This window comes from Protopterus annectens, chromosome 3.part1, assembly GCF_019279795.1.
Source record: "Protopterus annectens isolate FY-2018-M chromosome 3.part1, PAN1.0, whole genome shotgun sequence".
Taxonomy (NCBI): domain Eukaryota; kingdom Metazoa; phylum Chordata; order Ceratodontiformes; family Protopteridae; genus Protopterus; species Protopterus annectens.
Genome location: NC_056732.1, coordinates 1,637,162,310 through 1,637,234,398, shown reverse-complemented (window position 1 = coordinate 1,637,234,398; position 72,089 = coordinate 1,637,162,310).

Here is a 72,089-nt window from a genome sequence, read left to right as displayed (position 1 = left end):
AACAAAAAAATATTATTGTTAAGTACTATTTCAAGTAGATAATTGATCAGTATCTGTCTATTGCTGGTGTATTGGGACCTGCTGAGTAATAAATCATTTATAGCTTGCTGACCTAGCTCATTTGGTATACTTGTAAATAGATTAACTACATCCATAGTTACCAGCAGGTAGTTGGAGACATCTTTATCAAGTCTAAAATCCCTCAGGGACTCAATCAGCTGATAAGAGTCCGATAGTATGTTGGAAATTGCATTTACCATCGGTCTCAACATGCATTCCAGGAAAGAAGAAATTGTGTATGTGCACCATCTCTCACTGGCCACTATAGGCCTCATCGGCACAGGTGTGACATTTTTATGAATCTTGGGCAGACCTTTTATGATCGGTAACATTGGGTGTTCGATCATAAAATACTCATATGTCTCACAGCTAATTTGCCCACAAAGTAACAAATCATATAAATCTGCCTGTATTCTCTTTATAATGTTATCGACAAAAGTCTTGGATACTAAGGAATAAGTATTGGTGTCTGCAAGCATAGATGTCATAGTGGTGTCATACTCAGTAGTATTAAGTAAAACTACTGCCCCACCCTTATCTGCAGGTTTGATGGTTATTGTGGGATCACATTTCAGTTGGTTAAGCGATCTCTGTTCTAATTCTGTCAAGTTAAAAAACTTACATCTTTTCTGGTTTTTAGCAAAATATTCATAGATGTCCTTTTCACATAATTTGGAAAAACATTCCAGATCATGTGGGATAGGTGGCATGTAGTTGCTTTTACGTTTAAAGAACTCTCTAACAGCATCTGTTTGTATAGCAGAGTTACCTTTAAAAAGCAACTTTAGAGCCACATTGCGACAGAATAGTCTGAGATCTATCAAGGTCTCGTTCAAACTGCTGAGTTGGGAGGGTATAAAATTTAACCCTTTGTTAAGAAGTGTGACAGTAGCGTCTAACAAAGGAAAGTCAGATAAATTACAAACTAAATCATTCAGTTCCTTTGTTTTCTGGTCTGTCCATACTTTTCTTCTGACCCCTTCCTCTTGCGGGGCCCCCTGCTGTTGGAGCGGCCTCTCCATGCCGTTTGTTGTTTGACAGGAAACGGTAAAAAATGGGTAGACGTGCTTGCAGTGTCTTTAGGTCTAGCCCCAGAGATTATATGAACTTTGTCAGCTTGTTGATTAGGAAGAGGAGTATTATTGACAAAGTTTCCTCCTAAAGGACTACTGTTCAATGCTAAAGATGGTGAAACGTCAGTGGATTGAGAATTCTCTATATTAGAACTAATAGGTGCATTATTAACTTCTACTGTTGTAGAGTGAATGGTAGTGGTGTGGGAAGATGTCCCACCCTCTGTCATTGCCGAAGAACGAGTAGTTCTGGGCCAGACAAATATCTGACCGTTGGCAAAATCATTAGAGTCTCTAATCAATTTCCTTTGTTTCACTTGCCTGAGTCTTTCACTAAACAAGTGCACCTGTGAGCGTATATTATCTAGTCTCTGTTGGAAATAGACAGTATTGTAAGACTCATTAAAGTTGCGTTGTTGTGAGTCCACCTTGCTTCTGAGTTCCGTCTCTAACGGAGCAAAATAGTCTAAGAGCAGTTTGATGTAATTAAATCCTAGACCTATGTTTAGGTCTTGCCATTTTCGTAATAGTATGGGGTGGCTATCCCCATACGTCGGCATGCAAAATACTCGCATTCCGCGAGGTATAACCTTAAAATGGAGGCATGCCTCAAGATGTAAGCGTTGCCAGGCATACCTCTGTAATTTGTATAGGTCATCTTGAAAGGTTCTACAGAGAACATTGAATTCAGTTAATATCTCACCGTTATTGATGGCATTCACGGGAGTGGACTGATTGGATAGCTCCAGAGTCAATAAAGGGTTGGCATTGCAATGTAGAAGAGATTCCCATGCTGGTGTCACAACCTCCCTCGTCTCTGGTCTAAAGTCTAGCTCGATTTCTGTCGAATCCATGTGTAGAGCCAGGAACAGCACACTGGTGACTGGAGAGCTGTATGGTAAGAACTGTTACTGGTGCTCAAAGACGCCTTCCGACAAATAAAAACAAGTAATCAGGATCAGGAACCAGAAGGAGTCACCACGAATAAATAAAACCTCCGTTTGTAGCAAAATATAAAATATTTAATGTAGTAAAAGACAATAAATGAGCGCTTTCGCATAGCCAAGCTATGCTTCCTCAGATAATCAAATTACAAATACATTTATTTCTTATTTATATATATTGAAAGCATTTTGGCGGGCTTGTTGACTCAAACAATTAATCAATTAGTGTAATCTCCAAGGTTACAACTAAGGCACTTGCAAAATTTAAAACTTAAAACTCCTAGTGCACAAAATGTTTTTAGCTTTTAGCATATATGGGATTGCATGATCCATGCATTCTCGGAGATGTCTGTAGAAAGCAATTGTGTAGGGGTCAGCATTGTGGGTTGTATCTGCCACTGGCCCAGTGGGCTGAAAGGATACCATGTCACTGTTACAAAGTGTAAAGTTTGTATCTGTAATGTTGTGCACTATAGTCGTTTGTGCTGGTGGTGGAGGTGGGATATGTATATCCAGGGCAATCAGTGTGTGTGGTCAGCTCACAGTAGTTGATGATGTAGACCATACAGTACCTAGATACAAACCCCCAGAGTGAGGAGGTGCTCTTGACCTGAATCAGTGTTCTGACTGCTGGGGTTTGGTAGTATGCCGTATGGAGTGTGCCAGGTACTGTTGCACAGTTGCTGGCTGAGCACTGATACCTGGCCATCTACATGTGTATCCACCAATAGACAGACAGATGCTACATATGTGAGATATGTTGTATCATAACAGTCAAGTAGCATGTGTAGTATGTGTGCCAAATTCTGCTGACATATATTGCTGATATCAGGTTATTTTCTGTCTCAGGTACATGGCCCACCTGCGGAATCCCACCTACTCCACAGCTGAGGATGAGGAGATACACCAGAGCCTGGTGTGGGATTATGCAATACTCTTTTCCCGCACCAGCCAGAATCAGCAGGAGAGGGCTGCACTGTGGCAAGACCTTGTCCGTCGGGTAAATGTCATAGGCACGCATAATAGGACATATGAGCAGGTACGACATCACTGCAATGATTTAATCAGACATGTCCATCAGCGTGCGTCGGATATCCACAGGCAACAGGTCGCCACAGGTGGTGGGGTGGCTACTCATCCCCCACTCACCAGACTGGAGGGACTACTCATGAGTGTAGTGGCTCCAGTCTGCCAGCAACAACAACAGCAGGAGACATGCATTATGATGGAGGCTGGAGCTACGCAGCAGCAAGACAGTGAACGTGCAGGTAATATGCCATATGTATAGTTGACTGTTGTGTACACTGGTAGTTAATGCATGTGTGAGGTGTGTCCTTGGTTTGTAGCTGTCACCATAGTATTTAATGTGCAAGTGTGATATCCTCAATATTAGCAGCTGACCTGTGAAAGGCGACTGTTGTACTACTGACCTGTATCATACTCAGTAACAATGGAACAGTTGTGCCCACTGACATTAGTTTCTTCACGTCTGCAGGACCCTCTGGTATAACAGCAATGCAGCCTATCCATGCTGGTGAGTGTGTATCAACAATTCCTGTAATAGTGTTGATAGTAATACTACTATTTGGCTCACTTAGTAGTGCTCTTTGTATGCATGTAGGTGTGTCTGTGTGTTGATATCACGCATACTGAGTACTGTACAATTGTGTGAAACTGTGTGCATGTGTGCATGTGTGCATGTGTGCATGTGTGAACCTGTGTATGTGTGCATGTGTGCACCTGTGCATGTGTGCACCTGTGCACATGTGCATGTGTGCACGTGTGCATGTGTGCACGTGTGCACGTGTGCATGTGTGCATGTGTGCATGTGTGCACGTGTGCATGTGTGCACGTGTGCATGTGTGCACCTGTGCATGTGTGCACCTGTGCATGTGTGCATGTGTGCATGTGTGCACCTGTGCATGTGTGCATGTGTGCACCTGTGCATGTGTGCATGTGTGCATGTGTGCACCTGTGCATGTGTGCACCTGTGCATGTGTGCATGTGTGCATGTGTGCATCACTGGTAATGTGTAGACATTGTAAACTGTGTTTCCTGTTTCCCTTCCACAGGTTCTGTTGCTGCTCTGGTGTCATGTAGCAGGGAACCTGAATCAGGTGCTGTGGGTACTGATAATGATGACATCTGTGTAATGGCACAGGAAAGTATGCCAGGGTCCGCCATTGGTCAGCCGATTGACAGTACACAGCTGTCGACCCCATCAATGCGCACAGTTATCCTGCCAATACACCCTTTGTCACCAATGTCCCTAGGTGATGGACAGCATACAGTGGGCATTGACCAGGGTAATGTGGTATCTGTGGCACATGCCTCCCCACACAGCAGCCATGGGCATGGCCCAGAGATGGTACCACACAGACAGATGTCCAGGGGTTCTCGTGGGAGCATCCGTGGGCGTACTACCCCTGTCAGACGTGCCCACAGAGGTCTTACAACATCAGCTATGTTTCGGGCTGTCATGCAGGCACAGTCACGTATGGAAAGGTACACCAGACAGGGTCTGAGGGAGCTGACAGCATGTCGCACAGCCATGATTGACAGTATGCGTGACATTGCGGCTGCCATCCGTGATTTCACCGATGTCATAGACAGACGTTGTGGGGACATATTAGACCAGTTCCACAACTACATGTCCATGAGCCAGGGCAATGGTGGGTGGTTGAGGCGTCGACGTGGCCGTATGCCAGCAACAGCAGCAGCTGGCAGTCATCGCAGACGACAACAGGGCCGCGGCCGCCCCTGTAGTGCCAGCAGCAGCCCCAGCAATGCTGGGTCTGTGCTGTCATCAAACCGCCCCAGGAGACCACGTGCACGTGGCTCTGGCCGGGCCGACAGGGATCTGTGTCCAGTCAACGAACACCTGCTTCTGAAGACAGTACCCAGTCTGAGTTGGTACTGGATACGGTCCGTAGCACCCCTGCAAGGCACAGGTACCGTGTCCGTGGCCAGAGACACTGATCTGTATGACCTGGCAGGTACAGTCTGTGGCTGTCCACAAACACCAGTATATGGCAGCCATGAGGTGGAACTGTGTGCATCCATACACACATGCGAATTGACAACACCTAGGGCTACAGCATACACGCACACACTGCATCAACATTGCCCCACCTTCTACTGCTGTCCCTCACCAACACACATACACATACATGTCAATTGGTGGTATCGGTGGCTGACTCAGGCATACCAAGTTCACACCCTGTGCATATGATGAAACTGTGCCACCTCCTGCAATCTGTAACAACTGTGCAGGTACAGGTTAACATGTTGCTGATGCACAGGGTGACCACATAGATGTGTAGTAATAGTATCATGTTGTTAACAGTACTGTGTGCTGAATTAATTGTGGGTATATCACTGCATGCCTGATGCAGTAAGTGTGTGATTGTCATGTCCTGTTGTCTACAACCATGGTAAGTACCATAGTGTATCATCTGCACATGTTGGTATACTGGTGGTAATGATGTCAACAGAAGGCTACATACATAGGTAGCACAGGGGATAAGGTAATGAGTGTAGTAATACGCAATGATGGACATGTAAATTGCAAGTGGCATGTTGCCCACACTGGACTCTGCAATGCAGATGTTTGAGGATGTTGATATGTGTGCAGTACTACACGACTGGTACAGGACAAACAGGAGCACCCTAGCACTGCATGCTCACATCTCATACCATGCTAGACAGCCCCAACACACAAAACTAATTGTCATAGGAGGGAGAGTCCCCATATATGTCAGGGATACTGTGGTGGCAGGCCAGGTAGCATACATCCTACTAAGTATGGAACCACTGAGTGAAGGCTCAGTGTTTGTTATTTGACATGTGTATTACAGCAGGTATGAGCACATGGGTTTCCATCCAGTTATTGTACATCCTGACAGTACATGGTCTGTACACTTGTGTGCACTGAGACTGGACCCTAGCCATCTGACCCGTGTATTTCCATGTACATGTGCATAGTGCCTGCATATTTGCAGTGTTACCTACTGGAACTGGTACAGCTTGTTTGTTGTACAATGGACTACATGCAGCCCTGTTTACTGTAGCTTTGTTTGCATGCATGTTTGCTTGCAATTACCCTGGAATACTGATCACACCTGCAATGCATAGTTATAGAGCTTCTGTGGACTCCTAGTGCCATCTGCATAGCTTACTATATGTATGTCCATGTCCCACTTGACAGGATGTCACTGTTTGTCCTGTTCACATGTACATTGCCTGTGACACAGTGCATATGACTTACCTGGCATGTGTCCACGTGAGCAGTCATATATGCTACTGCTAACTAATCACAGGCACTACACCTTCACATATTCATCTTCTGTTGAACTACCTGCTTGCTAGGGACGGCCTGCACCTGTCACCCCTGGGCTTTCAGATATTGGCAAAGGCTCTTGCTACCCCCATAGTGCCTATGTTAGGCAAGGCTCAAATGACAAACCCACCTTCATAGGTATCACAAGGGATAAGAAACTAAGAGTAATGCTACCCAACGCCAGAAGTCTAAACCTCCAAATGCATGCACCCAAAACACTCCTTGGCATGGAGAACATCGATATCTGTGCAGTAACAGATGCCTGGTTCAGGGCTACTGAGAGCACACCAGCACTACCAGGTTTAACCTGGTTGATTTCTTTGAAACAGTCACCAAGGCCATTGACGAGGGGAAGGTGGTTCACACAGCCTACCTGGACCTCGCAAAAGCCTTCACAACAATACCCCACTTGGGCATTCTAGAGAAGCTCACCAGTTTAAATGTAAGCCCCTATGTCACTAGATGGATTGCACAGTGGCTCAAGGACAGAACCCACATGGTTAGAATTGCTGAAGCCATGCCAGACTCCAAACCAGTTATGAGTTGTGTCCCACAAGGCTCAGTCCTGGGACCTCTCTTGTTTGGTATATATTTATTGGAGGTACAGGCCAACACGGACGGACTGTGGCTGACCAAATATGCAGATGACTGCGAACTGGCCACCATAATCGACTCTCCAGCCGACACAAGCATCTTCCAAAGGGGCATCATAGAAACAGACAACTTGTGCCAGAGCCATGGCCTTCAGCTGAACAGTGTTTAGAAAGGGGAATGTGCATCCTGTAGTCTGTTCACCTAGTTGCCAAAAGGGACATTGTCCTCACACACACTAACCCCCCTCAGCCAAAAGCACACACGTGCCATTTGCAGGATTCAAACCCCTATCTGACTATGTTATGACACTTGAGACGGACACATTAGCAGAGTGTGCTATTCGCATTACTGAGAGGTTTCCTTTCTCTTGCTGTACTTATAGGGTGCTGACATCATCAGTGTTTAGAAAGGGAAATGTGCATCCTGTAGTCTGTTCTCCTAGTTGCCAAAAGGGACATTTCTCTCATACACAATTGCACACACACTAACCCCCCTCAGCCAAACACACACACTTGCAGGATTCAAACCCCTACCTAACTATATTATGACACTTGAGACGGACACATTAGCAGAGCGCGCTATTCGCATTACTGGGAGGTTTCCCTTCTCTTGCTGTACTTATAGGGTGCTGACATCATCAGTGTTTAGAAAGGGAAATGTGCATCCTGTAGTGTGTTTTCCCAGTTGCCAAAAGGGACATTCTCTCCCACAGACTTACACACACACCAACCCCACTCTCACACACACTGAGCATTTGCAGGATTCAAACCCCTACCTAACTATGTTATGACAGACACATTAGCAGAGCGCGCTATTCACATTACTGGGAGGTTTCCCTTCTCCTGCTATACTTATAGAGTGCTGACATCATCGGTGTTTAGAAAGGGGAATGTGCATCCTGTAGTGTGTTTTCCTAGTTGCCAAAAGGGACATTTTTCTCCCACAGACTTACACACACACCAACTCCACTCACTCACACACACTGAGCATTTGCAGGATTCAAACCCCTACCTAACTATGTTATGACACTTGTGACAGACGCATTAGCGGAGTGCACTATTCGCATTACTGGGAAGTTTCTTTTCTCCTGCTGTACTTATAGGGTGCTGACATCATCGGTGTTTAGAAAGGGGAATGTGCATCCTGTGGGGAGGCAGACACCAGGCACACTCTGGCTAAGCTGTCATTCCCTAGGGCAAACAGCCTAGTGTTGACCTCTACACCCATATGTTTAATTGTCAAATGCACATTATTTGTTGCTGATAGACTGTTTGCACATCTTTATTGCCATAGCATTCCCTGTTTGTATGAACAACTTGTGCATCTGTGGAAGATGTTTGCATATGGGAGGGATCCACTATATCACGTATGTCTCTGTAGTCATTTAACTGTGTGCACTGGGCAGACTGCTGTAATGTGGTTGGTTCCTGGAATAACACGTAAAAATACCAGATATGTGTGTCCAACTGCTAAACTGAGATTTGGCCTAAGTGTGTGAGCATGCCCAGTTCAGCCTTCCCATGGCATGTTGTCTGACATATGTCTCATTTATCAAAGTGTGTGAGCATGCCCAGTGTGAGCATTCCATATGTTGGACTCTGCAGCCCACCACATTTGTGGATGAGTGTGAACTTCAACAAATATCACCCGCTTATGGTTGTGTGTTGTGTGTCATGTTGTGTAGTTACTGTACAACTGCTTTGTGTGTGAACACAACAGGATTATACTGTGCCTGCAGTGTTTGCATGGGATACTTTGCATACAGTTGTCAACATCCTTTCACACTGACCTAACACTGTAGTACTGTATAGTGTACTGGTAGTACTTTGACTGTGGTGGACAGTATCCTGGGCTTTAGTGCTATCACTGCTTTACATTTTGATAGTGAGCACAACAGCCTGGTTAGGGGCCAGTTGTGTACATCTGACCATGTTGCATTCTGTTCAGATATGAACTACTTAAACCAGGCTTGTCCAACATTGGTAGTGTATTCCACAACATAGGTGTACATTTGCAAACACTAGCGATGTGCCCTAGTCCATGTCTAATGCTAGTTGGAGAGTGTGTTTGTCCTTCAACACACATTGTAAGTGGAGTTTGCCATGACATATGTCATGGTTAGTATACTGTGCCTCTGTCTACCTGTGACATGACAGTGATACCCAGGATAAAGCTACCATCTCCCATCCACTCATCAAGATTCCTATTGAGGAAGATTGATAAGTGACTCTATGGGTAGCCTGTGCTGGGGGTGGCTTCTGTGTTATGGAGCACACAGTACAGCTTGTCCTATGTAAGTCAGTGCTGGGGTTCAGGTCTCTCATGTGCATAGCTCACTGCCATTCAGATTGTACAAGGTGCAGCATGTTTATTGATACCAGCAACACAGGCAACACATGGCATCTGTGCAAGCTCTTTGATACTCCTGGTGAGGTACTGTTGGGGACTTTACGGTTGATGGAGGTGTCTGCTGAGGTACATCCCACAGGGGCTATTGTAGTCAATTGTACCGCTGATGAAGGATGACTGCAGAGCCACAATGACCTCCCCTTATCTAGATCTGACAACCTTCATGATTAGGTGGGTATATGGTATGTTTCTGTAAACACTACAGCACATGTTTGTCCAATGCAGGATATCTATCACCTTGTGTCCCCAGGTCTCTCATTACATGTTAACTACATAATGGGTTAACACCTATGTGGTAATTGGTGGGCACTTACTGTATATCCACGGGGGTTGACTATACACTTTTCTGCAATTAGCTTGTTGACATGGCTATGGCACCAGTTGTCTGTTTCTATGTGGCCCTTTTGTGGGATGCTTGTGTCAGCTGGTGGATCATATGTGGTGAGCAGTTTGTAGTCCTCTGCAAACATGTTCGGACACAGTCCTTCTATGTTTGCCTGTACCTATGGGACATATATACCAGACAAGGGAGATCCCAGGACCAAGCCTTGTGGGATGCCAGTTATATCTGGTTTGTAGTCTGACATGGCTGCAGCATGTCTGACCATGTCTGTTCTGTCCTTGGTCTGGTTTGCAACCCTCTACTGACATAGGGGTTTATATTTAAGCTGGTGAGCTTATCTATAATGAACACGTAGGGTATTGTATAGAAGCCTTTGCAAGGTCCAGCTACGCTGTGTGGGCCACATTGCCCTCATCAATGACCTTAATGACTGTTTCAATTGAGTCAAACATGTTTAGGGGCAGGATCTGCACTTAAGAAAGCCACACTGGGTAGGGTCCGGTGTCAGTAGGTCCCCAATATCTTTATGTCTGTGGTACATGCTGATCCTTTCCATAGCTGTGCAGACCGAGCTTCTCAGGATTCTGGGGTAGTAGTTTTCAGTATCCATTCAGGCAACACCTTTGTTGAGAAGGACCACTGTTGTTGTACACTGCTCTTTGGGTACATATTCTGTGGTAAGGCTGACATTGAGTAGTGTGGTTTGGCATTCCATTCATCTTGGAGTCCATGTTGCACTAAGCCCAGGACACCATCTCATACCATTGCTGCTGTGTGTTTTGCTTTGTAGATGTTGGCTGTTACCTCAGCATCTGCAATGTCAGGGGGTCAGCAGTCTGCTGGGATAGATATTCTGCATTCGGGAGGGGGGTTGCACTGCACCTGTCAGGATGTAAGTTGGCAATATGTGTGTGTGTGTTTGTGATATTTGTGTGATTCAGAGCATATCTGTGAATTCCCAACATGGTTCCTACCATCAGTTGTGAAAGCCTTGGGATTATCCTTAGTGTCCTGTACAATTTGTATCTTCATAGGTTCATAGGTTCATACTAGGCTATCCACCCTAGGGCATTTGTTAGCCTAGCCAGAGTGTGTGTGGCTTTGCCACCCCTTGCTATGTGAATATTATGGCCATTTATGATTTGCTTTGCTGTGCCTCTGTCTGGACATGACACAGTGAAGACCCCCAGTGTAACTCTACAATCATCCATCCACTTGGCAAGATTCCTGTTGAAGAGTGTCAGTGAGGGGCTCTGCCTAACATGGAGTGGGATTCTGGTCCAGGGTGTGGAGAGCCTCTGGATTATGTATCTGTCCCACCAGCACATCCTATTTCATTATTTGTTGAGGTTGACATCTCTCACTCTCACAGCTCCGATGGCTTTGAGTTTTCTGGGGTGGAGCATGTCCATTACTCCTGTGTTGGGCATGGCCTTCTACAACAGGCATGCAATGCCTCTGTGTAGGCAGTATGTGACTGCATTCAGCTGGGGTGTCTACAGCCAGGCAGCATATGACATATATTTGAGACCCTTTATCCTCTTGGTGAGGTACCCTTGAGGTCTTTCTAACTGCTGCAGGTGTCAGGTAAGGTACATCCCATATGAGGCATTGTACTAGATTATGGGTGTGATAAGAGAACAGTATAGGGGCACAATGACCTCTGTTGATGTAGATGTGAATCCTTTCCTGATACGGTGTCAAATGTAGACAGTCTTCCTAGCCACATTGGCAATGTGGGTGTCACATAACAGGTTACTGTCCACTTGTGTCCCTAGGTCCCTGGTTACTCCTTCCATACATAATGGTTTACCACCTATGTGGTAATTTGTGGTACCTTGTTTGGTATTTGGTGGGACATTCATACTGTTCAGTGTCTTCAGGACGGCTGGGTGGGGTTCCTGTGTGTGAGAGTGTGGTCTGTAGCATGCTACAGACTGTACAGCAGTCTTGCCTACAGTTAGTTGCACATGGGTGAACTCCAATGCCTTGTGCATTGTCAGTTACCTGGACGTATGGGTGTCTGTGCTGAATATGGATACTCACCCTCCTTTTATGTTTTGTTCCAGGTTTTGGGGCCATGACACATGATATGTGGTATAACCTGGTAGTGCTGGTGTGCTGTCAGGAGGCTTGCAGCAGGTTTCTGTCACTGCACAGACATCGATGTTCTCCATACTGGGGATGGCCTTGGGAGCATGCATATTGGGGTTTACACATCTGGCATTGGTCAGCATTAACCTTATGTTTCTTTCCACTTATGTTTTCTAGGGTGGTGGGTCAGTCTTTTCAGTCTTGCCTACAAAAGGCTCTATGGAGGTGGCAAAGGCCTTATCCAATATCCAGATGCCCAGGGGTAACAGGTGCAAGCCATCCCAAGAACAGCTGCATGGCTTGTCAATCATGACATCCCAAGCAGACAGACATTGGATCCCCTTGGAATGACACCAGTAAGTGTGCCACTTGCTATGACTGATCATTCCGTGTTTGTACTGTGGCATTATTCTTGGTAAGGGTAGGATGCTGCAAACGGTGACTGTCATACCGGCCTGGACTACATAATCAGAGAGCTCATCTATGTCTCTTTTCATGTAGTCTAGGGAGGTACATCTCAGGTCATTCACACCAGCATGGACTATGACTGCATCATATTTCTACTTGCTTTGGAGTGACCTGCATACTTCTGTTATGTGGCGTATTGTGGCAGCCTACAGGCAGCTTACTGTACCCTTTCCCTTGTTCAGTCTGGTGTGCGGGACAGCAGTGTGTCTGACTATGGAGTCACCTATTACAACTGTATCAGGCATGTTGTTTCTCCTTCTGGCCTGTGACTGTTTGGCACACCAGCTTTGTGTACTATGTGTTGCATGTGCTATGTTTGGAGGTTGTTTGATTGGGTGTCTGCTTTAGAGGCCTCTGTTGGTGTGCTGTGTTTGTAATTTGTGCCAATGTTTTTCTGTGTTTATGTGTTTGGTTTGCAGTTGTGATAGGTCTATGTGGGACTGTGTTTGTGGTGTGTGTGGTTACCTTCTCCTCCTGACTAGTTTTGGGAGTACTGAGTTGAGGGAGCTCAGCCTCCAGTTTGGATAGATGGTTGCATCTCTCACATATATTTGTATTTCTTGGGTGGAGTTGGGGGTTGTCTGTGTACTTGGGGCAGGTGTAACATTGCCTCAGGATTCACAGATTCAACTTGTTGTGGCTGGCCTTAGTGGATTGTATGTGTGGACAGATTTTATTGCCATACTACTGATCAGTGATTACTTCATTGTTTATGTTTGCTCTATCATGTAGTAGCTTCCTCATTCTCTTGCATGGTTTGGTTATGGCTGGTGTCCACCATGCCAGATTCCTGCGTGTATGGCATTGTGTCTTGTTTTAATTTAGGATTGCATAATCCAAGCATCCCTGGCAGTGTTCATGGAATGGCTGTATTACAGGTTCTGAGGTGTGGACCATATTTTGCACCTGCACAGGACCTTTAATGGATTCCACATCAGTTTGGAGGAGTGTAAATATTGCTTAACACATGTTTTCCACTGTGGTTTTCTGGCCAGGGACTGTGGTCAGGATTTGTATATCCAGTGTGATTACTCTATGGTCTGGTTTTACCAGTGAGCAATACACTTCTCATCTTGCCATACAGTACCCATGTTGCTGATTATCACATCCAGTATGCTTACCCCTCTTGTGGGAGTGGTACGTTGTTCCTGGGCCTTTTGGTTTATGGATTCTATGAACTTTTGTCCTACACTGTTGGAGCTAGTATAATGCTCCCAGTCTATGTCTGGGTATTTTCAGTCACCCAATATAATGTAGTTTGGAGGACTTGATATATTCATGTATTCCAGCATAGGCCAGGTGCAGTTCCTGGTGTTGGGACAGTAGTCTGTAGCAGGCTATAAACTGGGGGGCAGTTGTAGCCACTGTTACTTGACCATGGCTAGTCCATGCTGCTTTTGTTGTGGTACCAACATGGGGTGTGGTTATCCTTGACAATTCTTGCTAGTCACCCTCCTTTTGTAGCTTGTTCCATGTTTTGAGGCTGTACAGCACAGTATGAGGTGTAACCTGGTAGTGTTAGGGTGCTGTTGTGAGCCTTGACTCAGTTTTCTGTTACAGCGCAGATATCAACATTCTCCATACTGGGTGAGTTTAGACTGCATGCATCTTGCTGTTTCGACTTATCCCTTATCTTATACTTATCCCTTCTGATACCTATGGAGATAGGTTTGTGTTTTGAGCCTTACCTATTCAGGGCACACTGTGGGTAACAACAGCCTTTGCCAGTATCCATATGGCCTGCACTGATAGGTGCACTCCAGTCCTAGCAGGTGGTGCATCATGTCATGCTCAGCATGTCATCCCAGACTGGCACACATTGGATCCCCTTTGACTAACTGCGATACTTCAGTCAATTATTGCACTTGATCATCTCATTGTCATGTTGTGGCATGATGCTTGGTGAGGTTAGGATGTTAGTCAGGGTCCTCAGGTGTGCATATAGTACATGGTGTTACATTACTTAACACATAGCATTCATGCCTCAGGTAGTGCTGCATGGCTGCCTCTGTCGGATGCACATATTACACTTCCCCGTACATGTTTGAGAGCAGGTTGTGTCATGTTAGGCATCCCTGTTACTATATGAGTGAGTCAGAGAGGGGTATCATTCCCAGGGTTCCTACTGAGCCAGTGTATGTGCTATGCGTTGCCTCTTTGCCAAGGCCAGGGCATACTGGGCACGCCTCCTTCTGCCTACTGGGGCAGGCTCAGGTTGTTCCTCCTCCGAGTCACGCTCTGCCTGTGATGGCCTTGGCAATGGTGGGGGCTGTTTGGCCCGCCCTATGCTGGTCCTGCTGCAGCTGTTTTCGCAAGATCATATTATGTAGCATAGCACATACCATGACAATTTGGGTACATGTAGTTGGTGTGTACTGCAAGGCTCCACCAGATGTGTCCAGACACCGGAACCGTGACTTGAGCAGCCCAAACACACGCTCTATTACATTACGTGTTTGTGCGTGTGCCTCATTATGGCGTTCCTGTTCAGGTGTGTGTGCGTTTCTGATGGGTGTCATCAGCCACGGCTCCAGTGCATAACCTGCATCCCCCACTAGGTGTCAGTGCTGGATGTCCCCATTGGCAAATGTCTGGTACAGCTGCGTCAAATGCCAGATGTGGGAATCATGGTAGCTCCCAGGACAGCCAGCACACACATTCATTATTATGCCCTGGGCATCACACACGACCTGGCAGTTGATGGAGGGGAAGCCCTTGCGGTTGATGTATGCCCTACCCCGCTCACCGGCTGGTGCTTTGATGCGTATGTGCGTGCAGTCTATTGCACCCACTACCTCAGGGTATTCCGCTATTTGCTGGAAGAGACGCATATTGCTGGTCAATACCTCACGGGCATTGGGGAAATATACATGATCACTGACATGTGCTGACATGGCATCCAGGAACTGGTGCAGTACCCTGGAGGCTGATGCCTGTGATATCCCATCATATCACCAGTTGGTCTCTGGAAGGTACCTGTTGCTAGTATTCTTAGGCCAACACATACCTTGGTTTCCACTGGGATGGGTTCCCCTCTGTTGGTTCTGTGTGTGAGGCGTGGCCTGCACAGCTCCACTATTTGCTGCAGGAGGTCTCTGTCCACTCTATAGCACTCTACTATCTCCAGCTCATGTAACCCATGGTAGGTGACCCTGGGCCTGTACACTCTTCTCTGTCTCCTCACTGTGGGTTGTCTGGCACCATCTACATTGTCACCACCCTCAGCAAGTCGCCTATGTCTCATTATGACAGCTATGGCAGCCCCTAACATTTCTGCTCTGAGTTCAGCTTTTTCAGTTTTCACTTCTGATAACTTAACTCCTGTCTTGCAGTGTCGCTTGAGAGAAACATCCTGCACTGCTGTTTGCAAAGTTTTAAGTGCTGGGCTGGGCTACTATTCTGCCTGTGTAATTGCCTGCATCTAATTGTTTTCACCTGCTAGCTCCAGCAGTATTCCCTGCTAGCTTCCTACTAAATCTTTTGCTTCCTTTTTCCTTTTTGTTTCCTCAGGGTGGAGCCGTGTGTAAACCAGCAGAAACATGCTCACAGTGGCTTACACGTGCGCACACATACTTACACGGTTCAGAATCTGCTTATTCGGATTAAAACACGTGCATGCCTGCGCAAACAGTGTTAAACATCTCCCAACACGCTCCCACATGCTCAGTCTGCCTTACACACGCGCACACTGACTTACTCGCGCTTCATGGCGCGCACACGTGCGCATACACATCCAGCAAGAAACTTTGGTGTAGGCAACAGTGTACACCTTCCATTTCTTGACTTTCTCATGCTTATTTAGTGGCACACCTCTTTCCATGATATCTGTCTGACATCTGTCATGTAACTCTGACCTCCAATGAACTGCATTTCTTTCTACCATTCCCCCCTGTGATGTCACCTATCTCCTACTCTGTTCCTCCCCCTTCTGTAACTCTTACACTACTCAGACTGTGCTCATTTGCTATGTGACAGTGGAATTCAGTATCCTAACACTCATTTGCATCAGATTGCCTACTAATGCTTAGTTACATGTCTTAGACTCAGCTTCCCCCCTTAGCAACCACTACACGGTGGCCATGTTGGTTTTGGTCTGCTGGTCCCTGCATTGACATTCCATGTATTGCATAAAACCCACATTTGTGGGTTTAAAACCTTCGTTTTTATGTTTTATACAGCGCAGCCCATTTGTGTGGGGCTGCGCTGGGTATATTTTTAATATATTTGCATCAGGTTACTTTGCCAATGGCCACATATTTGGCCATTGGCATGCTGCCTGACACATATGCACCCTTTATTTGGAGCTGACATGGCTCCATTGCAGTTTTTGCAGAAACGTACTCAGTTGTCAACTGAGTACATTTCTGCAGCTAAAACGGCTCTTACACGGGCTGTTCTGGGCTTCCTGGATCGCTAATCATCATCATTTGCATGCTATTCAGCTGCAAGTGAGGTGATTAGCTTATCCACTCCCACTCCGTGTAAGAGCCGTTTTAGCTTGTCTCTTACACGTACTTTGGGCTGTTCCTGGATCGCGAAGGCTGCATGGAGTCTTACACTACTCTTAGACTCCGTGCAAGCCTTCGTGAATCCGGCCCATTGTTATTCATTGTTATACAATGAAACTATGTTTAAAACTGACCAATGTAGATCTAAGGCAAAGAGTCTGTCAAATTCTAGTAACCGACAGAAAATATTAACTGTAGACATACCTTGTTTAATGTATGGGAAACTAGTCATATAGCAATAATTTGTGCTAATAATTGTTAACACTTTTATACCTGCAAAAACTGTAACCAGTGAAAAGCACACTACTAATTGTATTGATCTTATGGAGTCTGACAGTCTGTAGGACTAATCATATGAGTATTTTACTATTGTCTTGCTGTAAAGGTATGTCACTGCAGTGTCTTAACTGATAGCAGTGATCTGCAGGGACTATTAGATTCAGGTAGTAAGGTCATGTTTATAAAGGTACAGCATGTGTGTAAAAATAAACTCTTGTTAAAAAGCAGTTAGTAGTCTGCATCATTCCTAACAACCTATTACATCTTACCACAAGAAATCTGGACAAAGGAAACAAAAAGGGGGAAAAAATGAAAAATATGGATAAATCTTAAATACTGCACTTATAAACTTACAAAGTTGTGAAAAATAACGTTTTGTATTAGCATGCATTTTTTGAAGGATATGAAGTCTGGAACCCAAATGTGTGTCATTACTTAGTGATTTCAGTCCTCAATAATTTGCCAGAAAACCACAAATTTAATGAGGAATAGACCAAAAATATGAAGCCATGTCTGGACAGTTGAGAGATGTGGTCTGCCTTCATAGAGACAGGAAAGGTCATACCACTATTGAAGTCAAAACACAAACTGCATTTGGAAAGGTAGTTCATCACGTTGCTGTAGATGTCCATTTAACACGTTATGACAATATGGAAAGATTTTCCATTCTTTAAAGATTTTGGAGACAAAAGAAAGAAGGCAATCCTTTTGATAGGCCACCTTATCAGTGTGGATATGTGAATCACTGAGTGAACAAGCTGATAGAGCACCTCTGCCTTCTCAGAAAACAAAGGGAAGCAACCATCAGACATACTCATAAAAGTATGTGAGTCCAGAAAAGAGCAAGGAAAAGTGTTGGATTGCCTGAAAGCACTAACATGTTACTAAGAGCCTACACCATTTAAAAAAATATGTGCACACATACCTATTAAAGATCATCTTGTAGGAGCAGAGACAGCAAAAAATTAAAAGTAAAAAGTAAAACTGCAATTTTTTTTTTGTTCTAAAATACCTTTTCAGACAGAGAGCAGTCTTCAGGAGGAAAAAGAAAGTGAGAAGGAGCTGTTTATTCACAATGAGACAAAAGTATTGAAATATAAAGAAGAAGAAGAAAAGAAACAGGTCAAGAATTCACCTATTGAGAGACGAGAGAACACTGAACACAGCACTAATTATATTCCTGCCAAGGCAAAATACAGGAATCTTAAACAGAAGAAGGATGACTCTATGTACATGCTTCATGAAGGAAAGGGATGAAAAATAAATTAAGTAGAAGGAGCAACTGACACTAAAGAATAGAGTTATAAGATGATTTCTTAGGAGAGGAGTTAAACACTGAGACCTGAACCTGTGTTGGTAGGGGAGGAGGCAGCACCTTCTACCTTATGATAGGAAATTCCATGGCAACACCAGAACTGACTGACCTGCAGAAAAAACTTTAAAAGTACACAAGGGGAAGATGCACTTTAAGCTCGTCATTGATGTGACATTTGAACATATTCAGGACATCAAAAAATCAAGCAATGGATTTACATATATATATATATATATATATATATATATATATATATATATATATATATATATATATATATGGGTTCACTTTATAATTTCAAAATACTGAAATCATAAAGTCGAAAACCCAAATTCGTGACAGTGCATAATCACGAATTCGAATATCTCAAATTTGCGGTTATGGCTTATGGTACGTGGCGTGCGGTGTTGGGAGTGTATCGTGTATGGATGTAGATGCAATTGAAGGCAAGTGAGTGTTTGTAAGGGTATTGTGAGGGAGTTCGAGTGTGTCTGAATGAGCTGGATGTGTTGATGTATGTATACGTGTGATGTTTGTGTGTGCACGAGGGACTGTGAAATGTGTGGGTGGTGTTTCCTTTTTGTGTCTGTGCGATCTCGGAGTTAGTATATATAAGTAGAGGGTGTGTGGGGGGCACAGCCCCCCACATGGGGGGTGCAGGGGGACTTGCCCCCCAGCTTACATGTAGTGTAGGTTTGTTTGGGTTTTTGTGTTTGTGGGTGTTTTGTTTGTTGTAGTGTGAGTTGGACGATGTATGTGTGGTGTGGTGTATGGTATGTATGTGTTCGCGATTGTGTGCTGTCGGGATTCAGTATTTCGAAATTATAAAGTGAATCCATATATATATATATATATATATATATATATATATATATATATGTGTGTGTGTGTGTGTGTGTGTACAAATGTGTATATATGGGTGTACTTTTGAAGAACGAAAGTTCACTACTTCGAACTTCAAAAGTACACCCACACTAACACGAAAGTGCACTTTCACGAAAGTGCACTGCGCGAACCCGCTAGACCAACCGGGCTAGCAGTCACTGACCTTAGGGTTAGGGCACGGGTTAGGATAAGGGGATAGTTTGTAGGGCTGTCCCCTTACCTTGACCCGTGCCCTAACCCTAAGGTTCAGATATCACACAGTGGAAGACATTCCAAATCGGACTATGTCCTCCACTGTGGTGTGATAGTCACGGACCTTAGAGTTAGGGCATGGGTTAGGGTAAAGGGATAGTTAGTAGGGCTATCCCCTTACCTTGACGTGTGCCCTAACCATAAGGTCCGTGACTATCGCACCACAGTGGAGGACATAGCCCTTTTTTCAATGTCTTCCATTGTGGTGAGGTAGGTTTGGTCTAGTGAGCTTAAGTGAAACTGTACTTTCGTTAAAGTGCACTTTCGCTTAAGTGGGAATGTACTTTCCCATTTTGAAAAGTGAATTTTCATTGTAGGAAAGTACACCCATATATATATATATATATATATATATATATATATATATATATATATATATATGTGTGTGTGTGTGTGTGTGTGTGTGTGTGTGTTTGTGTGTGTGGGTCTACTTCAAATGAGCAAACGCTCATTTGAACAAAACCCTTATAATGGAGACCATGTTACTGAAACTTCAAAATAATGAAACATTAAAATAAAACTCAAAAAACTAAAAATTACTTACCAGAAAACCCTCGTCTTCCAGAAACAAACACAGAAAAAAAATCACCAAACACTGCTGCACTACCATACTACTACTAACCCTTCCCCTAAGTCCACTCTACCTTAAAGTAACATGACAAAAAAGTATGTACATCATTTTTACCCCCTACGTGGGGGGCTCTGCCGTTATACCCCCCCTTAACTTAAATTTACCAACTCTGAGATTGCACTAACTTGTGGAAAAGGGCATACTTTCATCCAGTTAACTACTGCTGCAGCTGACTGCAGGTCAGTAACTGTTTTCGAGTTTTTGAGTTTTGTTATTGAATCATGTGCCAATCCAATTCTTTAAGGTGAAACAATTAAGAACCTCAGTTTACTATCTTCAGACAGATGGATTAGCAGAGAATTTTAACAGAACATTAAAGACCATGCTGAGTAATGTTACTGAGGAAGATTACAATTAGTGGCATCAGTTCATGCTATACTCCTCCTGTCTGCCACTGAGGAAGTACCACTGACTTCAAGTGTGAGTAGCTATATAGTAGGCAGTCTTGTGGACTGTTACTTATAGCCAGAGAAACTTGGAAAGAAGAGAAAACCCTATTTAACCATCACTACACCAAATTACTAGATAGACTAAAAGTATAGAAAAGTGAAAAGAACCAAAACCACACAATAAAGGGAGAATAATATAAATGCAGTTCCCACAGAGGTCAAAGACGGTGACCAGGTGTTAGTTTTGTTCCCCTCTGCAGAAAACAAATTTTGGCTAGTTAGCAGGGTCCACTTGCAATAGCAGAAAATTAAATGGTGTAATTACAGGTTTAGACAGACCGCCATGGAAAGATGAAAACAGAGATCAATGTTCTGAAACCAAGGAAAAAAGTGCAAACCTCTGTATTTACCTTAAAGGCAGAAACAAATAGCTCTGGTGAGGAATGAAAATTAATTTCTATACCAGCAGAGCAGATGGATGACATGTTAAGCCAAAAAAACAAGAGGCAATGCAGTATAAAAATAAGGGAGACGTATTTGTAGAAATACCAGACAGAACAGACCAGATTTATCACCATACTGAGACCACTTTGGGGGGAGGGAGTTAAGTTAAAAACCTACAGAATATCAGAGATACAGAGAAAGGATGTGCAAGGAGGAAGCACAAAACATGCTTAAGGTGAGAGTGACAGAGGAGTCAGGATGTGAACAAAACTGCTGTGAACTGTTAGTTCCATGCTTCTAGTGAAACATTAGACAGTTAAGAAAAATCTGGAGGAAATTGTTAGAAGGAACCTGGGCAGCTTTCATATCCAAGGAAAGTGACGCTGACTTGTTAAAACAGACTTAGGGTCATAAGTTAGTACTCGGCTAACTACTGTGTACTTTGTATCTGTAAGGCAGATATCTTGACAAGCATACTTTTTAAGCATAGCTAATTAGCCCATGTGAGAATCAAACTCTGCACCTTCTTTAGATAAGGCAAATATCTTAACCATTATGCCAATCTATGGAACCCTGTTTTAAGGTACATTTAAGTTGTTTTGTCATTCCAAGTGATTATTTGTGAAGAACATTCATTTTTGTTGGGGGAGTTTCTATACAATAAATCCATCCTATTTTATAGACTGATGTTCTGCTGAATTTGATATTTCATCATCAATATAGACACAGGCACCAGTCTGTAGATGTGAGAAATGGTATGCAATTTTAAAATGCCTTCAGCAGATACCCTCTTTTTGTCAGAAAATATTTCTAAGCTATGTTCGTATGCTACTTAATGCAGTAAGAGGTCGGTTGCTTATGCATACGATACTGACTGGAAAAAATCGGCTGGAGTGCGGGGAGTGCCCTCTGTGTGGAGTCTGCATGTCCTCCCCACGTTTAAAATTTCTCTAAATATTAAATGATTGTTACATACCTTGTATCGATTCCTAACCAATGTTTTTATATTATGTCTAATTTGTTATAATTATTTAAAATGCTGATGTTTTTGTTTTATTTTTGAAGATTGTAAAATTTTTGTTCTTTAAATGTTTTGTAATAATTTGGAGCTTTTCTCCCTGCGCCTCTGCTGAAAATTACACAGTAAACTTAAACTCACAGGCCTGAAAGATTTGAGTGAAAAGCACTTTGACCGAATATGTCACTTGACCGAATTCCCATTTGAATGAATACTCATTTCCCTTAATCAAAAATGACAGAAAAGTGTAGAAGTGTATATGCAGTATCTTATAGTGTTATTTCTGAGGATATGATTGTCTTTGGAAGCGAGCATAGGAGATGTGTGGATTGGTAGTGCCTCTTGTCATGTCATCCCCCACCATGTGTAGATGTTTGTGTTTGTGCGCCAACACTGATTCACTGTGTATTATTCTTTTTCTTATCTCCATGGTTGTGTACGTATGGGGTTAGCACATATAAATAAGGGGAGTGCAGAGGGTGCACAGTTTTGTGATGTATTGTGTTATGTAAATTGCTTTCTATGATTTGTGATTCAGTGAAATGAGCGTTCAGTCAAAAGGGAATTTGGTGAAGTGAAATTTCAGTCAAACTGCTTTTCAGTCAAATTTTTTAGCTGTGTGAGTTTCAGTCAGCTGTGCTTCAATGACCTAATAGACACTATATATATATATATATATATATATATATATATATATATATATATAAAATTAGAATGTTGTGTTCAGAAAGTTGAACGTCATATGGCCAAGACTGGGTTCCATTCAGAATGTCAAAATCCTGAAATCTCGAATTTCATATGGTCAAGACCATATGATCCAAATTTCAGAATTTCGAAATTCTGAATGGAGATTTGCATACAACGCGGAAGAGGAGATTTCCCTTTTCCTCGCTGTAGTGCGGTTTGGAGTTGGTATATTTAAGTAGCAGGGGTGTGGGGGGTGCCCTGCATAAATGTTTAAGTAGTTTTTTTTTTTTTTTGGAGGGGGGGGTTGTTTCAAAATTTCAATATTCTGAAACATCGATCATATGATTTCGATCATATTAGATTCAATGTTTCGGAATTTCGAGATTCTGAAGTGAATCCCCAAGGCCATATCATTGACTTTCTGAAAACGCAAACAGAAGAAAAAACACCAGATCTGTGATTTTGCAGGGGCAAACCACCTGCACCCCCCCAACACCCCTTGCAAATTATATATACCAACTCTGAGGTTGCATTACAATGGATTAAAGGAGAAATTCCCTGATACCCCTGTAGCGCGATGTCAGCACAACCACTTTGAGTTTTTGGAAAGTCAATGATATGGTCTCCACCATTTGACGAACACTTGATGATCTGTTATAAACCTGTGTGTGTGTGTGTGTGTGTGTGTGTGTGTGTGTGTGTCTGTGTGTGTGGGTGTGTGTGTGTGTGTGGAAATTTACAATTGGCATTCAATCAGTGTGTTTTTGGGAGATGAAAGAAACTGCTATATCTGGAAAAATTGCACAAAGACAGATGTCTTAACAACTGTACCACCTTGCTTCAAATCAAATAAATGATACTCAGAGCTATATGAACTTATGAGAGACCAAGCATTACAGGCAAAGTGTACAGCCTTACTACAGCAGCCATCTGAGCATAATGACAGCACTTGAACTGAGAATGTTATAAAACTATTTGAAATGGTGAGTTGTGCAATCATTTTCAACTACGAGGCCTGCCAAGGGAATAAACATGCATTAAACAAAATGTAAAAAGTTAGGAAGAATATAAAAACTCAAAAAAGCATGAATATCAGGATTCTGCAGATCATGGAAAAACAGGCTGAGAGGAGAAAAGAAGAGCACAGATACACTGGTAATGGGGTAATGGGGCAGAGAGCAGGGCATGAAGTACTGCTGGTACACAGATACACTGGTAATGGGGCAGAGAGCAGGGCATGAAGTACTGCTGCTACACAGATACACTGATAATGGGGTAATGGGGCAGAGAGCAGGGCATGAAGTACTGCTGCTACACAGATACACTGATAATGGGGTAAAAGGGCAGAGAGCAGGGCATGAAGTACTGCTGCTACACAGATACACTGATAATGGGGTAATGGGGCAGAGAGCAGGGCATGAAGTACTGCTGCTACACAGATACACTGGTAATGGGGCAGAGAGCAGGGCATGAAGTACTGCTGCTACACAGATACACTGGTAATGGGGCAGAGAGCGGGGCATGAAGTACTGCTGCTACACAGGTACACTGGTAATGGGGCAGAGAGCAGGGCATGAAGTACTGCTGCTACACAGATACACTGGTAATGGGGCAGAGAGCAGGGCATGAAGTACTGCTGCTACACAGATACACTGGTAATGGGGCAGAGAGCAGGTCATGAAGTACTGCTGGTACACAGATACACTGGTAATGGGGCAGAGAGCGGTGCATGAAGTACTGCTGCTACACAGATACACTGGTAATGGGGCAGAGAGCAGGGCATGAAGTAATGCTGCTACACAGATACACTGGTAATGGGGCAGAGAGCAGGGCATGAAGTACTGCTGCTACACAGATACACTGGTAATGGGGCAGAGAGCAGGGCATGAAGTACTGCTGCTACACAGATACACTGATAATGGGGTAATGGGGCAGAGAGCAGGGCATGAAGTACTGCTGCTACACAGATACACTGGTAATGGGGCACAGAGCAGGGCATGAATTACCACTGCTACACAGATACACTGGTAATGGGGTAATGGGGCAGAGAGCAGGGCATGAAGTACTGCTGGTACACAGATACACTGGTAATGGGGCAGAGAGCGGGGCATGAAGTACTGCTGCTACACAGGTACACTGGTAATGGGGCAGAGAGCAGGGCATGAAGTACTGCTGCTACACAGATACACTGGTAATGGGGCAGAGAGCAGGGCATGAAGTACTGCTGCTACACAGATACACTGGTAATGGGGCAGAGAGCAGGTCATGAAGTACTGCTGGTACACAGATACACTGGTAATGGGGCAGAGAGCGGTGCATGAAGTACTGCTGCTACACAGATACACTGGTAATGGGGCAGAGAGCAGGGCATGAAGTACTGCTGCTACACAGATACACTGGTAATGGGGCAGAGAGCAGGGCATGAAGTACTGCTGCTACACAGATACACTGGTAATGGGGCAGAGAGCAGGGCATGAAGTACTGCTGCTACACAGATACACTGATAATGGGGTAATGGGGCAGAGAGCAGGGCATGAAGTACTGCTGCTACACAGATACACTGGTAATGGGGCACAGAGCAGGGCATGAATTACCACTGCTACACAGATACACTGGTAATGGGGTAATGGGGCAGAGAGCAGGGCATGAAGTACTGCTGGTACACAGATACACTGGTAATGGGGCAGAGAGCAGGGCATGAAGTACTGCTGCTATACAGATACACTGGTAATGGGGCAGAGAGCAGGGCATGAAGTACTGCTGCTACACAGATACACTGGTAATGGGGCAGAAAGCAGGGCATGAAGTACTGCTGGTACACAGATACACTGGTAATGGGGCAGAGAGCAGGGCATGAAGTACTGCTGGTACACAGATACACTGGTAATGGGGCAGAGAGCAGGTCATGAAGTACTGCTGCTACACAGATACACTAGTAATGGGGCAGAGAGCAGGGCATGAAGTACTGCTGCTACACAGATACACTGGTAATGGGGCAGACAGCAGGGCATGAAGTACTGCTGGTACACAGATACACTGGAAATGGCGCAGAGAGCAGGACATGAAGTACTGCTGGTACACAGATACACTGGTAATGGGGCAGAGAGCAGGGCATGAAGTACTGCTGCTACACAGATACACTGGTAATGGGGCAGAGAGCAGGGCATGAAGTACTGCTGGTACACAGAAACACTGTTAATGGGGCAGAGAGCAGGCCATGAAGTACTGCTGGTACACAGATACACTGGTAATGGGGCAGAGAGCAGGGCATGAAGTACACTGCTACACAGATACACTGGTAATGGGGCAGAGAGCAGGTCATGAAGTACTGCTGGTACACAGATACACTGGTAATGGGGCAGAGAGCAGGTCATGAAGTACTGCTGCTATACAGATACACTGGTAATGGGGCAGAGAGCAGGGCATGAAGTACTGCTGCTATACAGATAAACTGGTAATGGGGCAGAGAGCAGGGCATGAAGTACTGCTGCTACACAGATACACTGGTAATGGGGCAGAAAGCAGGGCATGAAGTACTGCTGGTACACAGATACACTGGTAATGGGGCAGAGAGCAGGGCATGAAGTACTGCTGGTACACAGATACACTGGTAATGGGGCAGAGAGCAGGTCATGAAGTACTGCTGCTACACAGATACACTGGTAATGGGGCAGAGAGCAGGGCATGAAGTACTGCTGCTACACAGATACACTGGTAATGGGGCAGACAGCAGGGCATGAAGTACTGCTGGTACACAAATACACTGGAAATGGCGCAGAGAGCAGGACATGAAGTACTGCTGGTACACAGATACACTGGTAATGGGGCAGAGAGCAGGGCATGAAGTACTGCTGCTACACAGATACACTGGTAATGGGGCAGAGAGCAGGGCATGAAGTACTGCTGGTACACAGAAACACTGTTAATGGGGCAGAGAGCAGGGCATGAAGTACTGCTGGTACACAGATACACTGGTAATGGGGCAGAGAGCAGGGCATGAAGTACACTGCTACACAGATACACTGGTAATGGGGCAGAGAGCAGGTCATGAAGTAATTCTGGTACACAGATACACTGGTAATGGGGCAGAGAGCAGGTCATGAAGTACTGCTGGTACACAGATACACTGGTAATGGGGCAGAGAGCAGGTCATGAAGTACTGCTGGTACACAGATACACTGGAAATGGGGCAGAGGGCAGGGCATGAAGTACTACTGCTACACAGATACACTGGTAATGGGGCAGAGAGCAGGTCATGAAGTACTGCTGGCACACAGATACACTGTTAATGGGGCAGAGAGCAGGGCATGAAGTACACTGCTACACAGATACACTGGTAATGGGGCAGAGAGCAGGGCATGAAGTACTGCTGCTACACAGATACACTGATAATGGGGTAATGGGGCAGAGAGCAGGGCATGAAGTACTGCTGCTACACAGATACACTGATAATGGGGTAATAGGGCAGAGAGCAGGGAATGAAGTACTGCTGCTACACAGATACACTGATAATGGGGTAATGGGGCAGAGAGCAGGGCATGAAGTACTGCTGCTACACAGATACACTGGTAATGGGGCAGAGAGCAGGGCATGAAGTACTGCTGCTACACAGATACACTGGTAATGGGGCAGAGAGTGGGGCATGAAGTACTGCTGCTACACAGATACACTGGTAATGGGGCAGAGAGCAGGGCATGAAGTACTGCTGCTACACAGATACACTGGTAATGGGGCAGAGAGCAGGGCATGAAGTACTGCTGCTACACAGATACACTGGTAATGGGGCAGAGAGCAGGTCATGAAGTACTGCTGGTACACAGATACACTGGTAATGGGGCAGAGAGCGGGGCATGAAGTACTGCTGCTACACAGATACACTGGTAATGGGGCAGAGAGCAGGGCATGAAGTACTGCTGCTACACAGATACACTGGTAATGGGGCAGAAAGCAGGGCATGAAGTACTGCTGCTACACAGATACACTGGTAATGGGGCAGAGAGCAGAGCATGAAGTACTGCTGCTACACAGATACACTGATAATGGGGTAATGGGGCAGAGAGCAGGGCATGAAGTACTGCTGCTACACAGATACACTGGTAATGGGGCAGAGAGCAGGGCATGAAGTACCACTGCTACACAGATACACTGGTAATGGGGTAATGGGGCAGAGAGCAGGGCATGAAGTACTGCTGGTACACAGAAACACTGTTAATGGGGCAGAGAGCAGGGCATGAAGTACTGCTGGTACACAGATACACTGGTAATGGGGCAGAGAGCAGGGCATGAAGTACACTGCTACACAGATACACTGGTAATGGGGCAGACAGCAGGTCATGAAGTACTGCTGGTACACAGATACACTGGTAATGGGGCAGAGAGCAGGTCATGAAGTACTGCTGGTACACAGATACACTGGAAATGGGGCAGAGAGCAGGGCATGAAGTACTGATGCTACACAGATACACTGGTAATGGGGCAGAGAGCAGGTCATGAAGTACTGCTGGTACACAGATACACTGTTAATGGGGCAGAGAGCAGGGCATGAAGTACACTGCTACACAGATACACTGGTAATGGGGTAGAGAGCAGGGCATGAAGTACTGCTGGTACACAGATACACTGGTAATGGGGCAGAGAGCAGGGCATGAAGTACTGCTGCTACACAGATACACTGGTAATGGGGCAGAGAGCAGGGCATGAAGTACTGCTGCTACACAGATACACTGGTAATGGGGCAGGGAGCAGGGCATGAAGTACTGCTGGTACATAGATACACTGGTAATGAGGCAGACAGCAGGGCATGAAGTACTGCTGCTACACAGATACACTGGTAATGGGACAGAGAGCAGGGCATAAAGTACTGCTGGTACACAGATACACTGGTAATGGGGCAGAGAGCAGGGCATGAAGTTCTGCTGGTACACAGATACACTGGTAATGGGGCAGACAGCAGGACATGAAGTACTGCTGCTACACAGATACACTGGTAATGGGGCAGAGAACAGGGCATAAAGTACTGCTGCTACACAGATACACTGGTAATGGGGCAGAGAGCAGGGCATGAAGTACTGCTGGTACACAGATACACTGGTAATGGGGCAGAGAGCAGGGCATGAAGTACTGCTGGTACACAGATACACTGGTAATGGGGCAGACAGCAGGGCATGAAGTACTGCTGCTACACAGATTCACTGGTAATGGGGCAGAGAGCAGGGCATAAAGTACTGCTGGTACATAGATACACTGGTAATGGGGCAGAGAGCAGGGCATGAAGTACTGCTGGTACACAGATACACTGTTAATGGGGCAGAGAGCAGGGCATGAAGTACTGCTGGTACACAACACATCCTTACACACATAAACTGTTTGCTTTTTCCTTTGGAAGGTTAGGCGAGAGGCTTTAGGCCTTGGTCAGTTAGATTTGTTTTGGTAATGACTTGCAGAAATGGGACAGGATTTTAGTCATAATACTAGCTATTCATGTACCATTACAGGTTACAGTGCATCTGCCTCAAAATAAGAACACCACAGATATGAGCTGTCACTGCTGATAGACAAACAGAAAGACAGAGAGATAGATAGATAGATAGATAGATAGATAGATAGATAGATAGATAGATAGATAGACAGACAGACAGGGAGAGAGATAGTTAGACAGTTAGTTGATGGATATATAGACAGACAGATAAATAGACAGATGTCTAGATAGTTGATGGATAGTTAGGTAGATGAATGGATAGATAGATGGCTAGAGAGATAGTCAATGGATATATAGACATATATATAGATAGATCGATAGATGGATAGTTGATGGATAGATAAACTGATAGATAGATAGATAGATAGATAGATAGATAGATAGATAGATAGATACATACATACATACATGCATACATACATACATAGACAGATACAGCAGAGACGCAAGACAATATTCATAATTCCCATTTTTTTAATAATTGCTCTGGATCTTTAACATCTACCTGAGCTACACCAACTCACACATATGGGGCCTCAGTCTGGCATCTCATCTGAAGGATGGCACACTCAGGAGTACAACATTCCTTTATGCTGCATACAGCATCAGTACCTGAAAAATTAATCCAAGCACCCGGTGTGGGAATAGAACCAAGTCATCTGATCTAATCATATCAAAGGCATGTGTGTTACCAGCTGAGGCAGACACACAGAAATCAACAAACCAATAGATGGACAGACACACAGATAGACAGCTGGATCACTAGATGGACAGATAGGTATAGACAGACATGCAGACATACTGACACATAGATAAACTAGAAGGACAGACAGACTAAAGAAATACAATGCTCTTTTGTCTCACTTTGTTGTATTTTGTATTGTTTAATGAGCTATGGAATCAGCTAGCAACAAGATGAAGGGCCAAGGCATCACTCTGGTATCCGTTTTTGTTATGCATTGCTTAAAACATTTCTGCAAACATGACAAGTAGAACAATATATGAACCCTTTATGGAACAAACAAGTGGTGAAATGGTACATAACTTATCAACACAGACAGTATCTCTAGATATTTTTAGCATGTTCAGATCTTATTATCTTAACCGGTACTGGAATATAAATGAGCCCATATGGCAGAGATGTAATTATGTTTCTCCTGAAAGTTCCCTGCTGTTAGTTTAAAAAAAAAAAAAACACAGCAACCACATGTGCCTTCTGTAGGGCACTACTTTACATATGATTGCTTCCTCATTTGCATCAGGAAGAATATGAAAGAACATAAAGCTAATAACACTTTAATGAAAAGGGCAAGCAAAAATCTCCTAAATCCCATGGGGTGCTGAACCCATTGACTGACATCTCCTTAGAAATAAAAGATTTTACCCTTAGGGAGCACACTTTATGAAGCTATTCTTGATTATGTGAACACTGTAATGAGAAGTTTTAATTATTACTACAGCCAGAGAATTGAATACAAATCGCAAGGGAAAGTTTCTGTCATTGGCACTTTGCCTATGAATGCTACCACTGAATATTTTCCAGGGTATCACTTTCATTCCTGATCTGAAATGTAAAGTTTCAGGAACCACAAGTCATAAAACATTAAATAAAGATCAGAAGGCTAGAAATGTTAAAGGCTGGAATTCACCAGAGGTGTAGCATGCCCTCTTCAAGAGCCAACCCCAAATGCCATCCAGATGTTCTGACTGAGACTGAAAAGTCTTGGGATGCTCTGGAGGCATGGCAAACGAGAAAGTGAATTTTTTTGCATTTCATCAGTTGTGTGATTGGTCTGCAGGTCACATAAGAATGAAGCAAAAAGCTTTGACATTGAGTGCTGTTGGTTTCATTAAAAAGTAATAAAGGAATGTAGGCAGAGTGGTATTCCCTGACAGTAAACAAATAATAATAATATCAAATGAGGTTCAAACCTACTTAAGAACAACCAAGAAGAAAATAAACATGCACTTTTATAAACAGCAATCCCCAATACACTTCCCTTCTTCTTAGTATTAATATCATAAATGTTAATGTTTGTATATGGTCATCCTTTTTTTCAAACACAAATTTACAGCAGCTGTCCTTCCTCACAATTAAACATTCTCCACTTACACGACCCTTACATTTATGAATTAAGTAGACATTGTAACTGCTCTGCATATAAGCAGGGGTTTGATTCCCATGCTGTTAAAAAGAGGGGGGGAAAGTCATTTATAAACTCAGTATTAGAGAGGGTTTACTGATCTATCATACCAGGTAACTGTAGGTGCATTTTCAGGTCTCGAATAAGTTACAGCACTTAAGGGTGGGTGAAACTCTCTCAGGTGGAACTGTATTGTTTGACAGGGATTGGTGGGACAAAGATGACATGACACCCACAAGTTGAAAAGTGGGCACTGTTGTCACGCTGATTGGATCTTAGCATTGCCCTCTACTCATTTTCAATAAGGTAAGACAGTATTGTGTAGCATTTGGCCACTCCTACACCGGGTGTGACCCTTGTCCTCTCTCAATTTAGTTTGATAAGGATATAAACAGGATGCATCCTTGTTTGGCATCTTTTGCAATATCACACTGACAACATTATCCATCTTTTTAGTTGCATCTGACAGCCTTGATATTTGCTGTGAGCCATTTAAGTTGCAAAGTTTTTCCCAAAGTAGAGAGACTTGTTTTGATTTTTCTTGCATGAGGAGCTCATCTACAACTGACAGGCAGACTCTGAGCTAGAACTTCAGCAAAGGATAGGGGAATGGAATTGAAAAGTGAAGGCACATGGGATGAAACTAAGCACAGAGAAGATGGTGATAATGGCTGCAATCAGAAGAAGCCGACAATAGAGATAGAAGGGAAGATAGTGGAACAGGTAAACAGCTTCAAGTATCTGGGAGGGGTGGTTGAAGAGAATGGAAATCGGAATGAAGAGGTCAAAGCTAGAATCAGAGGGGCTGCAGCCAACTGGCATAGAGTGTCAGGTGTAGTCTATGACAGAAGAATGCCAAAGTAGCTGAAAAGTAAGGTGCCCAAGACAGTTGTGTGTCCAATACTACTGTATGATACAGAAACCTGGGCTGTAAAGGCAGAACAGTTGAAGAATTTAGAGGTGATGGAAATTAAGTAACTGAGAAGGGTGGTAGGATGCACACTGTGGGACAGACAAATGTAACATAAGAGCAGAAGCCAAAGTAGCTTAAATTGCAGAAAACATCAAAGATAACAGATTACAGTGGTTTGGACACGTGCAGAAAAGCAGAAGACAATCTGGTGAGGAAGAATTGGGACAGACAGGAAGAAGGTAAGAGGAAGTGAGGACATTCAGCAAAGAGTTGGATGGATTGTGTGAAAGAAGATCTCTGACAGTCAGGCATGAGTGTTGAAGAAGGCAGGAGTGTGGCACCGAATTGAGAGAGTTGCCAACACTTAACACGACACCCCAACCACATGTAGAAAAAAATGGGAAAAAGGGGGCTGATGACGATGGTGATAAATAGTACCCACTCATGATTTCTTTATCATCAAATCTTTTTCCCATTTTTCTGCAATGGCTTGGGGTGTTGCGTCAACTGCCACCATCACTCTCTCACTCTCCTCTCCCTCATTTCAATGTCGCTCTTCTACCTTCTTCGACAGTCATGCTTGACTGTTAAAGATATTTTCTCACACAGTCAGTCCATCTCTTTGCTGCACATTATTATTTCCTCTTGCCTTCTTCCTGCCTGCCTCAAATCTTATTCACCAGATTGCCCTTTGCTTTCCTGCACAAATGTCCAAATCACTGCCATCTGTTCTCTTTGACATTCTCTACAAGTGGAGCCACTTGGGCTTCAGCTCTGATTATTTCTTCATCTGTTGTGTGCTACCCATGTAGTAGAGTACCAATAACCATAAAAACCACACGCTGTCCAGGTCAAGAGTGTGCTCCCGCTATTTATTAGAAAAGGTTAAAAGTTAAGTGCTTTCGTTCCCTCAAGGACTTCATCAGAAACTAATACCATTTAAAATCACATGACCTATATGCATACATCATCCAATCATGCAGGTTGATCCTGACATCCCTTATGAAGGGTGTCTGATGACTATCTCCTTTATCTTTCTGTCTTTGCCTTGCAACCTGATAGTTTCCTTGTGCCATCTGCTTAGTCACTTTCCAGTTCCTGCCTTGTTCTTTGCTATTGTGGCTGCTCCTTTAGCCTCTTCATTAGCCAGCCAGTATTCCTTATTTGCCTGGTCTGCCCTTTTTATTTCCCATTTTTCCCTCTACTCCTCATTCCTGTTGATGACTTCATGGACTTCTTCATTCTACCAGCACCTTTCATTATGTATGTTATTTCCATACCTGACTCAACCACTTATCTGTTATATAGTCCTCATGCTGTTTTGGCATGTCACCATTCTTCTTCACCTCCACCTATTTCCTCTTCTTTCTGATGTGTTATAGTCCTGAGTATTTCCATGAACCCTTATGCTTTCTCTTGGGTCACCTTCTAGGTTTTCAGTGTAGCCTCTGTTGACATTAGAGCTTTATCTGACCACTGCTTACAGCCGATTGTGGCAATCAGTAGTTAATGCCATAGGCTGACTTGTTTCACTAGAAATGACTTTGCAATCACTGATTCTACCCAAGTGTCCTTTCCTTGCTAGGAGGAAGTCCAACTGAGTTGCATGTTGACCCCTTGTGTATGTGATTTTGTGAATGTCTCTCTTGCTGAATGATGCATTGGTCACCATCAAGCCATTAGTCAGTCAGAAGTCTATAATGGCCTCCCTTTTCTATTCTTGTTGCTCCATCCATGTGAATCAAGGCAGTCCACATATCCTGTTTTCTCTGTCATATTATGTGCATTCAAGTCACCTATTATCAACACCAACTCATGTTGTTCTTCTTTATCTACTAAGTCCCTGCAACTGTTGCACTCCTTTTCACACAATCACAAACATGCTGTGAGATGTAGGCTAAGATTATGAATAGTGCCCTATCCTTACACTCACATCTGATTGCCATGAGTCTGTCTCTAATTCTGATGACACCCCTCACTGTCATCTGAATCTCCTCCTGAGCCACAATTGCCACACCGTTTGTAGTCTGTCCTTCTGCCGAGTAGTAGATTTGAGACCCAAAGTCACTTGACTTTCTTGCACTACCCTTCGATCTTGTCTGTTGGATAAATTGGATGTCCAGTTTCTCTCTTATCATCATATCATCCACCTCCAAGATGCATCCTGTCAGTGAACCTACAATGAGCGTAGCAATGCTTAGCTCATATTTGCAGGTTGATAAATTTAACATCCAGGTAATCCAAGCTGGGCAGTTGAACACCAGCTGAACAGTAGCTTACTGACCCAGGGCTGTTAGACTTATGGCATGCACACACTGGCCAAAAGGTGCACATAGACCCCCTCCTAGTGTAGCATGGTCCTCAACTGACTTATCATCAGCAAGTACCTGTATCCATTTTGGCAACATTAGTCAACATGACACAATCAACAGATGACAATTTTTACACCATGAAATGATTAGCACTGACAAAGCTCAAAGTCTGTGATCCATATTCTCCTATCTAGAGGATACTGCATGCCACAGTCAATGCTCAAAGCTGTTGGTTTATACAACTCCTTCCCCTATAGGGTACCATCTAGACTATGTGCTGCTGTCCATAACTCCAGATGGCACCTTAAAGGGTACCATATAGACTATGTGCTGCTATTCATAACTCCAGATGGCATCTTAAAAGGTACCATCTAGACTATGTGTTGCTGTCCATAACTCCAGATTATACCTTAAAGGGTACCATCTAGACAATGTGCTGCTGTCCATAACTCCAGATGGTACCTTTAAGGATACCATCTAGACTATGTGCTGCTGTCCATAACTCCAGATGGTACCTTAAAGGGTACCATCTAGACTATGTGCTGCTGTCCATAACTCCAGATGGTACCATAAAGGGTACCATCTAGACTATGTGCTGCTGTCCATAACTCCAGATGGTACCTTAAAGGGTACCATCTAGACTATGTGCTGCTGTCCATAACTCCAGATGGTACCATAAAGGGTACCATCTAGACTATGTGCTGCTGTCCATAACTCCAGATGGTACCTTAAAGGATACCATCTAGACTATGTGCTGCTGTCCATAACTCCAGATGGTACCTTAAAGGATACCATCTAGACTATGTGCTGCTGTCCATAACTCCAGATGGTACCATAAAGGGTACCATCTAGACTATGTGCTGCTGTCCATAACTCCAGATGGTACCTTAAAGGATACCATCTAGACTATGTGTTGCTGTCCATAACTCCAGATGGTACCTTAAAGGATACCATCTAGACTAGGTGCTGCTGTCCATAACTCCAGATGGTACCTTAAAGGATACCATCTAGACTATGTGCTGCTGTCCATAACTCCAGATGGTACCTTAAAGGGTACCATCTAGACTATGTGCTGCTGTCCATAACTCCAGATGGTACCTTAAAGGGTACCATCTAGACTATGTGCTGCTGTCCATAACTCCAGATGGTACCTTAAAGGGTACCATCTAGACTATGTGCTGCTGTCCATAACTCCAGATGGTACCTTAAAGGATACCATCTAGACTATGTGTTGCTGTCCATAACTCCAGATGGTACCTTAAAGGATACCATCTAGACTATGTGCTGCTGTCCATAACTCCAGATGGTACCTTAAAGGATACCATCTAGACTATGTGCTGCTGTCCATAACTCCAGATGGTACCTTAAAGGGTACCATCTAGACTATGTGCTGCTGTTCATAACTCCAGATGGTACCTTAAAGGATACCATCTAGACTATGTGCTGCTGTCCATAACTCCAGATGGTACCATAAAGGGTACCATCTAGACTATGTGCTGCTGTTCATAACTCCAGATGGTACCTTAAAGGATACCATCTAGACTATGTGCTGCTGTCCATAACTCCAGATGGTACCTTAAAGGATACCATCTAGACTATGTGCTGCTGTCCATAACTCCAGATGGTACCTTAAAGGGTACCATCTAGACTATGTGCTGCTGTCCATAACTCCAGATGGTACCATAAAGGGTACCATCTAGACTATGTGCTGCTGTCCATAACTCCATTCTTGGGTGAGTTTGAGGTGGAAACACCCAGCATGTATTTTCTGAGAGGTGGGAGGAGCGCCACAGAGACCACAGAGACACAGGAGGAACATACAGACTCTATATAGGTACTGGCTGGAGGTCAGGATTGAAATTTGTACCTTAACTTATACATGGAAAGAAGAGACCTTAATCATCATGTCTGCTGTGTCATGGTAAATTGCATCTACTTATCCAATCACCAAGACTAGCCTTAAAGGCAAAGTAGTACTTTACTGGACCTGTAATGGTAACTTATTCCATATGCTGGGAATATGCTGAATTAGCCCATCCCTCCAGTGAGTCTTGTTTTGGATCTAGAGCCACTGGTTTTGTGATGAAAGAGGTCAAATAGGACTGGGTATTTCATGGTTTGGAAAGCAAAACTCAGGTCACCTTGAAGCAGCCAGCAGGCTACTTAGTACAAAGACAATTGTACTAATCTTTTGGGGTACTTGAAAGATTTAATGCCCTTCATGTCTTTAGTTAAGAATCATTAGAGAATTTCCAATTGAGTGATATACTTTGCTACATAGCAAAGAGGGCATTATATTCAGTGACTGGTCTGATAAGGTAATAGTCAAGTGGTAAGATTACTTCTTTGGATTTTGCAGATATTTCCTTGGAACTTAACTCAGCCAAATAGAAGAACTTCTTAACTATGGTGAAAACATGATGACTGAATGCTGGAGTTGTCCACATATGTATGCAAGTCTGTTACAGCAGTATCTGTCTGAAGAGGGGTACCACTTATAAGATATGAGATAGGGAACAGCATAAAATACTGCACTTTTTTGCATTTATTTGGAGACCACTTTTGGTGTCCAGGTATGTGCATATTCCAGCCCTTTATGAAGGAATTTAATATCAATAAATGAGTGGATAACAGTGCCCTGTTTGTAATTATCAGCAAATTTTTCCAACAACACTTCAGGGATATTGGCTTAGATGTTTGCAAAAAATGTCAAACAGGACAGGGCTCAGCACTGATTCTTGCAGTACCCCACTAGTTACAATGTTACATTCAGAGAGGGCTCAGCACTAATCCCTACAGCACCCCACTAGTTACAATGTTACATTCACAGAGGGCTCAATACTGACTCCTGAAGCACCTCTCTATTTAAAATGTTACATTCAATGAGGGCTCAGCACCAATTCCTGCAGCCCCCCACTAGTTACAATGATACATTCTGAGAGGGCTTAGCTCTGATCCCTGCAGCACCCCAGTAGTTACAATGTTGCATTCAGAGAAAGTTCATCACTGATCCCTGTAGTACCATACTAGTTACAATGTTACATTCAGATAGGGTACCAGCAACTTTCAATACCTGAGGTTTGTTGTATAGCCAGTTTGCAATCCAGTGGACAATGTGGGGGTTGTATCAAATGTATCTAACTTTTCAATAATAACAGCATGGGTAACAGTGTCAAAAGCTTTGGCTAGATCAAGATAAGCAGGATGCAGAGTAACCACAGTCGACAACCTGTGTAACATTGTCAGAGAATTTTAATAGGTTCAAGACACAGGACCTTCATTTCGCAAAACCAAACCGAGTGGGTTCTGGGTCAGTTAGGTTGCCTTTGCCTGCATAAATGAGTTCTGCTATATTATTTTCCATGGCTTTGCATATAAGCCTGGTTAGACTGATGGGTCTGTCATTACCTGGGTCTGTAGAGGATCCCCTCATTAGTAGATGAGTCAAGGTGGCTCTTCCCCAGGCATCTGACACAAACCCTGTGGACAGGCTGGGGTTGAACATTTTAAGTAGAGGCTCAGATAGTTCAGTACCTGGCACTGATGAGAATGCAGCTTGGTCAGTTATCTAATGCCACAGAAACATTTTTAGCCTTTGATAAGAGTTCAAGACTTGTTCCAAGGTGATTTCATGGAAAAATAAGTTTTCAGGGCTAGTGAGAGGTGCAACAATTTTTGTAAGTGGGGTAATGGTAGCACTAATTATGTCTGATAATAAATTGTCTACATCCTTCCGTCTGGAATGTGTGATATTATTATAGGTGTGCTCGGTGCATTGTTGAACAGTATTTCTTCATTTCCTGACATAACCAAAGGAAGATTTGTAGGTTCCTTTAGTGTCTGTGATCACCGTAAGCTTTACATTTTCTAATAGTGCTCTTAAGCTCCTTGCTGGCATGTTTCAGTGTGGTCTTGAGATAAAGAAAGGAGATTTGTTACAAACGTTCATTATTTCCTTTGTTTTGTTATACACTTTATTGACATGGGAGTTCTACCAGAGATGTATTAATGAGTTTACCATTATATTTAGGGAGGTATAGTACAGACTTATCTCTCCAGCTGTTTACAAACTGGCAAAAATTGAAGGTGAATGTGGCAGCCCTGTTAGCTAGGTCTATTTATGGGTGATAGCTGGGAAATCCAAAATAAAATGTAAGACACTGTAGAGGTGCAGGAGTGAAGGACCACCAACTGAGAAAGTTCAAATATAACTTTTATTGTATCTCAAAAAAATAAAAACATGAAATGCTTAACTTAATCACTGTGTTTCTGTGATTAAGTTAAGCATTTAATGTTTTTATTTTTTTAAGATACAATAAAAGTTATATTTCAACTTTTTTCCATTGGTGGTCCTTCGCTCCTGCATCTCCACAGCATCTTACATTTTATTTTGGAGTTGGCACAGTTAGAGCTCTAGACATTGGTTAAATGATTTAATATTTTGTGGGATAGCTGGAAATTGTCATAGATCTTCTATGAGCTGAAATTAGTTTGGCCTATAGAATTCCTTTAAGATAGTCCCATTTGTTGATAGGGTGGTACCTTTATGCCAGACAGAGGAGGCAACCAGTTTGTGGTCAAATTTAAACTGGAATGCTGAGATACAGGCAGGGGCATTTGAGCCTTTAGTGGATAGGTTCATAGGTTCATAGATTAGTACTAGGCTAATTGCTCTTGTCAGCCATTTTATGCCTAGCCAATTATTCCTTGTGAGACTCAAACCCTGCACCTTGTGTTTGTAAGGCAAACACCTTAACCATTACGCCACCCTCCCTCCCACAGGGGATACTTTTACAATTTGCTGCAGTGCATCAGTACTAAACAAATACAGAAAATGCTGAGCATATCCATTTTTTACCATCATAAGAGTGTCAGTCAATGTGCTCGGGTAATAAAAGCCTCCTAGCACTAAAGTGTTGGTTTTATGTTTAATCCTTCAGTTGTATTAAGGCAATTTCCATGATTTTTTTTTTGGGGGGGGGGGGCATTGATTGGGATCTTTGGTTAGTAATGATGCAATAATTGCATTGTTTAAGGGTAATTTTGTTCTCCTGAAGCTCCAAGTCAGGTGCAGACAATCTGGGATGAAGTGATAGTGTTTCTGCAAATACTATCTTAAAACTTTCAAATTATACCTGATGTCATATCTAACAAGCTTAGGGCTTTGCCAATGTTCTGCTGCAGCTTAATGCCTCACAACAAAATGACTACAAACTATTTAAATACCTGTATTAACATCTCTTAGTGATTAGTCACTTAAAATACTAATGTCTCCCTAGTAAATAACTACAGCATCACAGCATCAATGATTACTTCCACCTGTGATGGTAACCCCTTTCTTCAAGAACATAACCACTTGTCACCTTTTCATCTTCACCCTTCTTACATTTTTTTCTCATCTAACCCTTTAAGCATCCTTCCTTGTCTCTCTCTTTCCTACCTCATTTTCCCTGGCTGTGTCTACAGCTACTACTCCAGTACTTCTTTTATCTTTCTTCTTTTCAACAACATTACCTTCTAATCACCTACCACTTTACCTCCACTACATTAACTTTGCATCTCTGCCTCCAAACTTGTCTCACTCTCTAGGCTACTAGTGACTGCACTTAACTTCCAACCTGTTGTAAACAACTGTATCACTGTGTCTGCTTTGCTTTCCCTTGCAGTTTCACTTTGCAAATATTGTATTAAAAACTAATCATACCAACCATTGTAAATATTACATGTAAAATGTGTCCTGCAAAATATTATACATACCTTTCTTTAATTTTACAAATATTTCATATAAAATTTTCATATCACCCATTGTAAATAACGCATGTAAACTGTGTATTATGAAATATTGTACATACATGTCTTTATCTCAAACTATGCTGTTAACACTTTATTATGTTTTTAATCCTTTTCTTGCAATTATCTTCCTGGGCATTCACTGAAAAGGATTCATGTGCCCTGTCAGACTTTCCCAGCAAAAAGCAATAAAATAATAAATAATACAGTTAGCGTTGTCAACTCATAACAAGAGGTTCTCTGGTTTAAGTTTCAGATAGGGTACCTTTTGTGTAGAGTCTGCATGTCATCCCTGCATTTGTGTGGGTTTCCTCCAGGTACTCTGGTTTCCTCCCATATTTCAAAGACATGCATCTGAAGGGTTTCTCCCCAGGCATCCACTGAAAAGGGACTCTATCCCAATCTGACTTTACTGGTAAACAAATGATAAATAAATAAATACACATATTCTCTTGCAGTTACCAGAGGGCCTGAAGGTATAATATATATCACACTCTGATGCAGAGGGCGTACTGTCATTATACGGAAAGCATGTCTTAGTAATTACACAAATATGAATGTGTTTGAGTTACAGGAGGACCTCAGCTTCTGGCATCTGACATCTTCTGTTTAGACTTCTGGTATTGAGTGGTGCCATCATGATGTTGCCTGAATTTGGGTTTGAGTTTGCTATTTAGGAATGCCCATTAGGCAAACTCTGCCTAAAATGCTCTTTAAGGGCAACAAAGGCTTTAGACAGCATGTAGACAACCTAGAGTAAACCATCCTTGGTGACTCAGGAAGTCTTATCACCATTTCATCCCAGGCTAACTCATACTGAATCTCCTTAGAATGGCAGCAACTCTTAGCCAATTCTTAAAGCCAATTATCTTGTTTGGTATTTAGGCATCATTTATGGTCAAAGCAAGGCACTACTTAAGACCAGTGTCATTCATGCCTCTAACACATGCATAGCAAGTGCCATCATGTCTCTCTCTCTCTCTATGTCCCCCTGAGTGGAGCTAATGGTTATCCTCAGTCCGTCTCACAAGTCCTGCCTCTTTCACCACACACTAGATAAGTAGGTTGTATGTGCTTGGGCTGTGAGTGTCAGGTAAAATGTGTGGAAATAGTGCTTTGGCACTGTCCTGAGTAGTTTTAATAATGCAGAGGACAGTTCAGTAACATACTACTGTACCAAGTATTGTCCCAGTAAGAAGCATGTTGAAAGTCATTTCACTCATTATACAAACCTCACATGTTTCTGTCTTAAATTTCACTGGGGTGGCTGCTGTAAGAATCTTCATTGCCCACTGTTTTTCACATTTATTTGGTTTACTTACTGACTCCAGGAAGCATGTAGTTTATTTTATATGTCTAGTAGAGCCATTAACTATTGGTTGGTACCTCATTTGATGACATTTTGCAGGTAGACTTAAAGGCATGGTTTATTACCATACTTTATATTTTATTTTCCAAGATCTTCTACGCTTCTTCTCATTTTCATCTGCAAAACACACAATTTAATATTTTGCCTTCCGTTACCATTTTGCTGTTTGGGCTGTAAGCCCATACAATTTTCTGCATAGTACCAATAGCTTTCCTTTGAAAGACAGCTTAATTTGCAGGCTCCTCCAAATACCAAATAGTCTGCTTCATTGTTATTGGTGTCGGGTCTGTCATTAACTGCAATTTGTAAGAGAGATCTTTGTCCAGATAACCCACCACAATATGGTCACTGATACGTTCACCTTCATTCACTAAAAAAATCACAGAGCTCTGTAAGCTATTAAATGACTTTATAAAAGCGCCCATGCTTTGCTAACCACCTGCAGTATTTCATACATCAGGTACATTCGTGAACTGATTTTCTTTAAGGATGGAAGTAGTCTTCAAGGATTTATAAACAAAGAGAAAGTATCTGTACAATCCACTTTTTAAATGCAAAAGATGTAAAAATGTTCTCTGCTACACTCCCCACTACATAACTAATGCTACAGGCCTGTACCATCCCGTTACCTCTATCAAGTTGTATTGGAGTACTGATTCTCTCAAAATGTTTCTCATAATCTTACTTTTTTTATTTCATTAAAGTTTGTTAACCAGGATAGTGGGCTGATCCAAAGTGGGGGTTAATTGGTATACAGCCTGAAGGTGTGCCTGGAGTCTGAGGCAAGGTCATTAGGGCAAAAAGGTTTGATTTGAATATTCTCTTAGCTTCCTTACTTATTTTATTTATCCTTTGTTAACCAGATTAGTCACACTAGGCTAGCAGACTCTTTTCAGGGAGACCTGAGGTGATATTCATATGATTAGGAAAAATTTGGGCAGGACATCAGGGAATTTCCCCATCCTGTTTTTGTGGAATCTTTTACAACCACCTGAGCTACCATTAACTCAATCCGATGGGGCCTCAGTTCAATGTCTCATTTGAAAGACAACACACTCAGGAGTGCAGCATCATCTTATGCTACAGTGCAGTCTCAGTAAACAATCTAGCTGGTGTGAGAATAGAACCCACAGTTTTCTGCATCAAAAGGGAGTGTGTGTGTGTGTGTGTGTGTGTGTGTGTGTGTGTGTGTGTGTGTGTGTGTGTGTGTGTGTGTGTGTGTGTGTGTGTGTGTTTGTGTGTGTGTGTGTGTGTGTGTGTGTGTGTGTGTGTGTGTGTGTGTGTGTGTGTGTGTGTGTGTGTGTGTGTGTGTGTGTGTGTGTGTGCCTATCAATTCAGCAAAAAGAATCAGTTCATCGAATGGCATTTTCAGTGCAATTGCATCAAACGCACCATTCTTCAAACTGTTCATAATGAAATCACAGTACAGTGAGGATCATGAAATTTGCCCTTTCCCCACTGTAGTGCAATCTTAGAGTTGGTACATATAATTAGTGGGGGGGTAACTTTCATGAAGGGAATTTACAATGAAATGCTGTTCATTGAATTGACCATTTGATGAAGTGATATAGACTTGTGGGTGTGTTTACTTGCAGGAAATTGCATGCATGTGCCTGACAGCAACAAACTGAACAATATAATACTGTAGCAATTTCATTATTTATTCATTTGTTTGATAACAATAAGTTATCTGATATATACATAGTCACTAAAGTAGTTAGAGTTGTATCTGAAAGTGAAATGAAATACATTACTCTTGCTGTTATTGATGTATTTATTCATTCATTTGACCACAATCAGAGATATGAGGTATACACAGTCATTAATGTAGCTGTAACCACTGAACACATGTGTGCATGTGTGTGTGTGTGTGTGTGTGTGTGTGTGTGTGTGTGTGTGTGTGTGTGTGTGTGTATGCATGCATTTACAGGAGGGATATAATGGGTTGCAACATATGTGTCTGAATAACAAACCTGAGATATTACTCTGACCATTATTTGCACATTCATCATAATAGCTGGACACGGAGACAAAGTATGCATGAAACTGACTGAACCCATCTGTAGTTTGATTGTAGTTAAACAGTTGGTGATCTAGCTTAGCAGGAATAGTATATATTTGAGTAAAATAAGCTAAAATACATTACTGTGAACATTTTTTGATTGCAATCAGACATTTGAAATGCATATAGTTAATAAAATGGCTATAATAAGTGGGTAATGAGACAATCAGTGGATTAAAGTGACTGAGCTCAATTATAATTTGATCACAGTTAAACAGTTAAAGAGTCATTGATCTGGCTTGATGAGGCTATTGTGTTTGAATAAAACAAGCTGAAATTCGTTACTGTGACCATTACCCTTATTCATTTTTATTCAGGCATCTGAGGTGTGTGTGGTTAAAGAAGTGGCTACAGTGAATGTATACTTAGAAAGTATGTAGATGAAAGTGACTGACTCCAACTGTTGACTAATCTGCCATAAAATAGCCACACCCCATTCTAGTTAGCCCACTCATTTACCACCCCTGTGTATTGCTATGACATAAGCATTTTATTTAAAAAAGTCTTACCTTTTAAAAAAAAAAAAATATATATATATATATATATATATATATATATATATATTCACTTCAGAATCTCGAATGCCTGAAAACCCAAATGTCATATGGTCGAGATCATATCATCAACTTTTCAGAAGCTCGAAATTCTAAAATGAATCCCCCCCACTAAAAGAAAAAATAAATAAAATGTTTCTGCAGGACAGCAAGCCCCCTGCACCCCCCACACCCCTGCTACTTAAATATACCAACTCCAAGATCGCACTACAGTGAAGAAAAGGAAAATCTCGCATTCAGTGCTGTATGCAGGTCTCCATTCAGAATTTCGAGCATCTGAAAACTCGATCATATGGTCTCGACCATATGACATTCAGGTTTTTAGCCATTTGAAATTCTGAAGGGAACCCATATATCTATATATATATATATATATATATATATATATATATATATATATATATATATATATATATATATATATATATATATTTTACTATCAAAACTTCGGACAGAATTCAGTCAAACTGGGATAGCTCAAAGGCTATTTTCCAGTTGACGGAAGGCCAAACTGAAAATGATTGATTTCACAACCCATTTCCTCACTCTAATGCGATCTCGGAGTTTGTATATATAATTATCAGGGGGTGTGGAGGGCACAGCCCCCTACATGCAGGGTGCAGGGGGGCTTGCCTCCTTGCAGTACATTAGTTGGAAATGGCTTGTAGGCAGGGTATTCTGGGTAAAATCGAGTAGATCGAATGATGTGTCGACATCGCCGGTTTCGTTCCTTTGCCTGAATGATGTTTTTATTTTTGTTGTTAGTTTTCACATATGTGATAATTTGACGGAATGTGTTTCGCACATATGATAATAAAACATATATCTATCTATATATATATATATATATATATATATATATATATATATATATATATATATATATATATATATATATATATATATATATATATATATATATATATATATATATATATATATATATACACATATATATATATATATATATATATATATATATATATATATATATATATATATATATGAATACACACACACACTGTCTGAACTCCATGTTCTCTTGATCTGTCTATGCTGATAGGACTTACAGGAAATATCTGCACTTCATGAACTTTACAACATATACATAGTGCATGTGTATTCTGAAATGTATGTCCCTGATAGTGTGAATGATAACATTTTATTTATTGATTTATTTACTTATTCATTCATTCATTCATTCCTTTATTTATTTATTTATTTATTATGTAAATCTAAATTTAAAAAAGTTACTTTGAAGAGCACACATGGGTCATGCAAGTGTTATATAGATTTTTTTTGTTTTGTTTTTTATATATCCTTGTCTGTGAGCTTGCCACCAGTTTGGTAATGATGACTATTTATTGTTTATGGTGGTCTGCTGGTGCTTTTTCCCCAAAAGTGTTTTGTTTGTATCTTTGGAAAATCTTACTTTATTTCAGTCACTGCTTATATAATAAGCTCTAGATCAAATTAAGACCTATATTATGTTGTTTTTTCCTGTGATTCTAATTATCGTCTCTTTTTTTCCACCAGTATTTCCTTCTGCCCAATTACCTGTCCAGTCACATCTGCTGTCTGTAAGAGATGGCTGATCCTTACAAGTTTCCACATTGGTGAATTCTTGTCAACAAATCTACTGTGTGATCCAACAAGAGTCAGTACCACCACCAGTTACATCATGAGCATTAGGTCAGTGGACTGAACTCCCCAGTCAATGCAGGAAAATCTATAATAGTTCAGAGATGGTTATACTGCATGATGATAAGTTCATAGGTTCATAGGTTCATACTAGGCTATCTGCCCTAATGCATTTATAAGCCTAGCCAGAGTGTGTATGGCTTTCGCCACCCATTTTAAATTAATTTTCCTATGCCCTTTTTCGAGGTTAGTATACTGTGCCTCTGTCTAACAGTGACACAGAAGTGATACCCGGGGTAAACCTACGATCTCCCATCCACTCATCAAGATTCCTCTTGAAGAGAGTCAATGAGGGACTCTGCCTAACCTGGACTGGGATTTTATTCCAGAGTGAAGGGAGCCTCTGGGTTATGAATCTGTCCCTCCAGCATGTCCTATTTATTTCAGTGCTGAGGTTTAAGTCCCTCGAGCACGTAGCTCAATGGGATTTGGATTTTCTGAGGTGCAGCATGTCCATTAATTCCGGGTTGGATATGGCTTTATACGTCAGGCACAGATCGCCTCTGAGCAGGCGGTATGCCACTGAGTAGAGCTGGAGTTTCTTTAACCGGGCAACATACGGCATCTGTTTGAGCCCCTTGATCCTCTTGGTGAGGTACTTTTCGGGTCTTTCCAGTTGCTGCAGGTGTCTGGTAAGGTACATCCCAAAAGGGGCATTGTACTCAATTATGGGCCTGATGAGGGATGAGTAAAGAGGCACGATGACCTCCCCTGATCTAGATGTGAATCCCTTCATGATTAGGTGGGCTATATAAAATGTTTTTCTAACCACTTTGGCCACGTGGTTGTCAAATGAGAGATTGCTATCAACTTGGGTCCCCAGGTCCCTAATTACTTCTTCTGTACTTAATGGATTACCACCTATGTGGTAATTTGTGGGCACTTTGTTTTTGCCAAAGGGGATGACTATACACTTTTTGGCGTTTAGCTTGAGGCCATGCCTCTGGCACCAGTTGTCTGTTTCTATAAGGCCCTTTTGGAGGATGCTTGTGTCGGCTGGAGAGTCTATTATGGTGCCCAGTTTGCAGTCATCTGCGAACTTGGTCAGCCACAGTCCTTCCATGTTGACCTGTACCTCCGAGAAATATATACCGAACAAGAGAGGTCCCAAGACTGAGCCTTGTGGGACGCCACTTGTAACTGGTTTGGAGTCTGACATGGCTCCAGCTATTCTAACCATGTGGGTTCTGTCCTTGAGCCAGTTTGCAACCCATCTAGTGACATAGGGGTTTATATTTAAGCTGATGAGCTTATCTATAATGCCCAAGTGGGGTATTGTATCGAAGGCTTTTGCGAGGTCCAGGTAGGCTGTGTGGACCACCTTCCCCTTGTCAATGGCCTTGGTGACTGTTTCAAAGAAATTGACCAGGTTTAAGAGGCGGGATCTGCCCTTAACAAAGCCGAATTGGGTAGGATCCAGTGTCTGTAGGTCCCCAATATCTTTATTTATAAGGTCCATGATGATCCCTTCCATAGCTTTGCAGACCAAGCTAGTGAGACTTATGGGGCGATAGTTTCCAGGATCCGTTGTGGCACCACCTTTGTGGAGAAGGACCACTGTTGCTGTACGCCACTCTTTGGGTACATATCCTGTAGTAAGGCTGAGATTGAACAGTAGTTTTAGGTTTGGGTTTAGCTCTTCTTGGAGTTCATGTAGGACGCAGCCCAGGACACCGTCTGGTCCCATTGATGCTGTGTTTCTTGCTTTGGAGAGGGCAGCTCTTACCTGAGCATCTGAGATGTCAGGGGGGTAGCACTCTGCTGGGATAGATATTAGCCCTTTTGGTGGGGAGGGGGGGAGAAGTTTGCGCTGAACCTGTCAGCTAGGATGTTGGCAATGTCTGTGGGTTCGGTGTATTTTTTGTCATTTTGGACTAATTCTTAGCATATCTGGGAATTCCCACCCAGGTTCCTTAAATAACTAAAGAAAGCCTTGTGATTATCCTCAGTGTCCTGTGCAATTTTTCTCTCGAAGCTGGCCTTAGACGATTTTATGAGTGCCCGTAGTTTTTTGCTAATACTAATCAGAGATGCCTTCACTTTTTGGGATTTTGCTCTGTCATGTAGTAGCTTCCTCCTTCTATTGTATAGTTTGTTTATGGCTGGGGTCCACCAAACAGGACGTCTGTAGGGTTGCCACCTTTTCAAATGCCCAAAGTGGGACAATTGTGGTACAAACATCATATTTGGCAGGCCAAAACATACCCACAGCCAGTACAAAGGACAGAACTTCACTTTTTTCCTAAATAAAAGCTTATTTGTGTAGAATTTTAGTTGCTTATTCTGTTTCTTATAACATTTAGGTCTCTCAGATACAGAATAACTGTTTTATGCAACTATTGCATAAAATTTAGGAAATAATTTTGCCCTAAAATCTCAGGACATTTGCCGTTTTTGCAATTTTTTTGCAGGACACAACTGCCCAAAGAGGGACTGTCCCTCGCAGAGTGGGACATGTGGTAACCCTAGACGTCTGCCTTTGGAGGATTGGGTCTTGGTTTTATTTGGGATTGCATGATCCATGCATTCCTGAAGGTGTTCATAGAATGTGTTTATAAAGGATTTTGTGGTCTGGGCGATATCCACAGGCCCGGGGGCTTTGAAGGATTCCACCTCGGTTTTGAGGAGTGTGAAATTTGCTTTAGAGAAGTTTTTCACTGTGGTTTTCTGGGCATGGGGTGGGGTCGGGATGTGAATATCCAGTGAGATTAGTTTATGGTCTGATCTTACCAGTGAGGGATACACTTCTGGTCTGGAGCATAGAGTCCCTTTGTTGGTGATGATCAGGTCCAGTATGTTTTCCCCTCTTGTGGGAGTGGTAACAAGTTTTTCCCTAGCATTTGAGTTTATAAATTCTAGGAACCTTTGGGCTAGGGTGTTGGAGCTAGAGTAATGCTCCCAGTCTATGGTTGGGTAGTTGAAGTCACCCAATATAATGGTGTTTGGAGAGACCTTCATATTTTCCAGTGTTCTCAGGAAGGCCGAGTGGGGTTCCTGGGTTTGGGAGGGTGGTCTGTAGCAGGCTATAAACTGGAAGGCAGTTTTACCCACTGTTAGTTGCACATGGATAGTCTCTGATGCTTTGTGCTGTGCCACCAACCTGGAGGTGTGGGTATCTTTGACGAATATTGATACTCCCCCTCCTTTTGTGGTTCGGTCCAAGTTCTGGGGCCAAAAAGCATGGTATGAGGTATAACCTGGTAGTGCTGGGGTGCTCTCGAGAGCCTTGAACCAGGTTTCTGTTACTGCACAGATATCAATGTTCTCCATGCTAAGGAGAGTTTCAAGTGCATGCATCTTGAGGTTTAGACTTCTGGTTTTACTTTCTGCATGGTGACGTGCAATGATGGGGCATACCCTATGTCAGATTATTCAAGAAAGTGCTTTATGCATCTATGTTACTCTATAGACTCATGCAAATTATGTACTCTTTATCTTCTGCTAACCAGGAAAGCACACTTAGCAACTATTTGCTCATGTCAAGTGTAGTACGACAGCATGCAAAGTCATAAAATGTAAACTTCTGACCAGAATACAACACAAGAAATAATGACTAGAGCTCATTATTGGTTCAAGATAAGTGACTCACTCACCCAGTAAGCAAACAGAGACTAAGGGACTCAAACATAGGACTAAATGGTACAGTGGTGTGTGCGTGTGTGTGTGTGTGTGTGTGTGTGTGTGTGTGTGTGTGTGTGTGTGTGTGTGTGTGTGTGTGTGTGTCTGTGTGTGTGTATATATATATATATATATATATATATATATATATATATATATATATATATATATATATATATATATATATATACACACTCATATACATATATATATATATATATATATATATATATATATATATATATTATATATATATATATATACATAAAATATCTGCTATTAAAGTGGGGAACAAATGACACAGAACAGGTAAGGGCTCCAGTCACAAGGCATAAAAGCAAAATTGTCCAGTATGCCAAATGGTCTTTGACAATTTTCTAGTGCTGTCTAAGCAGTATGTGTGGAGCCTAGTAATGACTCCTTCTCAAGTGCTTTTGTTTGATCAATGCTGCTGTGTTTTACCTTTTTTATGATGCCGGTTACTGAGGTTATGGGACATACTAGTGCTGCCAACTAGTACCTTCACGTCTGCTGTTAGCTTTCCATTCCGGACACACAGGGATAGCTTAACTGAGAATGTTGAGACAACAAAGAATAGGTACATTGCTTGTAGTATCACAGGTACATCCAGTATTCGGACAAGATCATGACCTTGTCAGAGACAGAATGCAGAGACATGCTTTGCCCTGTTCAGGTTAGAAAAGAAATGGTGCCTGTTATCAGCCTGTTTGCCAATCTAGCATGCACTATAGTTTTAGTTGCTGGACTTAAATCATTCCATTCCTTTGGTAATAAATCAAAAAAATTACAAAATGAAAAGAAACCAGGCACTTGTCAGTGCAAAATGTTGGCTTACAGAGTGGTGATAGTGTTGTATTATGGTGTAATGGAGTCTAGGATGGCACTGGTGAAAGTAGAAGATGGCAGGAGAGAGAATGCATTGCATACAGTGCTATTTGCTTATTTTATTTTAGCTTATTAATTTTTTTATATAGGTTAACCTACTAAACACAAGTCTCTTTCAAAGAGTGACCTGCTATGAGTTATGCACTAAATAAATGAAGCCTAAGGAGTCTAAACCTTATTACTGGATGAAGCTTTTTAGCAGCTTATAGCCTTAATCCTCTGTGCTGCTAGTATTTCTGTGATTAATGGGTACCACAGAATAACACTTATCAATTAATCAAGACCATGTAGTTATCATGTGGAGTCTGTATTAATGCGACTACACATATTACAGCGTAGCATATTGAGGCTGTGTTAGTTCTAATATGAACACCTCAGCTTCAGATAATGATGTGTGCATGACTGAATTAATACAGCTGCCATGTGTTAAGCTTTTCTGTGCTTATCTGGAGGCTGCATTAATTCTACTGCGCAAAGAGCAGTCTCAAAAAGGAAATCAGAATTCAGCACTGCAATCCCATTTTCACTTCTGTATAATAGGCAGCCTACAAAGTTTGAGTGAACATCTAGAACATTAAAAGTGCATGTATAAAATTTGAAATAAAAATGCAAATACTCCACTAAGGTGTTTCTGGTGGAATAATATTAAATGTATATAATTTTAAGTCCTGTGGTTGAAACTGGTTCCCTGTTAAAGTTTTTTGTGGTCAGTGTTGTTCTATTTGTTTATCATTTAGTCTATAATGATGCTATTGTAAAAAAAGGCGCCTAAATAAGTTTGAACTTTGAAGATGAACGTCCATCTTTTTCATCAAGTCATGTTTGAAGGTGGCATATGTCATCATGAGTGTGTATCTGTGTCCCAGAGGAAAGGACCACATACAGCAGATCAGGGTGAAGGTGGCATATGTCATCATAAGTATGTATCTGTGTCCCAGAGGAAAGGACCACATACAGCAGATCAGGGTGAAGGTGGCATATGTCATCATAAGTATGTATCGGTGTCCCAGAGGAAAGGACCACATACAGCAGATCAGGGTGAAGGTGGCATATGTCATCATGAGTGTGTATCTGTGTCCCAGAGGAAAGGACCACATACAGCAGATCAGGGTGAAGGTGGCATATGTCATCATAAGTATGTATCTGTGTCCCAGAGGAAAGGACCACATACAGCAGATCAGGGTGAAGGTGGCATATGTCATCATAAGTATGTATCGGTGTCCCAGAGGAAAGGACCACATGCAGCAGATCAGGGTGAAGGTGGCATATGTCATCATGAGTGGGTATCTGTGTCCCAGAGGAAAGGACCACATACAGCAGATCAGGGTGAAGGTGGCATATGTCATCATGAGTATGTATCTGTGTCCCAGAGGAAAGGACCACATACAGCAGATCAGGGTGAAGATGGCATATGTCATCATAAGTATGTATCAGTGTCCCAGAGGAAAGGACCACATGCAGCAGATCAGGGTGAAGGTGGCATATGTCATCATAAGTATGTATCGGAGTCCCAGAGGAAAGGACCACATACAGCAGATCAGGATGAAGGTGGCATATGTCATCATAAGTATGTATCGGTGTCCCAGAGGAAAGGACCACATACAGCAGATCAGGGTGAAGGTGGCATATGTCATCATAAGTATGTATCGGTGTCCCAGAGGAAAGGACCACATACAGCAGATCAGGATGAAGGTGGCATATGTCATCATAAGTATGTATCGGTGTCCCAGAGGAAAGGACCACATACAGCAGATCAGGGTGAAGGTGGCACATGTCATGATGAGTGTGTATCTGTGTCCCAGAGGAAAGGAACACATACAGCAGATCAGGGTGAAGGTGGCACATGTCATCATGAGTGTGTATCTTTGTCCCAGAGGAAAGGACCACATACAGCAGATCAGGGTGAAGGTGGCATGTCATGATGAGTGTGTATCTGTGTCCCAGAGGAAAGGAACACATACAGCAGATCAGGGTGAAGGTGGCACATGTCATGATGAGTGTGTATCTGTGTCCCAGAGGAAAGGAACACATACAGCAGATCAGGGTGAAGGTGGCACATGTCATCATGAGTGTGTATCTTTGTCCCAGAGGAAAGGAACACATACAGCAGATCAGGGTGTGCATGCATTTCTGCAAATAGTACACAAAATTGCAGCCAAGAAAAATACATTTTTTTAACTTGAGACAGATTGGACCAAACTTTCAGTACTGGTATTGTTTGTAATTTAAAAAATCAAATAATAACAGGGATCTTCTTTTACGGCTTAGTGAACACTAAACTATATAAAAAAACTCTGAAAACAATACCATAGGCTTTCTTTTATGGCTTAGTGAACAACTGTAAATCAGGGTTCATATTGTCATTTTCTGATTTTTTTTTTAACTAAAACAATGCCAATATTTAATTAAAGCCTTTCCACTCATTTTGAACTAAAAGTTGGCTTCAAGTTGTTTCTTCAGTGCTGCCATGATATTGAAGAATGTACTCACCTTACCTTAACTGGGTAACGTTTTGAAGATTCATGGCTCCATTCTGCTGCTGTAGCTTTCTCTTGTAATTCTTCACGACCCCCACATGTAAACAAAAGTACTACAAAATATAATTCAAAATACATTGCCACAGTTAGCCTTGTTTCAAAGTCAATAGCCTTTTTTTCATTTTTTTCATTTATGCAGGATTTCTCCTGCCCTTCATTGTATTATCTGACTCCAAAGTACAACGATCAATCTGTATGCTTCCGCAACTTGGCCAGTGTCAACAAAATTAAGTGCATGATGACAGTAACTCTGAAAGCAAGAAACGTCGTCTGCTTTACGCTTGGGCGCAAAGGTGATTTTTTTAAACTTACTGTTTTATCTTAATGTGAAAATACAGCAGCACATATTTTTCACTGCAGACAATGGAATAACCTCTTCTGGATTTGACCTTTAACATCTGTAACTGATCTGTTGCCTGACTGAATTAATAAAGCTTCCATGCATTGTGCATGGCAGTACAAAACGAGATTAGAATATGTTGGCTAAGTCAACTCATTCATGCACAGAACACAGCAGCTTAGTATCTAGAGGGTGCACTAATTCTACCCCATTTAATATGTTAATTATATCGCATCTAAAAAAAAAAATCAGTGACTTATTATTGCACATACGTTTAATTTATTTATTAAAAGCTTGACTATATTTAGACTCACAGTGCCTTGTCTGTTCATTATTTGGTAGCCAGTTAGCTCACTAAAGAGTATGTCAGTGGTGCTCAGATTGATATGGCGAGGGGGGGGGGGGTTAAAGTATGGAGTGTCAGAGTCATTCACTTCACTTGAAGATCGTGGCAGCTACTTCCATTTCCAAACAAGTATACTTTAACAGGCAGGCCATATGTAATGAGATGAAGCAGAACTCCTTTCCCAGTTGCTGAGCGGCATTCTATGCTACGTTATTTGCACAAAGGAACATAGGAACACTACTCTACAAGTGATAACGGAGGAGGTACCATAAGATCCCTACCAATATGCACTTTTAAGTACACACACTTAAAAGTTCTTACCACCTTTTTCAAATACTTAACAGTGTTTACCTCCAAAATTAAGCAGAGCCATACATGATAACCCTGGTGTGAATCTGTGTCTACCCATTCATTCATCAAGACTTGTCTTAAAGGTATATAATGAAACTGTTTGTTTGACATGCAGTTGTAGCCTATTTCATAGGCTGGAGATACACTGTGTTTCTTTTTTGTTGGTGCAGCTTTAGGTCTCTAATGAGGATGTTTGCAAAACCACTGGTTTTGCAAAGAAATAGGAGATCAGATTAGATAGTGTTGAATATCTTGCACAAAGCTTTGGTGCTTGCTGCAGCAAATGCACTACTACGTCATTATTAGGAGGTGAGGAACAAGAAGCAGGCAGAGAAGTATAGAGGAGGCTCTTCCACTGGACTGTCAAAGACTGCAGTCTGAGATGAGGAATGGGAGGCATTTATCCCATATGGATACATATAGATCTGATTTTATTTAATATATTCAATAATTGCTTTAATTAATTTAATTTATACAAGTGTTTTGAGTTTGTAATGCCATAATGAGAATAGGCCCCATTCCTCAATAAGGTTACAATCAGAGTGCATAAATTTCATATTCTTTCAGTTTTTGATGTTATGTAATAGTGCTCAGCTGATGTTGTTAACGTTCATTCATTCCTTACTGATGGGGTGTCAGTTCCATCCTCGGAACCAAGTCGGCCTTGTAACAAGTTTGTGCCAGCCAAAAAACTCTCGAGCTAAGCTTTTACCCATAATACCCCTCTCCCTGTTACCTCAGATCTCGTTTGCTGCATGCCCATCAAGATGTGTCAAACCAGCTCTCAGCTAAGTAGTATAAAAATTATCTTTCTCAATCTCTTTTTCCACAGAATTTTTCTCCTTTGCTGTTTTACATTTAGAGTTTATACATATCTTTCTAGTTGCTAAACTTTTTTACCCCTTTGACAAAACTTTTTTTCCACACCTCGTTACCATCCTGGTAATCTTACTACTGTCATTTGTACAGACCTTCCCATTTCTCTCCTCTCTCTCTCTCTCTCTCTCTCTCTCTCCACTTTCTTTCCCTTACCGCTAGAGGTAATCTACATACCAGCACTGGTATTCTTTCCTACCAAAAAAAAAAAAAAGAACACTTTTCTATCTCTCTTACTTTAGAGTTTAATTGTTACTGTATTGTTTTGCATTTGTTGATACCAGATAAAAAATTTATTCAGGTTGTTCCTCATCATGTCTAAGAAAAAAGGGACAACAAGATTCAAGCAATGTGACCAATGCGGTCACAAAATGCTTAGTTCTGGCACTCACGTTTCTTATGTCTATTGTCTGGGTGCCCCATATCTGTTTAGCCTCCTTGTGATATTTGTAAAGGGTTCAGTTCTCGTCCCCTAAACGAGAGGAAAAATAAACTGATCCTAAAGAGCCTATTAAAAACACCTTTTTCAGAGGTTATTTCTGGGTCAGAGGGTTCACCCCGTCCAAAGAAAGAACAAAAGAAAAGATCCCACTCGGTTCCTTCTTCACCTCATTCTGGTGATGGAAAGTTTGAACCCAGGCCAAAAATTTCTAAATTGGAGAAAAAGACTTTGGCTCCGGGGTCTCAACCACCCTCCACGGTGCTGTCCTTGGTTCCAAAGCTGCATGCATCCACTTTGGTGCCGTCTTCAGTAATCTTGGCCCTGACACCAGCCACAGCACCAACAATGTCTTCCACACCAACTATGCCTTCAACTTTGGTTCCATCCTATTCAGCGCCAACAATAGGGAATTCATCTCCGGTCACTTTTCCCCCACTCTGTACATAGGTTCATAGGTTCATAGGTAGGTACTAGGCTATCAGCCCAAGGGCCTAAGTAAGCCTAGCCAACAAGGTTCCCTGGCTTACACCACCCAAGAAAGTTATTTTTCCTGTGCAACTATCGAGCAGAGACACAGAAGTGATCTCCAGGGTGTATTTCCTATTTCCCATCCTCTCATCAAGATTTTTCTTGAAGAGTGCTAATGAAGAACTTTGCTTGACATAGATGGGTAGCCTGTTCCAGAGTATGGGAAGTCTCTGGGACAGGAATCTATCCCTCCAGCATGTCCTGTTTATTGTGGTGACAAGGTTTAGGTCCCTAAAGCATGTAGCTCAGATGGATTGGGATTTCTTTAGGTGTAGCATATCGAACAGATCTGGGTTTGACATAGCTTTATATGTTAGGCAGAGATCACCTCGGAGTAGGTGATATGCTACGGAGTAAAGCTGGAATTTTTTGAGGCGGTCACTGTGTAGGGCATTTGTTTGAGGCCAGTACTCATCTTTGTGAGGTACTTCTGTGGCCTTTCCAGCTGCTGCAGATGTCTTGTGAGGTACATTCCAAAAGGGGCATTGTACTCTATAATGTGTCTAATGAGTGTCGAGTAGAGGGGAACAATGACCTCTTTTTTCCACATGTTACTGGTCTTGAGACCACAGTGCTGATAGGAGAGACTGCTCGGACCTGATATTCTCCCATTGCAGATGCTTTCTTGGGGTAGCAATATAGCCCCTTTTTGGAACGGCCAGATTCTCTGTCAGGGATATTGACCCGATCTACCAGGAGTCTTTTGGGATTGAACGTGGTGTGTCTTTTGCATTAGCTCCTGATGGCTAGAGACAGTCCAACACCTTCCACAACTCTCCTCCCAACCAGAGTTGGGAGTTTTTCCTCCAGGCACTCCTGCATACTCTCTTCCTTTTACCTCCTTGCAGGCATGGAAGCTCCTGGAACCAATGCCTATTTCAGTTCCCACTTCTAAGGTTAAACTGGTGGACTTACCATGGGTCTAGAACTTGACCCTTTGGTCATTGGCTTGCTCAGAGCCAAGCCATCCCTGGGATCATGACTGGACTGCTGGCATCATGACCCCTAGTATGGCGCCGATATTTTTCTATGGTGCTGTCTACTATGGTTCCTGGAGTCTTGGCAGTATGGAGTCTTCTTGGGGCTCCTTCCTTGGGTGTGAGCTCATCAGAGCTGGTTGTGACTCTGGTTCCAAGGTTGTCCTTCTTGGTTTCATGCTCCCACCTCTCTCCAGATGGGCCAGCTTTCCAGGTGATGGAGAGGGCCCTAGCCTCTGTAGGCAAATTATCAGTGTCAGAATACTAGATATGTTGTCCCTCTAAACCACAGCTGACTCAAGCCACCACATCAGGACATTGAGCACAAGAGCCACAAGATACCATACGCAGGGTGCCCTCTCTTCGGAGTCCTCGTCAGAAGCCCCCACTGAAGTGGTACCAAGTAAGAGATCATGCAAGAAGAAGCATGTGGATTCCCCTGAAGAGTCCCTCACAGATGATACAGGCTACAATGAAGGGGAGGGGTCCCCACAGTTGCCCCTGAGTATGTCTCCTTTGGAGACATACTGGAAATTTTAAAGCAGCGGGGAGACTGGAAGCCCAATGGCTTTTCATGCTTGACCCGCTACTTCTTGGGTGACCTTGCCTGCAAATGAACTGGTCCAACTCATCGTGCAGCATACATGGAAGAGTCCTGATACTATTGAATCAATCACCCAGACAACAGACAAAATTTTGTCCCCTTCTGAAGGAAACCCACACTGGTCCAAAGGGTTACTGGTAGACACTATGGTGGTGGCAGCAGCCACTAGGAAAGAGCTCGCTGAGGAGAACCAAACTGTCCACCCCGAAAGCAGGGAGTCTCGGGTGGTGGACAGGTTAGGGAGGTGAGTGTTTGCCTCATCAACCTTTGCCATTCGGTCCTGGTGCACATTACTAGGCTTCAGAGAGACCTAATCTCAGAACTCTCTGGAACCTTAGCAGGAGCAGTTTCTGACAAGGTATGGGACAAAGTTGCTTCACAGATTGCGACCTTGGAATCCATATCCAACTCATCCATGTGGTTAATCTCTCACATTACTGAAGGGGCAGCTAGAGCTGTGGGTTCAGGTGTTGTCATGAGACGTCATGCCTGTATGCACCTTTGCAACTTTGCGGACCCTGTTGTCTTCCTTTCTTAATACTCCTGTGGAAGCATCTTCTGTTTTTGGCCCAAAAGTGAAAGACACGCTAGCCAGATGTGAGAAGGACAGTAAGACCCTGTCTGCCATGGGCGTACATTTTTCCACCCTTCAACGATCCTACTCTAGGAATCAGAGGATGATTAAGATGTGGCACAAGAAATCCCAGGTTCCTTTCTGTGACACACATGGAAAGTTTACTCCCTGAGGCAGAGGGGGTAGCTCATCGGGAAGATGTCCCTATAGAGCCAGAAGGGGTCCATGTAACCAGCAATCCAGGGATTCTCCATCTGGTCAGCCCTCACAGTGCTCCTGAAGAGCAGCCTGATTGCTTTCCTCTGGAAGCAGTTGTGGGACATTTCTCTCTGCACCACCCTGCCTGGCAAACAATAATCACAGATTCTTGGGTGCAGAATACAACAGCCAGAGGTTATCACATACCTTTCAATATTTACCCAAAACCATTAAAGCACATTCCCAACATTCCACCCAGTCAAAGGGAAGCAGCAGCTTAAGAAATACAAAAGCTGTTTAAAAAAAGAGTCATCCAAGCAGTCCCACCAAACTAGATAGGATCTGGATTTTACTCAAGGTTCCTTTTTGTGCCAAAAAAGACAGGAGACCGGAGACCAGTTTTGGATCTCAACATTCTGAACAAATTTGTCAACTAGACAAAATTCTGGATGGGCATGGTTCAGTCTATCTTACCATTCCTAAAGAAAGATGATTGGATGTGCTCAAAAGACCTTCAGGATGCGTATTACCACATAAAAATGGACAAACACTCCAGAAGAGTTCTTCGCTTCTGGCTAGAGGCCAATCATTACCAGTTCCAGGTGCTGCCCTTTGGACTCTCTACAGCTCCCAGAGTGTTCACCAAATGCATGGCAGTGGTAACAGCTCACTTGAGACTGCAAGGATTCCGAGTGTTTCCATACTTAGACGATTGGATCCTTACCACCCTTACCAAGCGTCTACTAGTCACAGCCTCTAGATCTAGCAAAACACCTAGAAATCTCTATAAACAGGGACAAATGCAAGTTGACTCCTTCTCAAACCTTGGAATTTATAGCAGCAACTTTCGATACCCAATCTTGTCTAGTCTCCTTGCCAGATCACAGATTAGAAAGACTGAGGTCCCAACTCTGGGTGATACTCTGTCAAGACAATGTTCCAGCTTGGGTTGCCCTGCAACTTTTAGGATTAATGGCAGCGTCTATCACAATAGTTCCCCTAGTGAGGCTACACATGAGACTTCTGCAATGACTCCTACTGACTCAGTGGTCCCCTTCGCACCATCCTATGTCCTTTCAGATCCACATAACAAAGCAATGCAAACTGGATTTACCTTGGTGGATGAAGCCAGAAAAAGATCTGTGGAGTTGCCTTTTCTCCCCATCTCAGCCCAAGGCCACAGTGACCACGGACACTTCCCTGATAGGGTGCAGGAGAATTTTCAGGGGAAGACGATCCAAGGCACTTGGTCAACCATGGATGCCAACTTGCATATCAATGTCCTAGAACTGAGGGTAGTGCTTCTGGTTTTGCAAGCATTCCAATCTGTCCTTCCATCAGGAACAATTGCTATTCAGTCTGACAACATGCCAGTTGTCTGGTACATCAACAAACAAGAGGGAACCAAGTCCTACCCATTGTGTTGAGAGGCCATGAGAATTTGGCAATGGGTGATATTTTCCAACCGCTTTCTGATAGCATAACACTCCTGGGAATTCCAACGTGATTGCAGACAAACTGAGCAGATATATCCTCCTAGCTCATGAGTGGTCCCTCAACTCGACTGTAGCGGTGAAGATCTTTAGCCGCTGGGGCCAGCCTTGCTGTGACCTATTCATCTCTCCAACAAATCACAAATGCAGCAGCTACTTTTCCCTAATTCCCCACAGGGGGAGTCCCCAAGGGATGCTATAATACACAGTTGCCCCACATGAATTCTATCTACTTTCCTGCCCTTTTCTCTGATTCTTACAATTTCTAAAGAAGGCCCTTCAGTTGAGAATCCTCATCGCTCCCTATTGACCATGACAAATCTGGTTTCCCTTTCTTTGGCCTCACCTAGTATGTCAACCAGGATGCAGGGAGTAGAGCTGGTGAAGGTGGATGAGTTTAAATACTTGGGATCAACAGTTCAGAGTAATGGCGAGTGTGGAAGAGAGGTGAAGACGAGAGTACAGGCAGGATGGAGTAAGTGGAGGAGAGTGTCAGGAGTGATTTGTAACAGACGAGTACCAATAAGAGTGAAAGGGAAGGTCGACAAGAGGGTAATGAGACCAGCTATGTTATACGGGTTGGAGACTGTGGCACTGACAAAAAGGCAGGAGTCAGAGCTGGATGTGACAGAGTTGAAGATGTTAAGATTTGCATTGGGTGTGATGAGGGTAGACAGGATTAGGAATAAGTATATTAGAGGGTCAGCCCAGGTTGGACGGTTTGGAGACAAAGCCAGAGAGGTGAGATTGCATTGGCTTGGACATGTGCTGAGGAGGGATGCTGGGTATATTGGGAAAAGGATGCTAAGGATGGAGCTGCCAGGTAAGAGGAAAAGAGGAAGGCCTAAGATAAGGTTTATGGATGTGGTAAGACAGGACATGCAGGTGGTTGGTGTGACAGAGCAAGATGCAGAGGACAGTAAAAAATGGAAACAGATGATCCGCTGTGGTGACCCCTAATGGGACCAGACAAAATAAAAAAAAGAAGAGGATTCTGTATCCAACTCTGGAATTAATCTCACACCCACAGGGGTTGATTCATCCAAACATATCCAGTCTCAAGCTGACAGTTTGGCTGCTCCACTTCCAGTAATTGCCAGGCAGAATAAGCTTACCTCCCTGGTAGGTAACATTCTTCTGGCTTCACATAAACAATCCACCAGGAAAATCTATCCTAGCAAGTGGAAGACATTCTTTATTCGGTCCCAACAGGGAGAACTAGACCCTTGCTCAGCGCCTGTTAGTGTGGTTTTGGTTATCTGTCAGGTCGTCTTCATTTAGTAGCAGCAGCCTCCACCATTAGAGCACATTTGGCTGCTGTCTCAAACTTCCATAATGGATTCCAAGACTCATACTTAAACTCCCATTATCTATGTAAAACCTTCCTGAAAGGGGTCTCGCATATCAAACCACCCTTCCAGGAACTGATAGAACCTTGGAGCTTAACACTAGTACTGCTGTCACTTGCAATATGAAGTTCTTAACCTGGAAATCCCTATTTTTAGTAGCCATCACCTCAGCAAGATGCATATCCTTCAGGCCCTGTGCATAAAGCGCCCTTACATGGTCATTCATAAGAACAGAGTATCACTCTGGACTAACCAGTCCTTCCTGCCAAAAGTTATTTCAGAATTGACAATTAACCAGACCATTGACCTATCAGTCTTTTTCCAAACTACTCAAACAAAGGAGAATACTGTCTTCATTTGCTGGATGTACATAGACAATTACATTTTTATCTAGACAGAACTAAATCAGTACGTAAATCAGACCAGTTGTTTGTTTCCTATTCAGGCCCGAAATTGGGAAATTCTGTTTCTAAAGTGACCTTATCTAAGTGGTAGAGAAATTGTATATGTTTTGTCTATCAACATAATCAAATTCCTCTAATGGGCAAAGTCAAAGCACACTCCACCAGCTCAATGGCGACTTCTGTAGCCTTTCACTCCAGGGCTTCAATGGATGATATCTGTGCAGCTGCAACTTGGGCTACCCCTCATACCTTTATCACTCATTACAAATTGCATTTGGTCTCCAGGGGGAGAGCTTCCTTTGGTTCAATAGTACTCAGGAACATCTTTCCATAAGGGACTCCCAGGGCATAAAGTAGCTAGGGACTCTGTCCCATTAGTAAGGAATGAATGAAGATTAACAACATCAGATAAAGAAGTTACTGTATGTTCTTACCATAATGTTCTATCTCTGTTTTTCATCTTCATTCATTCATTATGTCCCACCTTCCTTCCCCCTCCAAGGGGTTCCTGGAGGTTCAGATTTGGTCCAAATCCTGCATTAGGGAACCTGCTCAGAAAAAGTCTCTGCTTTCTTTGTCATGGGCAAACTGGATCTGAGGTAACAGGGAGAGGGGCACTATGAGTAAAAGCTTAGCTCGAGAGTTTTTTGGCTGGCACGGGCTTGTTATAAGGCTGACTTGGTTCCAAGGATGGAACTGACACCCCATCAGTAATGAATGAATGAAGATGAACAGCACAGATGGAATATTATGGTAAGAACATAACTTCTTTTTCTCAGTACCCATAATCCACCCAGAACTGTCACCTTCTGTAATTCTTACAGGGTTACATGTACTGGTAGCACATTTAAGTACAATTTCAACTTTTTTATTAGCTCTGTTGCTCCTACTGCTATTGGAACTGCCTGGGTACCTTTCTTCCACATTGCTCTAATTTCTGCTTGTATATCCTTATATTTTATGACTGTGACTCTCTGAACATAAGACACTACAAACACTGGATGCAGTAATTTCATTGATCGATGCTACTTTTGTGTTATTTTCATGGACCACTATATCTGTTTTCCTTGTTTCTCTTTTAATGAACTGTTGGCAATGGGTGACCCATCTGATATAAATTTCATCACTCTCCATAAGACTTCATGATTCATGTTTTCAATTTTTCTCATCAATTTCTATTTTTAGTGTTTGCAGAATATCCAATGTAACAGTTTTGCAACATTATTGTGGTTTCACTCTGTGTGCCCTCTGCCATGAGTACATCACATCCCACAATGAGATGTGCAACTGCTTCCATTTCTGTTTTATAGAATTTGCATTTGTCCATTTCACCCACTTTTTCAATGAACTTTGTAAACCAACATGTATTCAGTCAATATCCTGGGCCACCATTATTAGCCTTTTATCATTTGGTTTCAATTCACCTACCATTACAATTACTTCATCAAATCTTAGGTTGCACAAGAAGATCTCTATACCTGCCACTATATTTGTGGACTTTTCATTTTTTTCCCTTTGTATCAGAGCATTTTCCTTATATTCTTTCATTTGTTTTTCGGCACTTTCAGTTGCTATCTGAATTTTTTTCTCCTTCTGGGTTGACTTGCATTCAAACTTTATTCTAAAATGATTCTGCTAAACTAACCAAAGATGTCATGTTCAACTTCTTCCCCTTATGCTTTAAAATGTTCACTATGTTGGGATATGATGGGATCAGAAGATATGTATGCAGTCCCATATTTGCAGATCTATACATGTAGTCAGTTTTGAGGAGGTCCATACCTCCAGCAGAGTCAAGAATACATAATCTTGGTATACACTGTTTTTATATATCATTAAAAAACATGAAGCATTTTTCTTGTTTTTGTGTCCAATTAATTTAAAACTTTTTTGGGACCAGTTAATAACACCAACCCAAAGCTGTAAGACAAAATGATTTATAGCTTAGACTTTAGTCCTAGATGTTAAGACAGTTTTATATATTATTGTTAGTCCTCTGATGTATTCCTTACTGAACTTTATTTTCATTTGTTAATGTTTTAATATTGACCCTTCATCATTTTCCAGATATTTACAACACTCCTTCCTGCTCCAGTCCCTTTATATTACGCTCCTGTCCCAGATGCATATTTTTGTGAAATCTTTTTTAAATATTGATTTTGCACATTTATCATAACCAAATGTCATTCTTGCATCACCAGAGAAAATATTAACTATTTGTTGTTTTTTTTTTTGTTGTTTTTTTGGAAGATCATGATTAGAAGTCTGGTTTATTGAAGAATCAGCAGCCTTAAGACACAGTTCTGAAATATGCAACAAGTCACAAATAGTTTTAAAACTGAAAAGCAAAGTTATCAACATCTACAATAAAATGACTGCAAATAAAGAACACATCTCAAAATGTAAAGAAGATTGAAATTGACTGCACTGCAGAGTTTAAAAACTTGAGGATAATATAAAACCCCTTAAAGGGCATTCATGTAGAAATAGCATAGTTGTTGGCCTGCTAGAAAATGAGAAAGGTAGTCTTAAAACATCTTCAAGCATTTTTTTTTTCTTTTACAAGATTGTTTGTTCTTCACAACAAGGTTCCATGTACTGTATGTTACCACCTCTCCATTTTACTAGGAGTGAGCTCATTGGCACTGTGTTTTCCTTTCACTGTAACATTACTCACTTTTAGAGTTTGTCATAATGTCTTAAGTAAAGCCAAGAAACTTGACTTCCTCAGAATCTCATTTAACAGCTGACCTCCCTCATTCAGTACAAATCACAGCAACTAAATATACAAATATTTGCAGCAAACCGTTGTCTGTTTCAACTACATTCAAAATAAACTACCCATTGACCCTGCAAGTGCTTTATCAAAATGAATGGCATACTATTAGTGAAGTTGAGATATTACAAATTTAAAAATTAATAATAGCAGGCCTCTTTAAACAAATGCATCCTATTTTTCTAATTGCTTTGGATGTTTTCATTGGATGTACACTGAAGTTATGGCAACCACAATGTAAACCTCACTATTGTAAAAATGCAGTTTCTTTAAGATTTTTCTTGCAAGGGATGTGCAGTCTCTGCACCACTCCCTTGTGGATTTTTGCAGCCACATATCCTGCCTCTAAATAAACTAAGTCCAAGATCACTGCAGTTTGGGTAAGGGGTAAATAACTTTAAAACACTTTTATTTTCATAAGTATGAAGTTTGCAGTTGTGAGATTGTAGTTATGAAGAACTTCTGCCTCTGTTACATACACCTCAGTAACTGTATCAATTTATAATACAATGGTGTGAATGTGGTTTGGCTACATATCCATTATTCAAATAAAAATGTTTCATTTTTTCAGTATAATATGAATTGCTTAGTTTTCCATAAATAAATTACTAAGTTGGTATTTTCTTTTTTGACACGTCTATGCATTTTTCCTTCATTGTCTATACTTTTATTTAACTTAGTAGTATGATGTCACATGGAAATAAGGATAACTTTCTTTACTTTTTTATTTCATTTTCATTTTGTGTCCTGCATATCCTTGTCCAATTTACTGAGCCATTTATTGCAGTCAGTACAGCCTCATTACCTGATTGCAGCTGGCGGTGATGAAGAATCGGCTTTCAGAATGTTGCTACATATTTTTCTGTTCACCTATCATGCACTTACAGTTGGTCATTTTATAAAAAAAAAGTTTTATATTCACACAGTATGCACAAAGATCAATGTCTGCCTCACATAAGTGGTCTCCTTGAGAAATGTTTAACCATTTATAGCTGTACTTTCAGCTCCTCATCTGATGAACTTTGTAGTTTTGCATCATCCACAAAATGTAGATGAAAAGTCTTTAAACAAGGTTGGTTTTGGAGACTTAAACTGTAACCATAATGTAATCTGTTAAGTAAACAGCTTAATGGGTTAAGTGTGACAGAACCATTAGCAGTAACAAAGATTCACTCTGGAATATTTATCTCTGAGATAGTAATTTTCCCTTTATTATAACTTAGCCTTAAAGTGGTTTGCCTCTGTTTCATAGTGACTGATGACAATATAATTGATCAGTTTAGGGTGCATCATATACATCGGTAAATAGTTCATTATCCATTTTTGTAATCTGTCTACACCATGCTTAGATTCCTCCCCTTTTTACAGCTCTCTAGGATGGCTTTGCTTAGTAACAAATGATCCTTTGTTCCATATTAATTTATTTTATTACTTTGTTATTCTATAAAAATATATTTTTTTCTTTCGAAATGACTATAAACTCTGTTTGCATTAATTCCAGAATATAATTTGTGTACTGTTAGAAGACAAGTCATTGGTCTATTCTTGGGATGACTTGCAGGTTCACTCTTAAGGAGGTGCATCATTTTTCTTGTTATTAACCAGAATGGTGTCTGTACAGGATGCACATTTAAGTACTTTGTGCTCAAGGCTAAATCTTAGTGTAAAGTTGTTAATACCTTTATTCAGAAGTTAGGCACTCTGTCTGTACCCCAAGGTTTTCCAGTTCAGAACTTTTCTTAATTTAGTCTGAATTTCTCTGGCTGTTACTTCACCCCATTTTATATCCTCTAAGTTTGAGTTCCTTAATGTTTCCTTTAATTCTTCAATCCATTCAGTGTCTTTGTTATGTTCAACAGGGTCTTCATAAGTACTTCTCCAAGCATGGGGATTGACACATGGTTAAGGTATTTATCAGACATGGTTTGATTCTCAAATAGGATAACTGGCTAGGTTTAAAAAGGCCTACAGGTACAAATAGTCTAGTACTAACCAATGAACCTATATACCTATGTCTTCTTTTTATGGTGGTATTTCTATTCCTTTTGCTTTGTTTCCCAGTTCTGTATAAAAATGTTTTTATGGTCATCAAAGAATTATTTATTTTGTACTTGTATATGTATATGCATTCTTTCTTAGCTATTCTGCTAATGCTAATGTTTTTTTATTTTGTTATTGGAAATAGTGTATGATAAATCCTGATCTGTTTTGATACTGCATATATCTGCTTTTTTAATTTCTCCAAATCTTTTCGGTTTCTAACACCATGACAGGAATGGACTCCATTCCTAAGTCACAGTACGATTAAAGTTCATGAAATTAGTATTGTTTCACTCTTTGATGTCAGCCAAAAGTGCTCTGAATAGCACCCGCAACGTGCCCAGTAATGACTCCTTCTGCAGTTCATATGGAGTTACATGCATTGGTAACATATCTAAACATGATTGTAGACTCTTTTTTACAAGACCTGTTTCTCCTACTACTATTGGAACTATCTGGGTATCCTTCTTCCACATTGCTCTCATTTCTGCTTGCAAATCCTGATATTTTATAACTTTGTGTCTGTACGTAGGACACTGTATTCGTTGGGTGTGGTGATTTCAATAATCAATGCTATTTTTATCTTCTTTTTTTGGACCACTATATCCGGTTTACTAGCATCTATCTTTCGAAGTGTTGGTAATGGATGATCCCATGTGATGTTGACCACCATTTTCTATGATGCTTTGTGGCTCATGTTTCCAGTCTTTTTCAGCTACTTCAATACCATAATGTTTGCACAATCCCCTGTGCAACAGTCTTGTCACATTATTATGCCTTTCAGTATACAGTCCTTCTGCCATTAGTATGTCACAACCAGCAACAAGGTGTGTGACTGTTTCCAATTCGGTTTTACAAAAACTACATTTGTGTGTTTCTCCACCATGTTCAATGGACTTTGTAAACCAATGTGTACGTAACGCACTGTCTTGGGCCAACAATATTAACCTTTCATCTCTTAGGTTCATAGGTTCATAGGTTCATACTAGGCTATCTGCCCTAGGGCATTTATAACCCTAGCCAGAGTGTGTTTCGCTTTCGCCACCCATTTTAAATTAATTTTGCTATGCCTTTTTTTGAGGTTAGTATACTGTGCCTCTGTCTAACAGTGACACAGAAGTGATAGCCGGGGTAAACCTACGATCTCCCATCCACTCATCAAGATTCCTCTTGAAGAGAGTCAATGTGGGACTGCCTAACCTGGACTGGGATTTTATTCCAGAGTGAAGGGAGCCTCTGGGTTATGAATCTGTCCCTCCAGCATGTCCTATTTATTTCAGTGCTGAGGTTCAAGTCTCTCGAGCGTGTAGCTCGATGGGATTTGGATTTTCTGAGGTGCAGCATGTCCATTAATTCCGGTTGGACATGGCTTTATACGTCAGGCACAGATCGCCTCTGAGCAGGCGGTATGCCACTGAGTAGAGCTGGAGTTTCTTTAACCGGGCATCTGTTTGAGCCCTTTGATCCTCTTGGTGAGGTACTTTTGGGGTCTTTCCAGTTGCTGCAGGTGTCTGGTAAGGTACATCCCAAAAGGGGCATTGTACTCAATTATGGGCCTGATGAGGGATGAGTAAAGAGGTACGATGACCTCCCCTGATCTAGATGTGAATCCCTTCATGATTAGGTGGGCTATATAAAATGTTTTTCTAACCACTTTGGCCACGTGGTTGTCAAATGAGAGATTGCTATCAACTTGGGTCACCAGGTCCCTAATGACTTCTTCTGTACTTAATGGATTACCACCTATGTGGTAATTTGTGGGCACTTTGTTTTTGCAAAAGGGGATGACTATACACTTTTTGGCATTTAGCTTGAGGCCATGGCTCTGGCACCAGTTGTCTGTTTCTATGAGGCCCTTTTGGAGGATGCTTGTGTCGGCTGGAGAGTTGATTATGGCACCCAGTTTGCAGTCATCTGAACTTGGTCAGCCACAGTCCTTCCGTGTTGGCCTGTACCGAGAAATATATACCGAACAAGAGAGGTCCCAGGACTGAGCCTTGTGGGACGCCACTTGTAACTGGTTTGGAGTCTGACATGGTTCCAGCAATTCTAACCATGTGGGTTCTGTCCTTGAGCCAGTTTGCAACCCATCTAGTGACATAGGGTTTATATTTAAGCTGGTGAGCTTATCTATAATGCCTGAGTGGGGTATTGTATTGAAGGCTTTTGCGAGGTCCAGGTAGGCTGTGTGGACCACCTTCCCTCGTCAATGGCCTTGGTGACTGTTTCAAAGAAATCGACCAGGTTTAAGAGGCAGGATCTGCCCTTAACAAAGCCAAACTGGGTAGGATCCAGTGTCTGTAGGTCCCCAATATCTTTATTTATGAGGTCCATGATGATCCTTTCCATAGCTTTGCAGACCAAGCTAGTCAGGCTTATGGGGCGATAGTTTCCAGGATCCATTGAGGCACCACCTTTGTGGAGAGGGACCACTGTTGCTGTACGCCACTCTTTGGGTACATATCCTGTAGTAAGGCTAAGATTGAACAGTAGTTTTATGTTTGGGTTTAGCTCTTCTTGGAGTTCATGTAGGACGCAGCCCGGGACACCATCTGGTCCCATTGATGCTGTGTTTTTTGCTTTGGAGAGGGCGGCTCTTACCTGAGCATCTGAGATGTCAGGGGGGCAGCACTCTGTTGGGATATATATTTGCCCTTTTGGTGGGGAGAGGGGGGAGAAGTTTGCACTGAACCTGTCAGCTAGGATGTTGGCAATGTCTGTTGTCTCGGTGTATTTTTTGTCATTTTGGACTAATTCTGAGTATATCTGGGAATTCCCACCCAGGTTCCTAACATAACTAAAGAAAGCCTTGTGATTATCCTTAGTGTCCTGTGCAATTTTGGTTTGAATTCACCTCTCCTTAATCATTCCTGCGTTTGTTCCTGATCAACATGAGGTTCATCCAGAAGTTTTCTATACTTGCAACTATATTTATTTTTTCCACATTTCTTCCCTTTTCATCTGGTCCTTCACCTTATATTCTTTCTTTTGTTTTTGGCACATTCATTTGCTGCCTGATTTTTATCTGCTTCTGGTTTGCTTTCTATTGTTGCTTGATGCTGATATGCTTCTGCTAGACTAAGCAAGGAAGTCATCTTAGAACTTGTTCTCATGTTTCAAATCTTTCACTACATTTGGGTCTTGTGTGATCAGCAGATATGTATGCAGTCCCACTTGTCACAGATCTATGCATGTAATCATTTTCAAGGAGGCCCATACCTCCTTCAGAACGGGGAATATATAATCTTGGTATGCACTGATTTTTATAGATCATTTGGTGAGCATGAAGCATCCCTTTTAATATATAATCTATCTAACACATCTTGGGGCCAATCAATCACTCCTAACTGTAAGTTAGGACAGGAAGAGCAAATTGGTTTACAGCTTGAATTTTATTCCTAGATGTCAATGCTGTTTTCAGGATTAATTTAAGTTTTCTAAAGTGCTCCTTACTAAGCTTTATTCACATTTGTTCATGTTTTATTGCTGATCCTTCATCAATTCCCAAGTATTTATACACTCCCTCTTGCTCAAGTTCTTTTATATCACATTCTTATCCCAAACTGATATTTTCCTGGTGCTGTGGTTTTCCTGCTTTAAAGGTTACCTTTGCACATTTATCAAGACCAAATGACATTCTAATATCATCTGAAAGTGTTTTGACAACCTGTAGCTGTGCTTTCAGTTCCTCATCTGATGAGCTATACAGTTTTAAATGATCAACAAAGAGAAAATAAGAAGTCTTTAGACTTTGTTGTTTCCTAGGAGCCAAATTATAGCCATGGCCTAAGCTGTTAAGAGTCATCCTTGAATATTCCCCTTTGAATTTTTATCCTGGGATAATAATTTGTCCTTTATCATGGCTTAATTGCAAAGCGGTCTGCCACTATTTCATGGTCACTTTAATGTAGTCAATCAGTGTAGGGCGTATCTTATACATTTTTAAGTACTCTTTTATCTATGAATGTGGGATACTATTAAATGCTTTTTTGTAGTCAATCCATGCCACACTTTTTACAGTTCTCCACTATGACTTTAACAGCAAATGATCCTCTGTTCCATATGACTTTCGTTTATTGCCCTTTTGTTCTACTGTCATAATTGAGTTTTCTTCTAAATGACTTTAAATTCTGTCGGCATCAATTCCCATGTATAGTTTATAGGTTGTCGGAAGGCAAGTTATTGGTCTATAAGTTTTGGGGTAGCTTGCAGGTTCACTCTTAAGTAGGAGCATTGTTTTACCTGTTGTTAGCCAGGTTGATGTCTGTTCAGGGTGCACATATAAATACTTCTTACTCATGGATAAATCTTCGTGCAAATATGTTTATACTTTTAACCAAAAATTAGGTACTGCATCTGGGCCTGGTGTTTTCCAATTAGAGACTTTTCTTAACTTTGTTTCAATCTCTCTGGCTGTTACTTCATCACATTTCATAAACTGTACCTTTAAACTTCTTGTTCTTTCTTTTACTTCTTTTATCCATTTAGCATCTTTGTTGTGTTCCACAGGATCTTTATAGATACTTTGAAATGCATCTATTTCTTTTTTTTTTTTTGGTGATCTTTCAATTCCTTTTACCTTGTTTCCCAATTTTCTATAAAACTTTTTTTGGGTCATCAATAAATTGCTTATTTTGTAGTTTTCCTTTATATTTATCTGTGTATCTTCTAAGTTTTTCTGCCTGTGCTGAAATTTTTAGTTTGTTATTTGCAATAGTGCATGATAGATCCCAGTCTGTTCTAATACTGTGAATGCCTTTTATCACATCTATCTTCTTAGTATTTTGTTGATCTATTCCCTCTTCTATAGTCTTCCAACAGTGACACCTTGTCTTAATTACTTTATAATTTTCTCTCTTTGATACTTCCATGATGATATTCGATTTCTCCCCTTCCTTTTTCTCACTACTTTGTGTTCTTGTGGTGGAACTTTATCAGTTATTAATTTAGCTGCACTGTAATATATCCTGTTTACTTCTGTTATATCACATGGATCTCTATGGACAGTCCTAATTACTGTGTTCATTTGTTTTATCAGATTTCTGACTTTTGGAATTTTATTGACCTTCTGCAGACTATTTCTTTCATTGATCTTAATATATCTATGTCTATTGAATCAAGCAATCCTTCTCTTAGCTCATTGTCTTCCAAACTAAGGGCACATCCCTTGTTTTCCATTTCCTGCGGGCATTCTATAGAAAGTTCTATAGCGTCTTCCTGTGGCACCTTCTCTTCAATTTCATCCTGTGCCATCCATTGCTCTGTCATATGGGAACTCACTGGCCTATCACTCCTCAACATTGACTGCATCATAGTTTGCACAGTTTCCTGTTCCTTTCCTTCCTGACTAGCTTCATGTGAACATTTATACTGGTTTCCTGTGGAAGGTTCCAAAATATCTTGATATGGCATCGGACCAATTGCTTCCTGTTCCACTGTTTCTCCTTAATTTGGATATCCATTGCTCTATCCTGTTGTGGTGCTTTCTGCATTAGATTTTCTGCACTGAATCCTTCACTTTGTAGGTGCTCCATAACCTCAATTTCTATTTCTTTGACTTCTGCATTACTAATCTCCTTTTCTACTTTTCCTCTTTGTCTTCTTATTTTTTGTATTGTAAAGTTTTCCATGTCTGGATTCCTTTGCATATATTTCTCTTCAAATATTTTTGGTGT